This window comes from Embiotoca jacksoni, unplaced genomic scaffold (assembly GCF_022577435.1).
Source record: "Embiotoca jacksoni isolate LCO1_2020_lvr unplaced genomic scaffold, fEmbJac1.0.p SCAF_6, whole genome shotgun sequence".
Classification (NCBI taxonomy): Eukaryota; Metazoa; Chordata; class Actinopteri; family Embiotocidae; genus Embiotoca; species Embiotoca jacksoni.
Window position 1 is genome coordinate 18,355,412 of NW_027185414.1, and position 60,948 is coordinate 18,416,359.

Here is a 60,948-nt window from a genome sequence, read left to right on the forward strand (position 1 = left end):
AATATATAAATATAAAGGGAGTTAAAGAAAGAAGAGGATGCTTACAGAACAGTTTGATGTCCTTCTCAGAGACGTTCTCTGGTGGCTAGTGAGAAGGCAGGTAAACATCAGGAAGTGCAAATCCATTTTTTTTGTCACATGCATTTATAAAGAACAGAATATTTGGACATATCTGGAGTATTTTCGGGCAAGACTGTCGTAAAAGCCACAATGAAGATACAAAGATGGAAAAACTGATTTCCAAATTCAAATAACAATACCCAATACTAAAACAAATAAAAATACCTTCCCAAATCAGTTTACCTTGTTTGGATGCAGGTGTTCGATCTACAAATATATCCGAGAATACATGTTGTTCAGTCACTCTTTATGGCTGCTTTTGCAGAGCAGCGCATGTATTTTCTCTTGACTGCTATTTGTTGAATAGATTTCCCAACATGAACCATCTAAGCAGCTAATTGTTGTCAGCCTTTGATAGTTGTGGCAACAGAAATAAAGTCACCATTTTAAGAGTGCGAAGGCTAAACTACATTATCATGTTTAGTGAGTACACGGGTTGACGACATACCTTCCCAACTGACTGTAGTAGACATTCTACGTGCTTCGAAACAGCTACTGCATCCTGCATGGCCTTTTCCCTGTAACTGTGATAACATCAAGTCAATTCATGCACAAACGTCAAATTATACGCTGGTATAAAAAGAAAGATACAGAACCAGAATCCCTTTTGGATCTGCGACCTGCTGGTGTACATTTCTGTTGCTCTCATGCCCTCCACAGATGACGTCCACATATTTCTTCTCACTTACACATTTTGAAGGTTGATGAACTTCTGAGAATCTGCGATCATGTCCGGGATGGTTCCCCGCACAGGTAAGCTTCCATTGCCTTCATTATGAACAAACTCCTTGATGGCTCGCAGCATCACCCAGAAGGATGACGTCTAAACTCGGACGAACAAAATAAATATTCTTCAGCTTGGAAAAATAAATTGATCTATGGCTACTACTTATTTAAATCAGTGATATAGAAAACACTTTTTTTTTTTTTTTTTTAAAGAATGTTTTTAGGGCAAAGTTAAAACCTGTGATGTGATGTTGTCACACTGCTCACTGTTGAAGAGGTCTTCGACAGTATTAGGAACCTGCAGAAACAGATATTACAAGAGGAGTGTCGTCAGACATAAACTGTGAAAACAGACTCACTGAGGGTATAAAGGTTGACATATAGATTGTATGGAGCACGAGATGGCTCCTAAAGCCAAGAGCATTTGTGATGTGGCACCTTTGTTGGATTTAAGGCAGTATTGACATTCTTAACAGCTTCCTCAAAGTTTTCTTCTTCCTCTGGGACACCATTGTCATTCTTTATGATTCCTGAAAGAGATAAATATCAGATAAATTGCGGAGCCAAGTCACTGGATTTATATGCAACTACAATCCGGAGGTCCACAGATACCTTCTCGAATAACTTGTCTGAAGGCCTCTTTCTCCTTGTAATTTTTTGGCGGTTGACAGTTGTGCTACGACGACCAAAAATAATAGCAGAGTGAGATTTTGCTGTACGGCAAAACTAAATAACAGCACTCACAAATAAATAGAAGTGGTAAAGTGTTTGTCAGGCATCTAGGCACTGGCGAGGATAGAAAAATGTGCTGTACCTCACTGAGCCATTTCTCCAGGTATTTAGCAACAATGATAATCCATGGTGTGTGACTGTGATCCTGCAGATTAAACAGAAAATGGAAAAGATAAATATTTGCTGTGCAAAGCTGACATAGTTTGAACACACTGATGTGCACACACACGTGAAGTACACACCTTCTTGTCCATGCTGTCGAGGTCGTAGGACTTAATGTGGTTCTTAAATTCAGCAAAAGGCTGGTCTAACCTCAGGTCCTCTAAGGCATTGTCTGGGTGGGATTCAATCACTGAGGAAAGAGGCAGTGAAACATCAAAACATTTTATTAATCCATTAATTCAAGCATGTATGCAAATGTGCTGTGAGCTGTTACAGATGGAACTATGTAACCACCAATTAAAATAAAATGTGTGATAATATAATAATAAGAAACAAGGTTTGAACACAGGGAGTGGCTGCGGCGGCGAACCTGTATGCTCCTCGACCACTAGTCTCATGCAGCCGATGAGGCCGTAGGTTTTACAGATGAGGAATGGTACAGAGGCGCTCCACAGGACGGAGCCCAGCCTCAAACAGGTGCTGTTGAATTTCAGACAAAATTGGACGTGTTATTTGGGCAGAAAAAAACCAATAAATGTGTTAAAAGCAGCTCGACAGAGGGGTGTTATCAACTCCCATTTCAGTGGAGAATCTGGCAGCGGATGTAAATGAAAGTAAGACGTGTTAAAGACTGAATCCATGATAGACAACATTTGGATATTTCTTGAACTGATTCTGAAGAGTCTAGTCCAAAATGTTATAAATTCTTATATCATTTCTCATGAACTCTTTTGTCACAGTACAATTTGAGAGCAAATAATAACTATATCTCACACCTTTCTGGCAACTGCACACCAATGACGATGGTAAACCTGTGGAAGAACTCTGGATTGTTGCCCAGCAGCTTTTCTGGACTCTGCAGGGGTGACAACAAATACAAAAGAGGGATCTCCGTCACTTTCAGACTGATGACCCTGAACAATATATTTACATGTTTACACAGCACATGTTGTATTGACTTTATTCTTTCATAGATTTGCGCGTGTTGTGAAGCATTCTTAAAAACAACTCTTAAAACAATACTAACCTCCTCGACAAAGTTTCCAGAGACGTCACTGTTCAGCTCTTGTAGCAGCTCAGTGGCAGCCTGTGCTCTGTTCTGCAATATACACACTAAAATGAGGGATCATGCAAACCTGAAAACACAAAGCATTTGTCCTAATAAGAATATTGAAAATGACTTAATGAATAACCATGGGAACGAGATGCAGGGGGCGGGGGGGGGGGGGGATATACGTGTGTAGTAGTGAAAGAGAAATGCATGTAAATGCGAAAACACACGTCTAATCTAACTACTTCCAGAAATGCATACCTTTCCAATGCTGTTGTTGCTGAGGAAAAAGCTGCAAGACAAGACTGAGAAGTCAGCTGCGAACACACGAGTGAAACTAAAACATATTATTTCTAAGCTCAGGTCAACTTTCAAAAACACGGATGTCTTACTTGTTTCCAACATCTTCCCCAGTGACCGTGTGCCCATCAACGACGGTGAACGCTCCGATACCTGAACAAAGGCAGATCATTCACGGTCATTCAAGTCGGACAGATGTTTTCATCAGCACCTGCACCGAGCCGGATCCACTCACCAGGAAGCACGAGGTTCTTCAGGATCTCCGTTCCCGTCGCCGTGGCGTTGATGAGACAGACATGCGCGTTCTCCAGAGCCTCTTGGCCGTGGTCCCCCCACAGTCTGAAAGCACAACACAAGACACACGTGCTGCCATGTCGGGATGCACTTCATCCTCAGCTGCGTGCTCGTTCGGTGATGCCGTTTCACTACAGTAAGCTAACGCGAGCTAACGTTAGCGCTCCCGCCTCGTCAATGTTTCTACGATGACTGCTCTCATAAAACGCTCTCCCGACAGCGAGCGACAGGAATACAGCTTCCATGTGAAAACGTAAGGTGTTGTTGAAACGTACCTGAGCTGCCTGTCGTACTTCTGCTCCTTGGAGGCTTTGGTGGCTGCCATAGTATCTTTCCAGCGAGTGACGTCTATGGACGCATTTTTATTTCCTCGTCGCCAGATTCGACACAAATGCGCCCGCGCAGAAATCCGCACCCGCACTTTCGACACAAATTGATCACTTAGTCCACTCAGCGGGAGCGGACGTGGGATAATAAAGTGGCATTGTGATTAATATTGGTTTGGAATACAGTAAACGCCCAATTTTTATTACTGATCAATATGGGGATTATTTTTCACAATAATCTCTTAATCTAAAAATGGTCAGAAAATAATGAAATATTTCAAAAGCAGGTATTATTTTTTACTTTTTTTTGTTTTTTTTTATCAAGCAAAATAAGAAAAGGCAGCAAATCATTATGGTCTAAAAACAGGAACCAGCGACTATTTATTTTTGCTAGAAAAATGACTCAATTTTTTAAAAATATTTTCAGATTCAATTACAGATTGGGGAACAATGGCCTCGATTCTTACAGTGCGTTTCAAACAATGGGAATATCATAACACTTTAAATAAAACAATGATAATACGCGTACATTTGAAGATTGTATTTTTTTTGTCCTCGAAATGGGTACATTTTAAGTCATTTTCAATATTTTATTGCTGATTTTCTGAGCAGATTACGACATTCACAGTAGAACATTGATCATTATCGTCTAAAATGGCTATATTCATTTATATTTTAGCCTATTATATTTTCTGAATCTAATTTATATCCTGCTGCACCTAATCCAGATACAGGATTCAAAGCGGTTGCTGGTGTGATATGTTTATATTAGGCTCTGTGTGTGTGTGTGTGTGTGTGTGTGTGTGTGTGGGTGTGAAGGGGCGTGTCTAACGGGTTACATGCCCCGCCCCTTGAGCGCTGCACAAACTTCATCAATAGCCGCTCAGGCTGATGTGCGTCTCGTCCTTCACGTGCACACCGGAGTGCGACAAGGCGGCTTAGTGTGACTTTAATCTACAAACAGGGACAATGACAGGAAATCACTGGGGATACGGAAAGGAGGACGGTAAGATATCACTCCACTGTTTACTTCTCTCCCACGTGGAGACATCAACCCTCCAATATAAATATTTACATTTTTGTTTGTGGTTCTGCTGAGGGCTCTGCGTGTTTTGTTCAGAGGGGTAACGTAAACGGCCGTTAATACGAGATTAGCCTCATGCTTAAAGGGATGACTGCTGTCACCTTAACCTGATATTCCCTTCCATTTGTCCAGAGCTCCTGAGGGAGAAACATTGCATTTTATTTGTCCTGTGGACGGTGTCTTTTAAGATAAGTGTCCCTCTTTACTGAGCTGCATAGTTTTTTTTTATGTCAAGAGACAGTCACGGGTGAATTTCAGTGATTTCTTTCAGGTTCTTGGTGTAAATTTAGCCAATTGTTGCTTGGTGTGTGTGTGTGTGTGGGGGGGGGGGGGGTATAATGTCTAAGTGGTTTACATGGGATTTTCTTTTAATAGCCTTGGTTCACTCACATTTCATTTTCTCTACAGGTGAAACTGTCACAGATCTAAAAAGATTTTTCTTTATTATTTCTTTACGAAGTTATTCCTCTTCAAATAAAAGTTGAATGTATTGATGCAGTAGTGTTTGTATTGGGAATATGGATGTTTTGTTTTTGTTAACATTTGATTGTCCATATATTAAGGTCCTTCTGTGTGGCATAAAAACTACCCCGTTGCCCAGGGGACCCACCAGTCTCCGATCGACATCGAGCCTCATCAGGCTTCACATGACCACAATCTGGGTCCGATTGTCCTGAGCTATGATCACTGTACCTCCATTAACATTGCCAACAATGGACACTCTTTTGTTGTGGAGTTTGATGACTCGGATGACCGTTCAGGTGAGAAAAAGGTGTCTTGATTTGTGTTTACTTATAACTTCAGCTTCAGTAACTTCAGTTTCAAATCTTTTTGTCTTTCTAGAAAGCACAATTCCCATCTATAAACAAACAAACAAACAAACAAACAAACCAGCCAATCACTTTAAATATGTTGTGGCTTTAGATCTGCACAATCCAGATATTATTGACTCCCCTGTAGATATCATCGCAGGTCACAGTTCATAGATCATCTTGATCTCGACTGATATTTGCTGTCAGTCACATGCAGAGGAAATTCCTGCTAAAAGTTTACTTTCACTAAACATGTGTTTCAAAGGTGTGATTACATTGATTTTTAGAAGTGCAAACTACGTGAATACCTGGCCATAATCTAAGGTTGCAGATAAGCCTCTGATTATAGCTAGTGCAGGAAGTCGCAGCCAACACTTAACTGTATGAGTATCTGTCTGCTGGACACGAGATGTAATAACTGAAGGTGATCTCAATTGTTATTATGCCAACATTTGTCTTTACGACTGGGTGGATCCATATTAACCACCCTGTCATTACCATACATGATAAACCCAGAAATGTGGTCTATTTAGATCAGACAGTTTTTACTGTCTGCAAGCAAACAGCTTTCACTGAAACTAATGAACAAAGGAAAAGACCTGTGAGAAAACAAATGCAACATCTACAGCCTTTCTACATAGTTTGAGTCGAGGTGCACAAATCCTCTAAACCTGCTGCTGTCAGTTTGCCATGTGTGGCTGAGTCTGGCAGCACATGTGCATACATGCATACAGAGACACTGTTCCATGTCACTGTGGTTTTGGTAAGAAAAGGCAGATAAAAAAAAACAACGCTGCACATTCGTAAAGTAATTCAGACTGATAACAGTTTATTACTGTATATGACAATATCGTTTAGATCTGAATGTCAGAATAACATGACAGTAGTTCAGACCAGTCATACTTGTAATTAATTAATGTACTTCTCCCCTCGGACAGTCATTAAAAGACACATTACCAAAGTCAGAATTTACAACACTATTATCACCTTTAAACATCAGATTCAGCATATTTTCAATTTTTCATAGATCATCTCAAATGTCTAAATGGAGTGTTCTTCATACCTGTTTAACATTTTGTGATTTTTCTTTTAAAAGTGTGGTTCTCTAAGATGAATAAGACAAGTGTTTGCACCGTGCCAGTCTTGCATAGCTATTCTGACCTTAACTGTTTGTCAGAATGATGTCAGCAGCGTCACAATGAATAACAATCAGATTAGATCGCAGAAGAAGTCCATATCCAGCAGTGCAGACCGCAGACCCAGAAAACAGTCTGTACTATCCTAATAATGGAATGAATGCCATTATGGCACAGATTATAGTCACCATTAATCCTTGTTGGTCTGTGGACCTGAACAAAAAGTTCAATGAAACGACAATTATATCTTTATTCTTATTTTGCGTAGGACTGGTTAGTTGAATCTCAAACTAAAGCTTGCGCTACACGTCCATCAGATTTGATTATTGTTGGCAAGAAGGTGTGTGTTAGGCTGCTGGATGTTACCAGGTTGACTCATCCTGTGTGTGTGTGTGTGTGTGTGTGTGTGTGTGTGTGTGTGTGTGTGTGTGTGTGTGTGTGTGTGTGGACGCTGTCTGGATGATGCTGCACACAGGATGCTCTGTACTGTGGAAAGCAGTTTGTCTAACGCCCCCAGAGAGAGTAGGTGGGTGCATGAGTGTGGATGCCAAACCTTCTTCATTTATTTGATTTCTACATCTTTCATCTCCCACAGTGATCCAGGGAGGACCTCTCGACTGCCCCTACAGACTGAAACAGTTTCACTTCCACTGGGGTGGAAAGGGATGTGATGGATCTGAGCACACTGTTGCAGGAAACCACTATGCATCTGAGGTCAGAGCTTTGGATGTGAAAGTGTGTCAGAGTCTGTTAACTGAACGCAGAACAACAGACTTTTTTGATAAAGTTGTTATTAAACAAAATATGCTGAATATTACTGGTATCTTTTGTTTGTGACTATTGGCTGTAGAGTTAGTGTTTTATATTTACAGTGTGACCCTACAAAAATATCTCAAGACGATTGGCAACAGTGGCCTGTCATTGTACTATTCAAGTAATGATTTAATTGATTTAAATATAAGAGCCCAGTTGTATCCCCATTCTGTTTTCTGTTCCTCCTCCAGCTCCATTTAGTTCACTGGAATGCTGTCAAGTACGGGTCGTTCGGGGAGGCGGCAGCAGCTCCCGACGGTCTCGCTGTCCTCGGCATCTTTTTAGATGTAAGATGTTTAATCTAATTTTCTATCCCTGTGTCTTTTTTCTTCTTTCCAATTTGTGTGACAGTTCCAAGGTGTGTTAATCATTTGACATGTATTCTATCCACGTTACATATTAAATTAAACAACAGTGTGTTATGTAAGACAGGTGACGACCACAGATGGCTCCACGTGATAACAGACGCTCTCTATATGGTGAAATTCAAGGTGGGTACCATGAATGTTTCTGAATTTTACAATGTTTTATGTTAATGGCCTCCTATGAGCAATATTGCAGTACTATAAAAGCTGTTGTCTTTTTTTTTTTTTACAGGGAAGTCTCACACATTTCAAAGGTTTCAACCCCAAGTGCCTCCTACCCAGCAGCCTCCACTACTGGACCTACCCGGGATCCCTGACCACGCCTCCCCTGCACGAGAGCGTCATCTGGATCGTCCTGAAGGAGCCAATCACGGTGTCTGAAAAACAGGTGAGTGCTGCAACCATGACTGCAATACAGACAACAAAATGTAAAACAGTTTATACAGTGGGTACGGAAAGTATTCAGACCCCTTTAAATTTTTCACTCTGTTTCATTGCAGCCATTTGCTAAAATCAAAAAAGTTAATTTTATTTCTCATTAATGTACACTCAGCACCCCATCTTGACAGAAAAAAACAGAAATGTAGAAATTTGTGCAAATTTATTAAAAAAGAAAAACTGAAATATCACATGGTCATAAGTATTCAGACCCTTTGCTGTGACACTCATATTTAATTCACATGCTGTCCATTTCTTCTGATCCTCCTTGAGATGGTTCTACTCCTTCATTGGAGTCCAGCTGTGTTTAATTAAACTGATTGGACTTGATTAGGAAAGGCACACACCTATCTATATAAGACCTTACAGCTCGCAGTGCATGTCAGAGCAAATGAGAATCATGAGGTCGAAGGAACTGTCCAAGGAGCTCAGAGACAGAATTGTGGCAAGGCACAGATCTGGCCAAGGTTACAAAATAATTTCTGCAGCACTCAAGGTTCCTAAGAGCACAGTGGCCTCCATAATCCTTAAATGGAAGAAGTTTGGGACGACCAGAACTCTTCCTAGACCTGGCCGTCCAGCCAAACTGAGCAATCGTGGGAGAAGAGCCTTGGTGAGAGAGGTAAAGAAGAACCCAAAGATCACTGTGGCTGAGCTCCAGAGATGCAGTAGGGAGATGGGAGAAAGTTCCACAAAGTCAACTATCACTGCAGCCCTCCACCAGTCGGGGCTTTATGGCAGAGTGGCCCGACGGAAGCCTCTCCTCAGTGCAAGACATATGAAAGCCCGCATAGAGTTTGCCAAAAAACACATGAAGGACTCCCAGACTATGAGAAATAAGATTCTCTGGTCTGATGAGACCAAGATTGAACTTTTTGGCGTTAATTCTAAGCGGTATGTGTGGAGAAAACCAGGCACTGCTCATCACCTGCCCAATACAATCCCAACAGTGAAACATGGTGGTGGCAGCATCATGCTATGGGGGTGTTTTTCAGCTGCAGGGGCAGGACGACTGGTTGCAATTGAAGGAAAGATGAATGCGGCCAAGTACAGAGATATCCTGGAAGAAAACCTCTTCCAGAGTGCTCTGGACCTCAGACTGGGCTGAAGGTTCACCTTCCAACAAGACAATGACCCTAAGCACACAGCTAAAATAACAAAGGAGTGACTTCGGAACAACTCTGTGACCATTCTTGACTGGCCCAGCCAGAGCTCTGACCTAAACCCAATTGAGCATCTCTGGAGAGACCTGAAAATGGCTGTCCACCAACGTTCACCATCCAACCTGACGGAACTGGAGAGGATCTGCAAGGAAGAATGGCAGAGGATCCCCAAATCCAGGTGTGAAAAGCTTGTTGCATCATTCCCAAGAAGACTCATGGCTGTACTAGCTCAAAAGGGTGCTTCTACTCAATACTGAGCAAAGGGTCTTAATACTTATGACCATGTGATATTTCAGTTTTTCTTTTTTAATAAATTTGCACAAATTTCTACATTTCTGTTTTTTTCTGTCAAGATGGGCTGCTGAGTGTACATTAATGAGAAATAAAATGAACTTTTTTGATTTTAGCAAATGGCTGCAATGAAACAAAGAGTGAAAAATTTAAAGGGGTCTGAATACTTTCCGTACCCACTGTATGGTGTTTGAAACTGTAAACTTACATTTGTTGTTGTTGGTTGTTTACACAAAGTCCTCTGAAAGTTCCACAAAATACAAAATAACATCATTTAGAGTGACGTGATGGGGACGTTCATTCTGCATTAGAAATGAAAAGGCCAGGTTCTTGATCTTAATTTGAAAGATGGATAAGAGAAACACATTTACATTTTTGTTGTTTTAAATAAATGTCTGTTTAAATTTCATCCACGAAAGAAAGAGAGTAAGAAGTATGGTTACTGTCATTATCTGGCGGTTAGTTTTTCCCTCAGTGTTTATGTGAAACATTAACAGTAAACCAGATTCTACACCACTGATAATCGTATCTTATCTGTAGTGGTTATTTTTTTTATTGCATCCACAGTCTTCCATTACCCAGATCCAGCTATTTTGGCTGCAAGACAGAGTAAGGCAACCTGTCTGGCAAAAGCTCTTTATGTTTTCCTCAACTAGAAGATCGAACATCACTGCTTAAAAACAAATGATTGTTGTACCAGTAGTACTCATTCAGAAGGAATAAAATGTGATGCTGATGTCGTGAAATAATTTTTCAAATCTATTTTCACATATAAAGTAGCACTGATTTTAAAATAAAGCTGAATTTGTCCTTTTGTGATTCCTAAATTCACATTATGTTCAGTTGTAAAATATAAAAGAGACAGACTCAGATTCCTTTTTTGCTTAAATAACACGGTTAAACAGACAGAAATTGTATATTTATACACGAGTCAGTGGACCTTAAGGTGTTGATGTTGCAGCTGGTAGGTCAGTTGTGACATCCATGATTCCTGGCCTGCATAATGTTTGGTTATGCTCCACCGGGCTCTGAGGATATATTGCCTCCTTTGTTGTAAAACCAGAGTTCAGCAACAATTCATCGGTAAACTTTGAGGGTGGTGGTGGTGGTGGTGGCGGGGGGCTGGGGGGTACACTGAAATACACTGTTTGGCTTAAATATGATGAATATATGTAGAGGCCAGAACAACAGTGAGCATCATTCATGGAGGGTGCCATGTGAGGGTCCACTTGTTTTTATCCACCCCTCTTAGAATTGAATTTAATCAGAAAGTTTGAAACCCCGGGTTGTTGACAAGTTAAGCTGACTAACTGGATGTGTGCAGCACATGCCTTGCAGGTCCTCCTGTGAGCTGCCCTGTGGCGACTGCTGCCAGACCTCTGGATTATACTCCCACACTTTGTTGATCTTTTCGAGTCTAGTTGCCCACTTTTAACTCCGGGAGTGTACACCAGGAATCGGGAGGTTTATTGACGGGGGCACCTTGGGTGGAGTCGAGTGATCTCTGTGTAAACCCATGTCTGAGGTGTAAGCTAGGCAACTGGCCCCACAAACTTTGACTCCGGGCCTCAAGCCTTTGATCCCCTCCAGCTGATTATCCTGATGGATAGACGACTGCATGCCTACTGGGCTTTAATTTAAAAATGCTTGTATGGAGGCCCAGCAGGGAAAAGCCCTTATATAAGAGCGAATTATTTTGTTTTTCATTTTCTTACATAATGGTAGATATATAGGGCTAAAGGGGAAATACAATGCAGACAGGATGTGTGAGTAGTTTTAAGGTTTGGAAGTGGCTTCGATTAAAGAGCAAGTCTGGTAATATTCAAGATTTTCCTTGTAAAGAACATAACTATGAATTGATCCGATTAACGATCTTTCTCTTTGTCCAGTGTCCTACAGCTGTGTCGTTGTCCAGCACTATTAAAAACACATTAACACATCCTACATGCATCATCCTGCTGTCCTGCTGCAGATACCAAAGCTGCTCCTGAAAACAGCCCCAAACCAATGCACGAGTTACAACTGTTTGATTCATATTTACTAAAAACTACAGCGACCAACTGTTTTAGGTACTTGTTTTAAATAAAAGAAAACCGAGAGTGTAAACTTGTGATTTGTTTTTATGTCCCCAGTAGGAATAAGTGATGTCAGGGTTGGCGAGCTAGATGGACTAATTTATTGTTGACAATAACATACATGTATACATACAGCAGTCCTTTGACATGCTTGTAGTATTCAGTGTGGGGCAGGAGTTGCACACATCTCAAGTACTCTGTCTGTCTCTCCCACTGCAGCTGGGGAAGTTCAGAATGCTTCAGTTCACTGGAGAGGAAGAAGATCAGAAGATGCGCATGGAAAACAACTTCAGGCCTCCTCAGCCTCTTAATGGCAGGAAAGTGCGTTCTTCCAATTAGCGCAACCTCAAGAGATGTGATGTCATAGATAACCAAAGCTCTTTTTAGACAACAATGAATGCATTGATTTTAGTGTACTCGAGTGTCTTGAGGACTTAATGATTTACTTTGTAAAGAAGGGAAACATTGGAGAATTTTTCATCACTGCCACAACATTAAGATAAATGTTTCTGTCTGCTGGTCAGAAACTCCATCGACAGGAGGAAGAAGCAGTTTGTGAACAATTCAGGAAACATAAAAGGGATTTCTTTTGAGGCAATATATTAACACTAGCACTCAAGGATGAGTAGTCAAATATTAAAACTGCTATATGCTTTTAGGTTGTTGTTTTATTATTCTATCAGCTGAATATTCAAAGCCTGGATTTATACTTGTACCTCCACAGCTATTCAAGGTAAACTAGCGTTGCCAAGGCAACAAGAGGAAACAATAACTATCATTGTAGCAACCCCTTTGAATTTGTTATCATGCGTGACTGTTAAGTCACTAGCAGAGCCTGTTGCTGTCTGCAGAGTGGTACTACTCTGTCGTCTGCAGGTCCAAAGCCTTGGCCTCCTGACTGATCCCGATTGATCCCCTGTTGATCCAGCCTGTTGCTGGTGGATTCCCAGTCCTTGTGGCCATAGGTCCCCTTCAGTCAGATTAGTGCTACATTTATCTAAACTGCTCTGTTGTCCATGGGGGGTGGTGGGGTCCTTTAGCGCTCAAGACACAGATATTTCCACCCTCAAAAGGATTTATCTAACTCCAGCAGCCCAAACAAGGTCTCAGTGAATTACATTTTATTCCAATCAAATTAATTGAATATATTCTGCCTGAAATGTCACATTTGTTGATTTGTTTCTCCTGTGCAGGATGTAATGCTATAATGCACACTGTTATCAACAGCTCACCTCTGAACCTGTACTTTAAAAAAAAAAAAACAATATACACAGTCTTGTATGTAATGCCTGAAAGAGGCCTTGGTGCTGCACTTGGGTGAGATATGGCAGCTTTGTGTAATGCTTGTCTTTAATTTAGATGGACTGGGATTTTACTAATGCAGAGGTATGGCAGGGATAAACAAAACGCACACATGAAGAATGAAACCTCAGTCATGGTTGTTTTACAACATGCAATGATGTGAATGAACATTAAAGATATAATTTATGGGTGGTTTGAATATTTTTGTAATGCAGTCAAAATTTGTTTGTTGAATGAAATTAAATTTTAAAACCTTCACAAAACATGAGTTTTCTGTACCAGAGAATAAGGGATATTCAAGCTTTTGCTTCTGTTCCCTACTGAACACTTCTCATTCATAATCTTGTACTTTTGTGCCACAAACAATTTGTTTCAAAACCAGACAAATGGCAAACAGCAGGCTGCTCACAGAAAAGTACAAGCAGACGTTGCACAGCAGGCACTTTCTACGTTCACCTTCTCTATAAGTTGCTTTTAACTGAACTTTGTACCAGGTGTCCACGGTGTATTTTTGGAGGAGGAGTCATTCAAGCCAATGTTTAAACCCACTCTCACTGATCAGACATCTTAATATTGGGTTAAAGGTAATTAGTAGCCAGGTTGTAGCCTGGAGGGGTAAAGGACAGAAAGAAGGAACAAGGACCATGATCAGTAAATGATTTACTAACTGTGATCATTGAACAAGTTTTATTTGCTACTTCAGTTCAGCACAGTAGAGTGCTTATAGTTAAAAGATCCTCTGCAGGCACATTTGGCGCAATAAATAAAACTACACTGCTTTGAATAGTAATCTGTGTCCAATACGTTATTTACTATTCTGTAAGTGAAATCTACACCTGCTTACACATTGGAGAGGCAAAGATTAGTCATTTTAAAGGTTTAATTACAAGATACTGGATGTCTCAGTGTTTGCACAAAGCAACCTACAAGTTTCCGCATTACAGGTGTAAGCAGCATATTGAATCAGGATTGTCTATCTATCTGTCTATCTATCTATCTATCTATCTATCTATCTATCTATCTATCTATCTATCTATCTGTCTATCTGTGTCACTTATGTCACAAAACCGGTTATTAGATAAATGTTTTAAACACGCTCAGACAAACCTTCAAAATTTCAAAAGAAGAATTTTAAACCAGTCTTGTGTCCAACTCACAAGAAACATCATTACAGTAAAGCTTAAACAGATATTTATCTTTGATTATATGAATAAACTGGTATTATAATAAATATGCTGTAGAGAGAAGCTATTACACCTGTTTGGATCTTGTAAAGCCAGAAACCTTACATATGGGAGACACCCCCTCCCCCACTCCACTGTCTAGACACACAAACAGACAAACACTGAATACATGAGATTCAAATTAAATCAGAATTCTTTTTTGTTGTGTAATACTGTATTTAGATTTTTTTTAAAGAGCCCTGACTGAATATATTGACAAATTTCTTAAAAAACAAAGGCTATTTTTTTTTTCTGAGAGTGACTGATTTTGTGTCTTAACTGTGAGCTCTTCAGTATTTTTTAAAGTGCTACCTGATAAAGAGGCATTTCACAGACATGACCTTCCTTTGTCTCCAACATGTGGCTACAATATTTGTCCAGCAGATGGCAAGATGGAGGTGTTGTTTGCAGGTTATGTATTCTTGTTCTTGTATGAGTAATAATAAAATCTTTAACTAAAATGGTAATCTAAAACAGTTTTAAGATGCCTTAGGTTAAAAAGACAATAACTCTGAATAGTGTTTTTAAGAAATAGGCCCAAATTTCACAAGAAAACCAAAAAGTAATTTTTTTTTAACATTTACTCCCCAATCAGAATGACACACTGTATAATCAATTACAGTTTAAGCTCATATTTAAATTGGTAGAAAATTGTGTCTTCTCACTTGCAAGGTGAATTTATGCTTTCTGCTGTTTCTTATTTATCCAGGCTGATATTTTATGTAAATTGTTTGTCAGATATATTTTGATTTCATTTTAGATTTTACATGATACTGCTTTCATGTGACCATCAGTGTTCAGCTTGTGTTGATCTTCCTGTAGGTGGCAGCATCCACTTCCTTTTGTATCAAATGCAGTGAGAACGATTTTGTCTGTACCACACAAGAATTTTATCAAAAAGTAAAAATAAACCACATGCAACTGCACAATACACGGGAACAGATGAATAAGGACATAAAATGATACACCGATAATGCTGACTACACCAGAAACACAACTTGCGTCCAAGGAGACAGCCTCATTTTTCTGCATCTCTATCAATAACAATTGACCTTGTCTTTGTCTGTCCTCCTAGCCACTATGCAAGTATTGTTTCAAACAAGAGGCTGCATTACCTCCGGTCTGGTGTCATTTCTATCTGATGGCTGTGGAAAAATTCAGATTGCAGGTTAATGAATAAAGAATGAAAGTGGGTGTGTGAAGTATATTTAACATGTATTCTCAAATAAACCTTCCAAAATAGCATCAGTGAGCTTTATTGAGACTGAGAATACCTGAGCAGGCACATCATCCTCAGCCACAATCGATGAGCCATGTAATAAGATATCACAGTCAGGCCTTAGAATTAGAGTCAGTCACATGTATTTTTAGCATCAGGATATCTACTTGCTTGTTGTAGTGATTTTTCCCAGACACAGCAGCATCTGAGCAACATTGTGAAATACAAACCTGCAGGACAAACACGCAGCAGAAAAAGTTGCTGTTCAGACAAAAGAATGACCTCAGTTCTCAGGAGAAAAGCTGAATGATCTTCATGTTGGTGAATTAATAAGAAAACAGAGAAATGAAATTACTGCACACAGACTACGGGACATCTTTAGATCTGTCTAAACCATTATTGTTCTACCAGTGCCAAACATGTGCAGATCAAACATTTTACAGAAATAAAGTGAAACTATTCAAACTAATATAGACTCTACATATGTATAAGGCCTGACTCTTAAAAAAAATACGGTGTCTTCCTTTAAGGGGCACTCTACTAATTCTACATTTCAAAACCAATTTACCAGTCATGAGTCGTAATTCAGCCTGTGGGAGCAGCTGAAAATAAATCTCTGTGGCTCTTAAGGATTTTTTTAAGGATAAGAAAATTGATTACAATTGCCACTGATGTAAAAATTAATACACCCCAATCAGACTGTAAAGCCCAGCATTACAAATGTTACTTAGTAGCATGAAACTGTACTTGAAGTATGAAACATAAAAGTACTCATGCGGGAAAACAGCACCTGCCAGTGTTGGATCAGTACCTACATTGATTGATTATGTCTGAGGACTCCCATCAAGGTCATGTGTTTCCAAGTGGACCTCCTCAGATCCAGCTGAATGGAGGGGAGTCCCGAGCTTTTAACCTCTTTTGTGGTTGTTATTATTGGATTCTTATCGATGATACATTAATGTTTAAGTAGCATTATATGCTGTAGGAGCTAATACTGTTGAGTAAATTAACCAATAGCAATGCACTGTGTTTTACAAGCACAGGAATGAATCTGAAAGTAAGCATAGCTGTTAAATAAATATATTTTAATAGAGTAAAAAGAGCAACAATTCCTTGAGATCTGTTAAAGTAGCATTAATGTATAATGTAGCATAAAATGGAAATATCTAAGTACAAATACCTCAAAATTGCAAACGATAAGTGCAGCACTTGGATAAATGTATTCGGGTAAATTCCAGCAAACCCTCAGCCTCATGGATGTGCTACATTACTGCAGAGCCCCTTAAAGTGAAGTTTAATCATCTAAATTCATTCTTATATAATATTATAGGCCTCATGACCTCTGATTTGAAAAAAACTCATGTTTGACCGTCATAAAGCTACACAGGCTCAAACATATGTGGCGCTAAACCACATCAGAGAAAATCTGATCTTCTGATCTTGTGTTTTTTATGATGTGTCAGTCCACACAGTTCTGTTTCAGCAGTAAAGCTGAAAACGGGATGCTCCACTCCTGACTCATTTTAAGTTTCTCAGTATTGTCAAGGACAGCGACTGTATCTGGCAATCAGAGGACACAGCCATGGTGCAGTTGCCATGGATACAAACAGCACATGTAACACAACACAAACGTTTGGCCAGCTTATATCTCCCCTACTTGTCTACGCACCGGTGATCCATCGCCATCACCCTGTCAGAAAATAAAACCATAGTACAAAAATATCTAACGCTTCTCTCCCCTCCGGTGACACGTATTCATTAGCGACCTATTTTGTGTGGATAATCAGTGATCTCCAACTTATTCCATCCAAACCACACACACACACACACACACACACACACACACACACACACACACACACACACACACACACACACACACACACACACACACACACACACACACCCTGTCTGTCTGTCTTTCCTGGGTGATGATGTTTAACCTCCCCCCAGGTTCAGGGTCACAGCCATAACAACTAACCAAACAATATCCACCTTTTATGGCGTTTGTATATACACCAAAAACATTAAGGTGGGACAGTGGCCTTGGTTCACTGAGTGCATTATAAATCACAGCAGAAGAGAAGATGAGGTTCCCTCTCTAGGGCACACTGTCGGTGGTCTGTTATGATAATTAAAGAAAACAGATCTGCGCTGTCATAGGAGAGAGGTCAAGATCTGTAATTCAATATTTGGCTTTTAACTTGTACTCCATAAAGCCTTGGATCTGTTGTAACATTTTCCATAAAATATCTATTAGTTGACTCTGGCCTGGGTGTTTGATTTTGCTCTTCCCTCTCAGTTACTCAGTATACCTACAGTAAATGTTGATTGACACACTAATATGGAGTATGTGAGGTAGGACAGTTACACCCTGACCCCTGAAAGCTGATCTTAACAGTGTGAGGTTACCCAGCAGTAAGACATGACACAGTCTGAGTGGGTGACAGACACCTACATGGTCTTCAGGGAACTGGGCTGACTTTACTCAGTGACCAGTAAACCCCCGTGAGTCAATCCAACACCCAGTAAACACTGGGAGAGTGTCTATAGCAACACACGCAGTCAGAGCTGCATCAGTGCTCGGTCCACTCCTATTTATATAATGTCTGTTTAAGATCAATGAGAGAAACGTTTGGCTGGCTGTGGAGATATATTAAAAGCAACTCCAGTAGACTTAAGAATCAGAGATTTACATAGAGAAGACTGACGAGGGTAAATATATACCAGTGCTCACAAAGGCCCATTGTTAGAATAAACAGGCTGAAAAGTGAAGCCAATGTGGAAGTGAATCAAACTGCAATACAACAGAGGGCCACTCGGGGCTGGCTCCAAAAAATGTCTGACTACAAAACACTTTAATTTCTCTCCTGAAATACAAAGTCAAGAAATTTTATACACAAGTCAAAATGGAGTCCTTCCTTCTGTTCAGAGTTCTGGTGATCCCTATGAAAATAATCCCATAATCAATCGGATATTGGGCCTCAAAAAGGTATAAGAGGGGGCATGTCTGGTTAAATTGACATGCATTGGGTGCAGTCAGGTTGTTCGCAGTGTCCTTTACTTTCTAAGTCAGATCCACCCCGAGCTCCTCCCCAACTTCTCCAAATATGGTCAAAGATGGTGACGTCCGAAATGTCCCTGTGTGCGAGAATTAAAAACGACAGTTCACAATCTACGGGTAACGTAGGTTCAAATTAGCTAAACAGTTTAATCTTTTATTATATATAATTTTGTATTCATTGTTGTGACTTAATAACGGACCAAACCATTTTAGCTTTGTTGCATATTTTTATAGGCGCTCCATTAAGCTGACATATAAACTTTATGTAAACTCTCAGTTTCCAAAAAAGGTCCTCAAACTCAAATGACAATGGATAATTAGACGTCATGTTTTCATAAGTGTGACCGGACATTTTTGGGCCGAAACAGGAATCCGCAGTCATGCTAGCAGCTCTGTGAGGCTGCGCTCAGGCTGTGCAGTGCCATCAGCTCAATGCTAATGTAACATGAATGCTCGTTTTACAGATGTCTTGTCCAAAACCAAAGAAATGAGCAAACTGGCATTTTGACCGAATTATGTCTCTACATGAAAAATCAGAGGTTTGCCAAAGTCACTTTAAATAAATCTCACGAGGTGTCAACATCATGCACTGCAGGATAATATAGGAATGATCCTGTGGGGAACACATTGACCAGCTGGTGGTGCTAAAAAAAAAAAAAGAGGATCATTAAAGATTATTGATGGAACTTCATTTTCACCAAATTCTACGGCAATCCACCAAGTAGTTGTAGAAATATTTCAGCCGTGGACCCACTTGTCCTTTCCTAAAGCAAAGCTGCTAATACGGCTAAAAATAATGAGTCGACTTTGCCGACACTGTGCAGTATTACAAATAGTAGAAAATCATATCAAGAATTGCACATGAACTCGATTCGTCTATGTTTATGGGGAAATACAACAAGAAAGTAAAAATGAATAAACTTAAGTATGATATGCAGCACTTAGTTTGTCTCAGAACAAAGTGCAATTTTAATTCAGGTGAAGCGGAGTCAATCCAAGCGTTATTTAAATTGTGCTGCAGACAGACCCAAGAGCAATTTGATAACCTAACGATTCTGACTGGGATGGACTCATGTGATCATCTCTCTGTCTGCCTTTCTGGATCGTCTCCAAAAACATCACAGGCCTCGGGCCAGTTTGATCCCTGCCGCATCTGCTATCGGCTGTGACTCCCACAACCAACCACCACCAACACATTCAAGTCAGAAGGGTCAGTCATGCACCCAGAAGCGTCACAAGTTTCCAAGATCCCTATCCCCGAAGTCCAGCGGTTCAAAAATAGAGCCTGTTAGCCTTTTATAAATCAGAGTGGTTCTATAAAAAGCATTTGGCTGACCAGAAACCTCGGCTGAAGCCACATCACCCTATCTTTAGCTGTATTTATGTCCTGGTGTTGACAGTGCCACTTGCAAAGCTTTCCAGTCACCGTTCAATGGGTCACATGTGTGCCAAGCCCTCTGCCCAATGTTGGAAAGCACTGTGGAGTGAAAACGGTAATCAGTGAGCCCACAGTGCTGGTCAGCCTGCAACCCGAAGAGAAACAAGCCACCTAACAGCTGCTGAGTTAACGGCTCGATGATTCCTGCCCTCAGATTCTTTCCATCTACTTAGTGTTTATGGAGCTCTCTTCTGATGACAGATAAGCATGTCCACTATTGTGAAATGATGATTGGCATTATTACAACTGTCACATGACAAAAGCTATTGCCATATGAGAGCTGTAAAAACATAGAGAGGCCCATAAATGTATGTCACATTTCACTGTCTTCTACTATTTTACTCTCACCATCTAAACGCTCACCCCTGGCTTCCTCAGTGCCTCACACTTTGACTGCTCCAGCATGAAGCCCACGGGAACAACATCTTGTTCAGGACTTCCAAAAAGCAGCAAGCATTATTAGAAAGCTGAGCTTCGATCTCAAAACAAGACATGCAAAGCAGAATTCTGTAGATGAATCCAGGACCAATACAGACAAAGGTAAAACACAGATTATGTGAATGACATTGAGATAAACATGTTTCTTTTGTTTGAGTGGCTCGAGAATAAAGAATGACTGCAGATGTGGGAAATAACATTTTAAGAATTCCTGTTTAGTCACGTAAATTTATCAAAAAGTAAAAAGCTTGAAGAAGCTTTGCATACTCGGAGTCAAGGAATGATGATCTTAACAATTAACCTGCTGAATAAAGCTGCCCTTCAGAGGCACCTGTATATCTGAATGTGCATATGGACAAACAGTGTAGAGCACTGTAGGTCAAATGCTATGTACAGTAACTCAAAGTCAATGGGTGGAACTGTGATGCCGCACGTGATGCTGCTAACTGCCCAACCCTTTTGGGAGATGTGGATCAGTCGGCCTTGTGCACTTCACATTAAAAGGAAACAACGGGGAGAAGGTCAAAGTGCCTCCATGGTGGAAAAACTGAATGTGTCACTGCTCCTCGCCAGCTTTTCCTCATCTTTCTCTCTCCCTCCAGCTCTCCTCTCGGGTGTTTCGTTGAGAATAGTTCAGAGCAAGTTCGCCCACACAAGGACAGTAGGTCTCATCCCACTCAAGCTTCAGTTCATGACTGATGGCCGAGGCCACATTCGCAGTGAACAAAGTGGGTGTAGGTGGACCGTGTGTATGTGTGTCTGCATCTGTGTCTGTATCTGTGGGCTTGTTGCTGCAGCATAGTTACACTAAAGCCTTGAATCTTCCAAATGTTGGCCATTTGTTGCTCTTCTAGTGTCTCCATGAAATGATTATTTTAACCATACAGAGAATAGGTGGTCATCATTTCTATTTATAATCCCTTATTGAACCTTGCATTGATGTGTGTCAAGTCTAAGGACTGCAATCATGCAAATGTCGGTGCCAAGATGGAGATGTGTCAGAGTTTGTAGATTATGTGTGTGGGATGAGTGAGTCCGAGAGGAATAAATGATTGCAACATTTTCATCCAATTTATTTATTTTGCCTCTGTCACTTGTCCAGAGATGTAGGTCTGTGGATGGTCTTTACACATTTTCCTCTTTAGATTGAAAGATGATAAAAACCAGTGTAATTATTTTTACATGATGACCATTTCCTGCTTGAGGTAAAATGATAGATTATAGTGATTATAATGAAGTTACAAAGGAGCAACTAACTTGGATGTTTTGCCAACAATGTAGTATTCCTTGTGCAATTGTATAATACTGTATACAAGTATTCAGTTCATTTAAGCAGCAATCCTACACTTTGAAAACACTCCAAGTAAAAAAATTACATTGTATTTTCTTTTATACTCCTATCTTGCACTATTTATAAATCATATTTATTGTATGTTTTATATGCACATTTCTTCTTTTGTTTTTATCTATGTGAAACACAATTTATTGCCCCTCTGGACCGAATGCGCTATACAAATAAACATACTTGCTTTAGTATCATTAACACAGTATGATTGAAGCATCAAAAGCAAAAGTACACTGTATTATGTATTGAGTATAATATAGTCTGCATTAACTAAAATATCTCCTTTTTGCTAATTATTATTGCATATGTTATATCGTTATTATTGAGAGTTCAACATGCAAGCTGCACTGTAATGTTGTACCTGGTTGAGGTACAGTTCATATAAATCACTTCACATACTGATGGACATTTCATCTTTAACTGTACAATAGAAATACAAGTATGTGCATACCTCAGTACAGAGCTTTACTAAGTGTACTTTACACATTTATTGTCCTCATGAATGTTGCTGAAAATTCATAAAACATTCAGCAACAAGTAGAAGGCTGTAATATTTTGGACAGGTGGAAACAAACACAAAGGCCTTTTTTTGTAACCATAGAAACAGGTTGCTCGGTAATAAAAGAAAAGGCAATATGATTAAAAAAGAATTGAGGAAGACGATGGCTAGTGAGCTACTTCATCTCCTCTGTTTCCTTCCTGACTCCTTATCTGTCCTGTAATCTGTCCTCTAGGGTTACAGAATAGTTTTCCTTATGCTTCCATCTGCACCCTCTGGACATGATTTATCATGTCCACTTTAGTGCTTCTATTGCTCTCACATCCCCCCCCCTCCATGACTGCCACTTGGACTAAATTAAAACAATAATTGTATGTAATGTGTTTTCCTGCTGTTTGATTAATTGTGTTGAATTTGGAGTGAAATGATAATCCTCGTCATGTTTCATACTCCTGTTATTGTTACCACATTAAATAAAATGACAAACCAAATATGAATTGATCTCACTATAGAAAGTATTGTGTGTGTAACTAAAGCTTCATATCTCCAGTATTTTTTTTTGCCATTAATCCTCATTGTTGCCCAAATACACATCAGTGAGCCACATGGCTACACTGGAGGACATATTTTTTCATTACAGTGAACACAGTGATCTCAATAAAACCATCCTGCTGTTATAAACACTCACTTGTCCAGAGCTGAAAATACCATCTCTGTAGTTTTTAGAAAATGCTATAAAAGTGCTCCTTTGTAGCATTTGCTAAAAACTAGTGCCCTGTTGTTTTGGAAAATTACAGCGCCTATTTAAAAATGAAAATATTTGGGGTTTTGGGCTGAGAGCCGGGGGGTGGTGGGATAGGAAAGTCAGAGTATATGGGATGGATTAAGATATTGTTTACAGTCTTTTCATAGGATTTATTTATAGACTATTGTCAGCCTTATTTCATAAGCACATTCATATTAAAAATTCTAAATAATACAGTGTATGATTTCTGAAGAAGTATCATATTAGTGATTAGTGTTTCTAATTGGTGAATTAGAAACATCAATATTTAATTTGTTAGTGATGTTTCTGATGTTATGACAGTTGTCTGAGAAGGATTGTTGCTGGTGATTTGTGCTTATTAGATACATGTATTTCATTAACATACTGTCTGAAGATATAATAGTGAGGGGGCAGCAGGAATGCATGTTCCCCCACCGGTGCCAAATGGTGCCTGTAGAAATAGTTCTCTTTTTTTTTTTTTTTTTTTTCAAAGACATTTTAAATGAACAAATAGACGTATACATCAACTGAGATTTTGGAAGAAATAAAGTCTGACTGATTTACCTAAATATAAAATAAATATCTCATTTATAAACTGATGTTTGTCTGAACACCTTTAGCAATCTGTTCATTCAATGCATGAATAGAAAACCTGCGATTTACAATAACACTGCGAATGTGCCTCTATTAAAATCTATCCCTCTAACACTTACAGCGACGTGTGTGATGGAGTCTGGTTTACTTTCATGTGCGTGTTCCAGCTGCGTCTTGAATCAGATTGTTGATTTCCAACTTCCTGTCTTGATAGTCTGAAATGTAAGAGTGATTACAGTCTCTGAAATGCCATAAATAGCAGGAGTGACGCACAGACTCTGTCAAATGTCCATTTCATGTGACTAGCAGTTTAAACTGTTTTCCTGTTCGGAACATCAAATTACTGCATTGAATTGATTAAGAGAAAACAGAAGACAGAAGCTTTTCTTTTCTGTCTCGTGTGTGTTGCATACAAAACACTCATCCTCTTTGTTTGGAGCTTGTAATAATGTAAACAGCTTTTTATTGTAATACCAGTCGACCAGGCAACCTTGCAAGTTATTATTAGATGTTATGAGAATGGAAAATGAATTAAGAAGCTGCTTTTGTCCAAAGTATTCAAGTACAAGTCCCATATTAAAATGTAATAGGTAAAAGTAGGTATTGTCAGAAACGTAAAAAAAAAAGTCATAATGAAGGAAAATAGCCACTGTAAGTGTTAACTTTATATTTCTAGGTTTCTATTACTGATTGCCTTAATGTGTAATTAGCAATTTACTGTTGCAGCTGGTCGAGGTGGAGCTAGCGTTTAACCAATTCAATAAACAACTCTATAGTCCAAAAGTGGCCAGTGTGGCAGCAAGCGATAATTAAGGCTAAATTACTGCTACATATCACAAAACCTCAACATTTAACAACATCAGCCATGTTGCATGTCATAACCCTTCTCTCTCTCGTGTTTCCTGTCTCACTACTGTTGTGGTTCAAATGCAGGAAGGACTGAAATTAATAACACAGGCTTTAAAAACTAAAGGCAGGAGCTGGATATCTCCATACAAATCCAAAATACGAAATTAAATTTAAACAGGCAATCCAAAACTCAGTGATTGAGCTGGCAATGGATTCAAAAAGGAATTTAAGAGGCAAAATCCAGAACTAAGACACTAAAGCAACAGAATCATCAGGGACACAGAACAGGCAACTGAAACAAACTCACAAAACAAGAAAGAGAGCACGCAGACTTAATACACAAGGGAGAGGAGGACAACGAGGAACAGTGGAAACTTAATCAGGATGGGACTGGGGATCAGCAAAGGCAGGAAGTGAAGTAGATTGAGACACAGGGGGTTAGACTACAAAGCCAAACAGGAAACCCCAAACCCTCACAGAAATAAAGATGACAAAATGGAAATGAGGTCCAAACCATAACACCTACACCGTAAAATAAAAGCAGAAATGGCACATATGCTAAAATGCTAAGCTAACATAACATACGAGTCATAAAGTCAGGGAACTCACTCAGTAATGTCACATACACAACAACATGTGTCTAAAGTTAGGTAACAGTAGGCACAATAAGATTCCACACCTAATTATAAAGGTCCCTGGGGATGTTTCCCTTTTCAATGATATGCCAATCCCGCTGGGGAGTCAGGAAATCCATAAAGCTTTTTCTGGCACCGTCTGTCTCTTTACTGGCCCTCTCGGTGTGTCTGTCAGTCAGGGTGCGCACGAGCGTTTGCAGCGGTCTGGTCCCAAAAGATAAGTCCAGGACTGAGTTTCTTTCCCAGTACACCACTTGAGCTCCATAACAACTGCTTATTGTAATTAGTTTGAGTGAGTACAAGTGTATCAGAGAGGATTACTGGTACTCGTAAACGCAGATAGTGATATGGAGCCATCATATTTCCAGAATGGCCTGTGTTTGGCCACTACTGAACTTCACTGCCATGTACTGGATTTTAAGATGGTATTTAGCAGGCCAAATGGCCAATGTTATTGAAAGCAAAAAATAATTAATGGACGATTGAGCCTCTGTCCCAAGATTTGATGGGTTCTTTCTTGGCTCATGTTACACCCTTCTTCAGAGTTGAATGAAAATCTGGAAGGTAGTTTTTACGTAATCCTGGTGGCAAACAAACAAACAAACAAATTGCACTGAAAACAGCCTCCAGGCAGAGGTAATAATCCTGCAGCAGCAAGAGGGCTCAAATGAGAAAAGGTGGTGTTATTGCCAATGAATTCAACCCTTTATTTGTAATTGCAAGAGGTTGCTTGTCTTCTTGTAAACTTATATTGCCCCTCTTTAATCTACAACATTGCATCATATAAGATTCTCATATGTTTTGTGAGAAATATCGTAACTAAATAATAAGGGTTAAAAAGCACCATATTTTCTACTAAATTGCTGAGAAGAAAAAAGAATAAATCATGATGTGGAAGTACGGTGCTGTATTTATTTACATCCCACCATTGCTCGAGCAGAGCTGCAGCAAGCAGGATTAATAGTTTCTCATGCTGCCAGTGACAGTGCTATGTGAAATAAAACAGCCTTGCAACCTTTTACAATCACAGGTCAACTCCACTCAGCCCCGTTGTAAAGGTGAAGGAAGGCTTGAACATAAAATCTCCCTGTGAGGATGAGCACCATTCGTTAAAGTTCCACAGCAAGTGTCAACATTTGTGCCAAATCAACTGTTAAAGAGGGGTTACTGTAAAAGTGGACAGCTGTGAGTTGTGTCACTGTTATGCTGCACTGTTCCTGAGTGAATCAATTTATTGTGCAAATGGAAAATCCAAACAGCCTTCGACCTTTTTTTTTTTTAACTGCCAGTAATTGCAGGCAATTTGTATTAGTCAAACATAATTTACTGAAGAAGCAGGAAATGCTGAAACAACTGGCAGCAAGTTTATTCCCACACTTTGCAGTCATTTATTGCAGCATTTCTTGGGGTCATTTCAAATGTTTTTGACCTTTTAGAATTTAAGTTTCCATTAGAACAATATTAACAGGATGCCAATGCTCGTTTACTGGAAATATTTGAATGAAAGCCTGCATACTCTGAATGCAATCAACAATATTAGATAAGAGGATAAGAAGGTATTTGCCTTCAAATGAAATATAATCAAACACTGCAATCAAAATGTAAATAAGCACAATACATGAATATGATCTGTACACGTCAGTAATGTATGGAGACAAATCCCTCAAATATACAATTCACTGGCCTCTAACGAGGCTTCAAATCAAATACTAATTATTTTTCATGCCTAAACTCTTTAAAATGGACAAGAGATGGTGACACATTATTATTATTATTATCATTAAACTCAACAGCTGTTGCAGCGTTTTTCAAGGACCAAATAATGAAATATTATGCATCTGGGTGCAGTGTCTTCTGCGGAAGAGTTTTACTTTGGACTCATGTTTGTCTCCGCCTCATGAATGGGAGTCCAATATTCTCTCTCCTTTTCGATTTGTTTTTGTAAGAAATTCTGCTCTTTAGAAGCTAAATGCCCCAACAGAGAGTCGCCGAGTGTCTTTACATACGGATTAGTATCCTGGTTATGATTGGATCTTTGGAGTTTCATGGTTATGTGATGCACGTTAACATTTTATCCTAGTTTTGAGAAACCTTGGTATGGTACCTGTTGGGCTCCAATATAAATATACTGCTAGTAAACATGTAAACATGCACACGTTTTTGAATATTGTCAACTTGTAAAGAAGATAGTGGCTGAAATCAAGGCACGACTATATACTGATGATCAAAAACCTGAATACTATGTTAATATATGTATAGAGATCAATAACCTGGGTTCTCATGTTAATATAGACACCACCTCCTGCAGGAGAAAATGGTGCTGATGAGAATGAACCAAAGCAGTAAAGTTTCAGGCTAAAACAACAAACTGAAAAAACACTCCATAGACCTGAGGGGAGCTGCAGGGGGAATTTGTAGGTTCATCATGACACACTTCTTAATAAAACATATTCATTATAGATGTTTCAAAGGTTTAGGGAGATTCAGGTGGGAAAAAAAAGCTTTTGTGAGGCTGGGGGAAGAGTTGTGCGTCATATTTATAATAATAGAAGATTCAGAGATGACTTGCAGCAGTACTGATACACAGCAAGTCTTTAACAGCTACAGATGGGAAAACTGTCAAGTTTGGAGTCAAAGTGAAACTACGCAATCTTAAAACAAGCTTAAAATAGACAAAGCTGTGGGGAAACTCAGACCAGAGGGAGGAGGGATTAGGAAAAACACTCGTACGTGTGTCGGTGACTGAGCAATGGAAAACCGGCCGGCCACTTGGGGAAAACCGGTCAGTGCTCCGCTGTTCCCTGTCCCTGAGGGTCCATCCATATGTGGTGAATTATCTCTCATTTCCCAAGGTACTTCAAGTGATTGGAAATCTCACCCCCACTTCTCTCTGTGGCCTTGCACCCCAAATCAGCCAGATGAACCCTTCACCGTCCCCGGAAGATCTGCTGGAACACATCAAGGCTAAAGTTGGAGGCTCATTACCACCCAAATGTAACGCTTGACCCCATGTCACCAGCTAATCCCTTCCCCACCGCTCTCTCATCTCCCACTGGGTGCTTTTCAGTTTACTTTTCTTTTACTTGGCGCTTGCTTTGATTGGAACCGTTAGCCGGAGATATAAATAGCCTAATATGAATGGACATTGTGTGCGTAGGCTATCAGCAGCATTGTCTGTATATTTGGTGAGTCAGTGCACATTGAAAATGTCCAGATGAGCGAGCATCTTATCCTCACACACATGAATTTGTTATAAGGAATATGTAAATGTGTTTATTTTTAGATTAGCTAACTCGTTTCTCCTCCATTAGTGCTGTTTTTCGCCACATTTCATGCCTGCTGGAAACAGTAGAGGTGACAAGTGACAAGAGGTGACTGTTTTACTCCACAGCAGACTGCTAATGCTAACCTAAGAAAAAAAAAATAGAACTGCTAATTTTCACAGCTGAGTCCTGCTACTGTGTCAATGGGTACTTCAGAATTTTTTTTTTTATAAATCTGTGATTTATGGCCCCTTTTTTTTTTTTTTTTTTTTTTTTTTTTAAAGAAATGCTTGAATCCACAGTGGTGGAAGTTGCAAGAAAGTTCTCCTCTTTATAGGTGATAGTGTCAAAACATTACCGTCTCCATTTAGTTTGGATAAATATATTTGGCACAGTGGTGCAGTGGTTAGCATTGTCGCCTCACAGCAAAAAGGTCCCGGGTTTGATTCCGGGGTCTTTCTGTGTGGAGTCTGCGTGTTCTCCCTGTGCCTGCGTGGGTTCTCTTCTCTCTTCCTCCCAACATCCAAAGACATGCATGTCAGGTGAATTGATGATTCTACAAATGTCCCTCTGGTGTGAATGAGTGTGAATGCTCTTTGTTTCCGTCTGTCTCTGCGTGTTGTCCCTGTGATGGACTGGTGATCTGTCCAGGTGAACCCTGCCTTCACCCAAAGTGAGTTGGGATAGGCTGCAGCCCCCCCCCGTAACCCTGTTCAGGATAAAACAGGTATAGATAATGAATGGATGCCTGAATTGTATTTCGCCTCTTCAGATTGAAGGTCCTCTTTTTGTTCATGCTGGCTCAGTCACAGTCATGGCTCACTAGGAAAGCTGAATATAATGCTGCGAGTAGCACCGATCCTTTTTCTACGACGGCGTTTAGATATCTGGCCCATCTTTTTGTTTTCAGGGTGGATTTAGACATAAACAGCTGTTAGGATTAGACCCCTGTCAAATGTTCCACTGCTGCACACATGGCTGTCCTTTTTTCTTCACAGTTAGTAGTTATCCAAACTTAACTGCACTGCTGTCATGGCGGTCTAATGGACGAGTATGCAGCATCTATTCAGTTTGTGAACCTTTTCTGTTTTGCTGGACACTGCCAGGTGAGTGTCTTTCAGTGACCTTCAATTGTTGAGCTATTCATAGCCACACTTTGGTGTGAATATAGCTTTGCTTGCCTGTTAGGTCGTCTGGGTCAGCATTTGTGAAGCCTTCATCACAGAAACTGGAGCATGTTGCTAATGCAGTTACAAACACGGGGCAATTTCAGGCTGTCTCATTAAAGTGTTTTGGTTTGTGGAAGAAAGAAGCTGGCTACAAGGAACAAATGATGATGTTATGTAGTGTTTGCAACATGTTTTAATTCTATTGATGTGATAAATTACACAAAATCACATCTGAACATTTACACGCATTTTTCTTCTGATTTATGTTTTGTAAAGATTTGTCATAATTTAGACACAAGGAAACAGCATCATAGTTCAGTGTTTAACAAATGAGAAGCAGGTACATGTGGTGTAAATTACAACAGAGCAGGGTCAATGTAAATGTAAAAAAAAAATTAAAGGAACAAATGTGTGTGACTTCTTATTTTTTGGTAAAAACAAATATGACTTTTTCTTGTAAAATTGTGACTTAACGTGTCAGTTTTTTTTCCTGACGTGTTCCTGACTCTGTTGTAATAAAGAGGAACCATTGTGAAACAAATAACAGGTCTACAGCGATAACAAGTACAAATTTAAAACATAAGCCAACATTATGACCCAGGCACAGGCCTAAGCACTCAATATACATTAGATATCTAAACTAAAATATATCTTGTGTACATCTAAACTTCCAATAATTGAAATATACATTAATTTTTAGACCTTCATGGTCACATCATGAATTCAGTGCCCGTAAAGCGACATTGTTACCTTGGTCCAGTAAGCAGGTCAATACAGTTGCGTCCTAATTAGATTGAAGTCTTCAGGGGAACTCTCTCCTGGTTAGTTTTACTCGGTCGTTTGGGGTTCTGGTAGGACAGTCTCACAAACACAACAATGAGGATGGTTCCTAGAATGAAAAAAATATATATAAACAACAATAATGCTATATTATTACTGATTTGTCTGAAAATTATACTGACAATATCACAAAGCTTTGAAAATGCTGATGCAATCCTAGTGGTCCCGCAACTAAGATGATCAAACAGGCCTTTTGGAAACTTTATAACGGAGCTAGTTGTATGCTCAGGCAGCAGGGAATGGTGAGCATTTCCATTTGGGAACGCCCCTCTTCCGAGTTGAGAGCATTTACAAACAGTCAACATGCCCACCCCTGAGAGATCTGCTCTATTTCTGCTGTCAGAATACAGGGAAGTAACGAATAACCTGGTCATCATCCATATCAATCAAAACAGGGCCCAAACGGTGATCAGGAGGTCAACAGTTTTTGTACATTGCATTTCTAGAAGTTTTTGATGTAATATAATTTTTAACGCGTGACACAGCCTAGTTAAGGCTAACCAAGCTGCACACCAGTGCTGCGACGTCCAGTGACGTAAGCCCTACTTCTCTGAGCTGTCGAAAACCTCCCACTTTCCTGATGGGAAATTCTTAGTTCAACAGGTGTATTATCCCGCTCGGAGGTGGAACTTTCCCACGTCCCAGTTGCTCATGAACGCACTTTTGTAATGCATTCTCAAACAGGTGCTTGCAAGACTTCTTAATGGAATTCACACTGTTTTTGTCAGCCTCTCAGCTTACCTATGACTGCAAACGTGCCAAGCAGAATGCCCACCGCTGACTGAATAGTTGGCATGCCCTGCAACTGCTTGACTGCCATTTTGCAGTTCCCTCTGACGTTGCAAGGACACACCGTCACTAAAAAGAGAAGGTAAGTCACAGATCTGGGATTTTTAACACTTCTCACTGAATAGGAAATACAGCTCATTTGTGTTGCGTTTAGGATTGATGTTTGGTTTTTGATTCTTTAGACAACCAAGGTTTTTGAAAATATTCGAAGAAATATTGTATAGTTCAGAGCGAATTTCGAAAAGTAGTTTTGCTTGAAATACCCATCCTAATTCATATGAAAAGATTTGTAAAATATCATATGCTGCTTCATGTGAAATTTCTTTTTTTTTTTTTCTTTTTTTTTAAGACATACCTCATTAGTTCAAATTGATTTGACTGCAGACACAGAAAGGTAGGCAACAAGTGGGGAAACAAAGGGACAACACTGTATACCCACACTCATTTCCTAAGCCATATATTTTATCTTAACCTGTGCACAAGAAGGCATGTGTTGTTTTGTGTTTTGTGTATAAGGTGTCAGCATGATTGTATTGGGCAGAACACAATCTTAGGAGGGCAGTGTAATCACAAGCCTGGACAAATCATTTGTAAAGCCCCACTGCATCATTAATACACAAGGACAGAGGTAGGACAAGCTGGCACACTGGGGTTGATCTCTATCGATTGTTCCGACGCCCTCGTCCCCGTGCTCACTTTAGCTCATCAGCAGAAGCGTCAGCATTACCTGGCAAGTTTATAAAGGTGCTCCTGGGAGGAGAGCTGCTGTCCGAGATGGTGAAGGGCACAGTGTAGACCTCAGGGGCCAGGTACGGGATGTTTAACGACAGGTTGGTGTGAGTATCTAAAGGACAAAACATATGACACACAAAAAATACTGTCGTTACAGAATTAGCCTGAATGATGAGGTAAAGGTTTACATTGCCTTGGTTTGATTGTTTACATTTACTTAACCTGTGTGATCCCTCATTACCTTAAATGTGTGCTGTCTAGTGTATTTAGTGGATCATTTCCATTCACTTTATTTCAGATCAAAAAGTCAGCTGTAAAAAGATGTTAAATTACGCTAAATACTTTGTTATATCTGACAGCAGTCAGCAGCAACAGAAAATACAATTGTACAATAAAAAAGCCATCACACACACAGCTTTAAAACATCTTACAACAAAACAAAAGTCAAGCAAAACCAACACATAACAACCCACAGAATGAGCGAGACTGATGGATGTGTGTGTGGAGTGGTCTGGAGCCTCGGACTCTTTATCTTATCTCTGTGAATCAGTCTTAAAAACAGGCCTGGCTGCATGACGTAAAAACCCTGTCCTGTAAAGAGACGTTTTTTTTTATCAAGCTGTTTGAACCATTATCTGAGGGTCTTAAACTCTACGCTTGCACTTAACCATCATCCCCCCTTCATGTTCAATCTGTCGCTCAAGGATACACGAGCTGTGCAGCCCGTCTCTACATGCTGTTCACGTTTTGAATCCTCTGCCTGCACTGCTTCACCTCTGACGTGACATTTCGCAGGCTGGATGTGTGACCATTAACCTACCACCCAGTACTATTTAAATGACTATAATACACGAGATCTTTACATTACAATGCCATTAAATGTGTTGCAGGCAGGCTGGATGTGTTTCATTTCTTTCGTTACTGCTCTGAACAGTCATGAAGAGAGGAAAAAGAGCATGCTGCCTCAATAACTGAATGTATGCATTGAAAAGAAACGTCAGTCAAATCTGGGAAAGACTTCCACTGAATGGTGCTGAAGCACATTCGATCACACTCTCGCTCACATACTCACACACAGCTATCCTTGTTAGGACATTGTATTGACTCCTATTCATTGTGGACAGCTGAACCGCAACCCCAATGCTACCCTTAACCTAACTTCAATTCACATCTTACACATAACCTTTATACAAGTCTTCAGAAAGAACGTTTTTCCTTATTAGAGCCGAGCTTTGGTTCCCGTGAGGACTACTGGTGCCGAGAGGGTCGATATTTAAACTCCAAAAGGTCCCGAAGAGGTAACACACACACATGCACGCACACGCACGCACGCACTCACGCACGCACGCATGCATGCACGCACCAACACGCACACACACACACACACACACACACACACACACACACACACACACACACACACACACACACACACACACACACACGCATGCACACACACACACACACGTTTCTCTTTTCATCAGAGACTGTGGTTGTGTTATGTGTGTCATGCAACTCTACAGCAAAATTATATGAGTACAAGTACACATTTATTGGTACAACCATTACTGCCTGTGACCAGGTGCGAAGCATTCTGGGAGATTCCTCTTTTAGCCTCCATTAGCTGGCAGGAAACCAGTGGTGACGCCAAAGAAATTACACAGAAGATATAATTACAGCGGGGCTCAATCAATACCAACAGGAACACGGGAGTGAAAGAGGATGATAAAAAAAAACTGAGAGGGAAGTGGTTGAGCTGTTTGAATCACCTAATGACAGACAGACGTCATAGCAGTAAATACTTGGCATTAAAGGAACCCAACGCTGTCAGTTTGCAAGTGCAAAAAAAAAAGGATAATTACATTATGCCTCCCATCCAAGATAGGACTGCAGAAATTATGCAGGAAGAAAGCAGAACACGGCAATTTAAACATTTTCAATGCCAGATCGTTCTGTTTCTTTGACTATCTGTATTCATGATTAGCAATTTATTTATTTTAAGTCATACAAATCAGTGAAACTCAAAACATTTAGCACACTGTGGCAAACTAGATGTCCACAAACTCCAAAAATCCATTTCTCAGTAATGTCACTTTGCACAGTCTTGTGGCTGGATAGCAACAACCTGTCTTCTCCAATAAATTAACTTCCTTACTCTCTATATTAATCACAGCAACATACTTGGACCATCCAAGAAGACATAGCATGGTTTTTTGGGCTGTTTTAAGGTGACAATTATATCCGTTTAGCAGCACTCTGGCTGCCTTTGAGACCATGTTAGACCACAATCGGATCCCAGTTTTGGTTATAATTGCTGCTTCACCTGATTGAGAACCAAAAGTGATAACAGAAAGATATTTAGCATAATCCACTTTGATAATCCAGATTAATTTTTGATTTGGCAACATTTAATTTCAGCTGGTTAAACCTACCAACTCAATATAGCACAGTAGCTTTCCACAGCTTTTCTTAACAGTGTTACATTATTTGCCTCTCCTCTCTTTTCACCATGAATCACAAGGCTAATAATGTATGCTGTGGGTTGACTGGGTTCAGAGTCTGTGTTCACCTCACCATTGATAGGTGTTAGCTTCCAGTTTCGTCGAACTGTGGCGTCACTGCGGAGAGAGAAATTGAGTCGCCCTCCGTGCTGTGGTCCATCGCTGTCCCGTGAAGCCAGCACCAGAGCCTGTTCCTCCCAGCGAGGCGTACACAGGTACTTCCAGGAATAGTCTCCAACCAGCACTGGACTGTTGTCGTTCACATCAAGGATCTGGACAGTCACCAGGGTTGACGCAGACAAGGAAGAGTTTCCTAAGATGAAAACAAGAGATGTGAAATAGATGTGCCTCCTCATAACTGCAAGATACTCAAATTTCATAACTGCTATATTCTATATTAAGAATGACAAAGGCCGACCTTTAATTAAATAGTTGTGTGGTATTAATAATGAAATAAGAATGAATAAGAAAGTATCTTACGTCCATCCACTGCAATGACCTCCATGGTGTACGTGCTGTTCTCCTCTCTATCCAAGGCCTGCACAGTCTTTAGTTCACCAGAATACTTCCCTATTGAAAAGTATTTCTTGGTGTCCCCTTGAAGAGAATATCTGTACACAAATAAAGACACAGATATGTAACTCTGTAAAATGTAAAATGTGCTTCTTCATGCCTCTGTCTGGCTGAACTGGTTACCTTATTGGATGAGAATCCGGGTCGTAACCCCGGATGGTGGCGATAACCCGTCCTGGTTCCTCCCCCTCTCTGACGGTCACCTCGTAATGGCTTTGAGAAAGGATCGGACCCTCGTTCACATCGTCAACATAAATTGAGACTGTTGCTGTGGACGCAGGTCCGTATCGGCCTCGGACCAGAGCCACTGGATTCTGGGCACTGAGCACCAGGATGTACTCACTCTCACGCTCAAAGTCCAACACCTGTGAAAACATTAAAAAAAACAAAAAAAAACACACACATTCAATCACACACAGTTTTGATGAATCAGTAACTGATGAGTTATACATTTTTGCAATATAGAGAAATTAATGGGTCATTACACCACAACTACAGAAAAGTCCATGACCCCAAGATAAGCTTGCAGACATTTTAAGACACCAATGCAATGGATGTTAAAATAATATTTATAACATTCACCTGCTGTTTACAACAGTGTAAAGAACTGTTATGGCCACTGTAGCAAGGACAGTGTTTATGAAACATGGCTTTCTTAAAGCGGTTTTTAAGGCACTGAATGTATAAATCCAAGTCAGCTAGAAGCGACTGAGATACCAGTAAGGTTGGCAGAGAAATTATGCTTTTTGGATTTAGGTAAATTGGTTCTTAAATAGATAACTAATCTACCCAATGTTCAGAGAAATCATTATGTAAGAAATACGGCAGTTGAAATAAATGTATGAAATGTCGTTCAATTTCTGTGGATGCAATTATAAGCACACCAACAGAGTAAAAACATAGCATGCCACCGTTGTCAGCAGGAGAGGGACAGTACAGTCTAACATGACCAGTCCTCTTGTCTGGATTCATTGGCTGAGAATAGCTTTATTTCTAATATGAACTAGACCCTGTAGTTACAAGGAAACGAACCAATTGATTGGCTGTGTCAAGAATGAAACACTTTACATGATGCTGTATGTGTGCAACTGCAATGTGATAATGCAATAAATACTCACCCAAATAATGTTGAAATTGCATTGTATTAAATAGATCAATTTTGATTGAAAAAGAGCATAAAAAATATATAAGCAACAAAATCGATCAAAAAGCTTTAAATTCTTCCCCTCTGGAAAAAGAGTGTAGTATGTACTATATTTGGATCAAAATTTTTGAGGCAAAATTGGGAGTAGCAGATTTCAAGTGATAGGATTACCATAATCTGGACACAAAAAATAATAACAGTGACCTGCTGACTTTGTTTGAAGGATGAAAAACTTAGTTTCACAGTGGGGGTATGGAAAGTCGGTGATTGGGATGTTTGTCACACGTTTAAAGATTTTAAAAGAGATAAAAGTGTCCAGGTAAAGGAAAAGGAATGAATAATCAAATAAATTGGATTATTTTAATGTAATCTTCTGATTCCTGCTCTGAAGCTTGTATTTTCTGTCAGGCTTTACCCTTAAATGTTTTCTTTCTTCCGATAAAAGAAAACCATTATTAAACCGTCATTGCCTGACATTCATGCGTTTCAGGCTCAGTGTGTCTGTTGCCAAGGAGAAGAAACGCAAACCTTGGAGGAGAGATGAGTACTGCTGCGGATTGGAAGTGACGCATCAAACTACTCAGTGTGTATCAGTGCATCAGAACATGTGCATGGACTGTCAGGAGGCTGGAGTCCCTCATTTGAACCACTCTGACCTCACATGACGATATTACTTCTGTTTCTTTTCCCTTAGAGTGGGAATTATGTAGCAGTGAATCAGCTTCCCTGGAACAACAATACACAATATTTAGACACCTCCAACACGTTAGCAACTAATCGTATTTCTTCTATTTGTACTGCTCACAATTCAATGACCTCACACTCAGTATTTTATTTAAAACTTAAATAAACACAGCCATGTTATCACCCTTTCAGTTGACATTGCACATTGGTTAGTGTACAAGTGCTTATTTACACATCCATAAGGCGAAGAGCAACACTACTGTAGCATTCTTCTGGAGTCGTGTTTGTTTGCTCCTTCTGTCTTTAGCTGATAATTTCTCCACTGTGTTTACCAGATAGTTGCTAACTATCAGAGCCCAACCAGTAGTGGATTATTGGGTGATACCGATATTAGAAAATAAAAATATTATAGTGTTGATACATCGATTGAAATGTGATTATTAAACACAGTGGAGGCGAGATAGTTTACAGTTTATAGATAAACTTTATTGTCAGAAGTAAGAATAAAGAAGAAATATCTTATCTCATTAAAACAGTGATCTTCACTGGGAATTTGATAATGATAGATAACTATTAAACATCTTTTTCTGCTCCATTTTTTTTAACACATACGCTGATACCGATATCTGAGATTTTTCTGCGCTTCTCTACCTATATTCATTTGGTGCTGAGCAGGTAGTGAACAGTGGCTTTTTGACACCTCTTGCTGAAAGAGGACTAAATCAGAGCGTGAGCCAAAACAGCCATGCTGTGGGCCAAAAATCCAAAACAATGGGCTGAAAGACTCTACAGAGCTTGCAAGAGCTGAGGGGAGCTGCAGAAATGGGTGTTACATTTCTGTGGGTTTGACACTACCAGTAACACCTTTCAAATATATGTAGCCTTTTTAAACATCCATCCATCATCTATACCCACTTTATCCTGAACAGGGTCACGGGAGGCTATCCCAGCTCACTTTGGGCAAAGGCAGAGTAAACACCCTGGACAGGTCGCCAGTCCATCACAGGGCCAACACATAGAGACAGACGGAAACAAAGAGCATTCACACCTAAGGGACATTTGTAGAACCACCAATTAACCTGAGGTGCATGTTTTTGGATGGTGGGAGGAAGCCGGAGTACCCGGAGAGAACCCACGCAGGCACAGGGAGAACATGCAAACTCCACACAGAAAGACCCCGACCGGGATTTGAACCCAGAACCTTTTCGCTGTGAGGCGACAATGCTAACCACTGCACCGCCCCTTTTTAAACATGTGGTAATATATTTAAAATATTGATAATTGCAACTTAAATAACTGAATTACATGAGAAACATAATACTGTATACTTTTCATCTGAACACCATGAAAATGATTTTGGTCTCCTGATGTTAAATTATCCATATTTCCAGATAGATCTATATTTAGAGCAGGTAGAGGTTAAAGTATCTCTAGTTAAATTAACAAACTCAAGACACTAATTTAAGTGTTAAAAGCCCAGTTTCACATTAGCTTCAAAAGAAGTTTCCTCCACTCTGATGAGATTCCCCTCACATCCCCTTGTTCATGATACATTTACATCAATCTGCAGCTTTTAGTCTGGGTGGTAAACAGCCATTAGTGTCTGCTCACACAATCTAATTATTCACTTGGGCTGTGAGCAATGTGTAATTTCTAATAATGAAATGTGTCTGCCCTCCGGTCCTGACCTCACACTGTAACTCGCTGAATTAAAGGATTTGCTCAAGTGCATTTTAATCCACTGGAGCTTTCCTTGTGAAGAATTTAAGCTTTTATTTTTACTAAAGTAAGCTAAATAAACAACAGCATCCCGTCTGCTGATACAAAGTTAGCTACAGCTGTATCTCACAAGGTCACTACAGTACATGAGCTTGATACACAGCTACTTAAACACAAAAGAATTTAATCTGCATGACATCACCCCTAAAAAACAGAAGTCCTGTGTGTTGATCTGAAATAATACATCAAGATCCATTTATAGGGTTTGGACATCTGCTTTATCTCAGAGGAGCATATGCAACTCACGTAAATCACATTCATCAACTACCCCAGAGAGGTTGAAAATAATAGACTGTCTACTGCCTGGCCCACTTACAAAAACCAGACCATTAGAGCATACACACAGTCACAAAGACACACACACACACACACACACAGACACACAGACACACACACACACACACACACACACACACACACACACACACAGACACACACACACACACACACACACACACACACACACACACAGACACACACTCATTCCCGCATGCATCCCTTAAACGCTCTGCGGGATTATAGGAGGAAGGTGAAGGGTGATGCGCCCTGGGGACAGGGGAGATTATTGGGCTGAAACATTCCATTGTCATTAGGACTCTGTTTTTATTTGAGGCACGCAGGACTGAGGTCCTGACGTATTGAATATTCTTTTTTCAACCTTTCTTTTGGTGCCCAACATGTTCACACTGTGATATTAAAATCATGCCCTAATAAAATGACTTTAGTTTTATGTGACTGCTACTTTGGCACTGTCAGCAACTGAATGATCTCTTAGGACGGCGCACACTCCAAGGACAGAAATAAGCCATCATGCCAAAAATTGTCCTTCAATATTAACATTTATATTTCTGCCCCTAAGAGGAAACATTTGTTTGTACTTTTTCATACCAAAAACAAGATAAAGAAAACAATATCAGCATATTTTGATCCTGATTGGCATAATGTAATCTCAATCCTTTTTTCATCTGATCTTGGTATGTGTTTTAGGTAATCAAAAAGGTGGTGAAATGTGTGTGTTGTTCACCTTTGAAAGCACAAGAGAGACCTCATTGGTCTGCTTGTCTGTCACTAGTATAAAGACCTCCTCCTCGTTTCCAGATTCTAAACGGTAGTCCACCTGCCAGCTGTCTCCGCCTCGAACATCTGCATCCCCTGCCAGCACAGCTGTTACTGTGGTGCCCACTGGAGCGTCCTCTGGGATGTGAAAGGGTCCGTACTGATGAGGAGGAAACACAAAATGTATGATCACTGGGCAGAGAGCACGTATTTATTGAAAAGACTCTTATTTAAAAGTGGGCAAATGTGTAGAAGCAATTTGCATCTTTTAAAATATTTTACAAAGTGCTCTACAAACAGAAAGCTCAGATCAAGCCCCACTGAATGGACTACCTTCAGGGGAAAACCTTTGTAACGGGGCAATATAATGAGAGAAAAATGGAGCATTTCATTGTCAGGCAGTAAATTTATTTTAGAAAACCACTTTTCTATATCATAGCGACAAATTGATACTGATGTTTTGAAATTTTGTGCCTGATAATATAATTTTCTTATCTACAACAAATTATAGCAGACATCATCTAGCCAGAGACTTCAGACAGACTGGAGGCAGGGTAATTAGTTACAGTAATCTTGATATTATCAACTGACATAACGGTGGCATTAAATATTGAATAAGTAGAGGCCACTGTAAGTTTTGCCAGAGACCTGCTGATGTTGTAATTTTGTGGTCGTCAATAAAGTCAAGGATTACTGACTGTCCAGTTTTCTGCGGAGACGATATGTGACTGCATGTGAGTGTACGTTTGCCACCTCTTGCCCTCCTGGTGTTAACTGACCTTTATTCACAAACCTGTGTGTGTTTAGACAGTCATTTAATCTGCCACTCACAGAAGTCCTCCAGTGAAGCAGCCATGCCTGTGATCTGGCTGCCCCATCCACAGGGCTGCTGAACCCAGTCCTGTCACCACTCGCCTCCCAGCTCACCCCCTATTGCGCTGCCCTCACATTGCCATGGAAAAAGCTGCACTGCTCAGGCGTGTCCAGCTGAAGAGCATTTTCCACCTCTGTGTGTGTGTGTGTGTGTGTGTGTGTGTGTGTGTGTGTGTGTGTGTGTCTATGCTAGTGTGTACATTTGTTTTTAACAGCTCAAAAATGAGCATTCAGCAGTGTTTGAAAGACACATGGTTGCAGCCCATAAGTGTCCATTAGATGGGGCAAGGACGTAGAAAATGTGATGGCAGATGTTTTATAAAAAAATATATACTGTTTAATGTTCTATTAATTGTCTATTCAGCTATTCCTTCTCCTTTAATTGGTCTGGATATTCACGCCTGAGCTCTACAGCTAATTTCCAACGAAGCAGAGCCTTCTCTCGCTGCTCAAAATAAAACGTTCTCTCACAGCTCATGTCTATGCGGTCTTTAACTGTCACCATGGCTGAGCAGAGAGAAAAGCAAAAGACTGGTTCCCTATTATCACAGCATGATGGCTCTCCCACATAACTCCCAACCCTCATTGACTTTTCTTTTCTCCTTTCTATTATGCAGCACATGTGGGTGGAAGTGAGGGGATTTTCTGTTTCTGCCTATCTTTAGTCGATTTCTCTGTCACCCCCGCGGCTACACCAATATGTGGGAAACTACAGCCCAGCTTCATGCTGGGCCTGTGATTGGAGCATTAATGAAACTCTGTTCATCTGGATCACTACAAAATAAAGACAGATAATGGAGGTAACTCCCGAAAATGCTTGTATTATAGCAAATGAAAAGTAAAGAGTGCAATACCTCCACAAGAGAGATGAAAGTACAGAGATTTCAGGAAATAAGGAGTTTTACCTTTGTAAGATGCTGAAATAAAGATTGAGCCGACAATTTTTTTTGTGAGATTGTAATGGCTAACACGAGACTAATTCTTATATAACTTCTAACACATTAATGGTACTGGATAGCATTCTGCAGTCATGATGTAGATTTGGCTATAAATAAATGAGTGGAAACTCGTTTCCAAAGAAAGCTTTATCAGATTAAACTCTAAAAACACAGCCCACTTAGAGTACAAAGACCTGAAAAACTCCTCCAATAACATGGTGCCATCACTATAAGCCTGAGCTTAGAGGGCCTATCTAGTTCCTCGTCAGGAAAATTAGATCAGTGACCTGCAGAGTGCATTCGCAAACCAACAGCCACTTATTATAGGCTGTGATGTTTGGCCTGCCTTTTGTCCAAAGGTACTGTTTGTCATGCCCTGAGCAGATCGATGCATCAGAGGTGTGTCTTAATGTCTGTGCGTGTGTGTCCGTTTGAACATGTGTTCTCATACCTCATGTTGGGAGAAGACCGGTGGGTTGTTGTTCTCATCCTGCACCGTCACAACCACAGTGCAGGAACTGTTTAGACCTGCCAGGGACATCATCACAGCTTCTGTCAGTGACTCAGGGTCAGCCCTTCACACAAATAAAGTATGCTGGAGGAACAGTGAGTACCTCGTCTTGCCTTCATCACACGTGAGTCATGCAGACCACATCATCTGTCACCCCACAGGCTAGCATATATACATCCCCTGGACGCAAATGCATCGACGACAATACTGACGCATTAGCTCACAAAGCTAATGAACTTTTGTTTGTGACCTCCATTGCTGAAGCTTCAGTGTTTTACAAATGTTTACGCTGTGTTACTTTGGCACACTAACTGCTTTATAATGTTTATATCACTACTTCTCTCCATCTCTCCTTCCTTAATGTGCAACCTTCAACATAATCCTTAGAACAAGTTGTAGCTGAACTAACAACGATGTCTTTATTACGAAAGAACTTGCTAATCTTAAAGGATATAAAGTACAGATATACAGTAATATGCAACTTCATCTATTTATGATCTGTAGACCTATTTTTAAATGTTTATTAATATTAGAAACACACACATAGGAAAACTGTATGCTTTATCTCTAATATTCGATGCTTCCCTGAATAAAGTTCTATACATAAAGAAAGCAAGTTAAACAGCAGTTTCCTTTTCATGACAATCACAACCGAACTCTGTATTTTACATTAATACTTAGTCACCTTTGGCATCCTCAGCGGTGATGGTTAGTGTGTACTGTGGTGCTGTGCCCTCCATACTGTCTGCCTGGACGGAGATGACTCCTGAGTCACGGTCTACTCTGAAGAGGGCACGAGGACTCTCTGGGATTTGTCCGATTAAACGGTAGAAGATCCGCACATTGTCCGTCTTGGGATCGTCATTATCGGCTGCCTGCACTGTCAGGATATCTGTCCCTGGGGAAGAATACACCAATATAAAACAGTAAAAGAAGGCTCTCTGATGTCATGTTAAAAGACCTTCCACAGACCTTTTCTTGGAATTTGTTTTCTTAATGCTGAATTTCAATTTTTTTTTTTTTTTTTTTTTTTTTAATGTTTAAATCTGAATCTCGAACTAATTTTCAACACTTGTGGCAAGTTTTCCTAGTTTCTGTAACACAGCCAGCTAAAAAAAAGAGTTTCCAAGTTACAGTCTAAGTTAGTCACATAGTGTACTGAATGAGAATGGGGGGGAGGAAGGATATAACAATAGGTTTCTCATTTAATCCTCAAGCAGTGAATTCATTTAGATTAACAGATTGCCCTGTCTAATTCATTTCACAGAATCAAAACGTTCTAAAGCATCAACAAAAAAGCTTTTATGTTGGGACCTGATATGTCACAGCACACCATGTGCTTTTTATGAGCACAGCGAGGAGTGAGGGAGCTCTCCCTGCGTCCTGGCAGAAATCCCAACTGCTTTCACAAAAGGTAGGCTGGCACTCGCAATCCTTTTATCACTTTTAGTGTTAGTTATTATAATATTCCTATTATAGTGACTTTGACAAAGGATTATTCAGATTCATTGTGTTGTTTTACAATAATCCATAACTCCATCAGTAATTTACATTTTAAAAAGAAAAGGTATTGTTGCATGAAAATATTAACACCACTATTGACACCATAAAATGTTTGTTCTGCTTTGGATTTTAATTTGAAATATTACTTGTGTACTGCAATAAATACAGTATCTTCATAAAAACTGTTTAGTCATGGCAGCTTTAGATGGCTTTTTCTAACACATGTTGGAGTAGACAACGTAAGACTCACATCTACATACTTCAAAAACATTTCATAATAATTCTTTGAGAATAAAAATACATAAAATCTGTCAGTTACCTCGAGCAGAAAGTTCCTTGACCACAGTATGGTACTGTGCCTGTGGAAAGGTGGGCCTGTTATCATTGGCGTCGCCCACCATCACCCTCAGCTCCACAGGCTTGGCAATCTCTCTGCCATCTGGACGCTCAACCACGATGCTGATTTGGAACTGACAAAGCAAAAACAGAAGCACAATATTCACATTTAGATGATTAAAAAAACAGAGTGTAAAATATCTGGTTAACTGGAGGTGTGGTACCTTCACATTGTGACCTCAGATCAGGTGGAGCATCACATTTATGCCACTTACTTTCGATTCATATTATATTAAGGAAGGAAGGAAAGAAGGAAGGAAAGAAGGAAGGAAGGAAGGAAGGAATGGCATCTCTGCATTCATCGTTCTGCAGCTGCAGCACATTGGGACATGAAGTTATACGACACGCTCCATCAGCACCATCACAGACTAATTGATGGAACTGTATTTAGACAAAAGCACTTTCACAGACTATTACTCATTTTTGGAGTGATGCTAAGTACAGTATGCATCTACAACCTTTCAATCACAAGTATTAGTAAAATACCAAAAAGCTTAAGTTTGGTACACCTTCCCCTCTTTGTCTTCTGAATGTCCTCCTGTCAGTTTACCTTTCAAAATCTGCTAATACATCACAATGTCTTGAAAAGTTTGAAACACAAATATGCAACTAAAGTCATTTCATCTGTTCTCCTGTCGACTGCAGACTAAACTAAACTCGTGAGGCATAGGGCTAATAAAGCATTTTCAATCTACCATTAAATGGTCACTGCAGAAGACAGAAAGTGCAGTGTGCTACAAGCGTGTGTTTTAACGGATGTCGCTCCGCCTATCTGTGTTGTTCGTTGGCCACTTGAGCATTTGTGCCAGAATGTACTGTTCACTGAGCCATTCAAAGCTCTCAGGAGCTTAAGATGTGCACAAAACTCAAAAGTAAAATGTAAACCAGTGGACTTTCATTTGTAATACTGCCACCAATAATGATTCTTCCTTTGGCCTAAAATGAGCACATTTTGAAATGAGGCTTTTAGCTTTACAATTCTTGCCATAATATGGTGATCATCCTTAACTACAAAAAGGATATGGTCAAGGAACAGAGCTTTCAGGTTTTTTTTTACTAATTGCCTCTATTTGGTTTAAAAATAAACTGTGCTCAGCTTTGTTGCAATAACGAATGAATATACTATATATGAAAATACTTGTGAATGAAATCCACTGAATCACATGTGACTCTTGGTTTAAAAACAGAGCATGTTGTCACAACCACTAATTTATGAGCTTTCAAATTAGGGCACAATATGTAAACTGTACTTTATCACTTATTGTCACATGTGACACAAACTATAAGGAACTATAAGAAAAAAAGGAAGAATGCAGCGCCAACATCAGTGCTCATTAACTGCCATTTACTTTCAGGTGCAGGAGATGTTGAGCTTGCAGCTCCAGTACAGACCTGGTCTTGTGTCTCTCGGTCCAGAGGTGCGTTGAGATAAATGACTCCTTCCCTGCTGATGGTGAAGAGCATCTCTGGAAACTCTCCCTCCAGACTGTACTCGGCCTGACTTCCACTCCATTTGACCTATATTAACACACACACACACACACACACACACACACACACACACACACACACACACACACACACACAACCACATTTTTATAAACACTAAATATCTAAGTTTATTAAGCATCAATAAAAACTACTGCAAAGTGGTTTCATCTGGCTGCAGCAAGAACATTATTATGCAGTGTTCGAGAAACTTGAAAAGATTTTCAAAAAAATTAGCAAGAGCTAAGCTACCATTTGTTTACATGATAGGGAGCCAACCAAATGCACCGACAACGATGGGGAACAGGGAGCACAGCCAAAACTAACTATGCAGGCTGAAGGGGATTTTCCACTCAGCTTTACAACCCCTGGCAGAGGGCTGTGCAGAGGGCCATCAAACAGCACCACACAAGGACAGGAGCCCAGTCATTGCACAGCTGAGGCACACCCAGGGCATGTGTATATCTTCAACTCGCTGTCACACACTCCGCGCTTGTTTTGAATATAACTGCCCGAACCCAATGCTTTAGTGTATACACAAAGGCACTTCACACAGCCGGCTGCCTCTCAGTGTTTCTAGACCTCGGAGCTTTAAGGGAATATGAATAATGATCACTGACTGGTCTATACAAAGTTACACACAAAACATCTATGACATCATCTGTTTTGCCTTCGTCAGTGCTCGAGTTTGAAGAGCTCCGTCTCCCCTCATAGCTTGTGTTTGAGCTGCGTCAAGAGGAGTGGCTTGTGGCTGCATATGAACTTCCCTATAATGCAGTTGCTGAATCACACAAAGTTGTACAATGTCCTGCATAAAGCACAAAGTCAGGCAAAAAAACAAAAAAAAATATCAGAGTTGAGACAGTTTGTCAATTAATCAAGTTGTTGGATGACAGAAAATCAATCTGCAACTATGTTGATATTCAATTAACCTTTTAGTGAATTTTCAATCCAAAAAAATGGTGAGAATTGAATCTACTTTCTTTGTTGTTAATAGTAATAATCTAAATTTATTTTGATTTTGAAGTGTTAAATGGACAAAACAAAGAATTTAAATATCCTGCTTTGGACTCGGAGATATAATGGACAATGTACTAAAACTAACAGTTAATACATTCAGAAAACAATCTGCAGATTAATCAATAAAATAATATAATTAAATATTGAACAGTGACTAGTAATGACTAGTAATAATCATTACTGCGGCCATTTAAAATATACAGTAAATATGAAATGATACAGATATTGACATGGTAAATATTGGACATCTTGGTGGAAGTAGAGGCCTTTTTATTGCTTGTCAGAACATCTGTAAACAAGCCCTGAAACGAAAGCTCATGTTGACGCAGGAGATAACAAATGCAATCACAGTGTGTGTTTTGGATGGAAAGCAGGTATTAGAGTCACAGAAACGAGGGGAGAGTCATCTCATTTGGGGTTAAAAACATTAAACCCTCAATAACTCCTGGGTTGTTTTGTGAGGGGTTTGTGTTGTACACGCAGCACTCACACTATCACCTTATGAAGTTGAGATGGCACCCGGGTGACCTTGTAATGTTTTGTCTCCACCAAGACCTGAGGGAGAACGCTTTAGTTTTCTCACCGACTACTTGATAACCTTGACCCATTGGTGCTGAACGGGGAACAGAAGGTGTCCTATTTGTGTTTTTTGCTGAAGACACTGATGAGAAAGGAGAGCGTGAACCAAAGTAGTTGCTGACCATAAAACAGAGAGCTGTAGATTTGTCACCACAAGCGACTCCTCTCATATAACATGGTCACTTGGTGAACTGTTCATATAAAAATATTGATTACAGTAGATGTAATGTTTCTGCTATGCACAACATGAGATACTCTCTGATTAGCTGAAGCACCGCGTTGATAAAAGTATCCTCTGTAATATTGAAAACGGATCATGAGGCTGTGACGAAGGCTTACTGGGACTCAAACTCATTCCACAACAAATAATCAGCTTTCATCTGACCATGAAACTGACAATTCGAATGTTGTTAAGAGCTTTGACTCGTTCATTCGCGGGCACCGGGGCCTCTCTCCCTCTCCAAAGTTTCAATAGATTGCATTACCGAGTTCAAGTAGTTTTACTAGTTGCATTATATAATCAAAGTTCAGGCAATCAGAAACATACAATAGATAACAGACTGAAACTAAAACTGCAAGCAGTGATATGCGGGCCCTCGTACGCTGCACGTCGGGGATCCAGCGGGTCGGGGCCGCCGGCTCCCCGACGTGCAGCAAGCGACGGTCCGCATATTACAGCTTGCAGTTATAATTGTTTTTTCTCGATCTCGTTCCTTATTCTTCTTAAAGAAAAAAAAGGCCTTTTTTTGGCGGCTTTAACAGCTTCAAAAACTCATGAAAGTTGGTGCCTGACGCAAGTTTCATGATGTTTGGAGCATCGTTTGACCTTAAACATCAACTTCCTGTATCACGCTGAAACATCAAACTTAGCCGCATTGCCCTGCCTATACTGTATACGATATACTCTATACTCTATAATCTGAACTCTATAATCTGAACTCTATACTATATACTCTATACTCTATAATCTATACTATATACTCTATACTCTATAATCTGAACTCTATACTATATACTCTATAATCTATACTCTATACAATATAGAATATACTATATACTCTATACAATATACTCTATACAATATACTATATACTCTATACTCTATACAATATACTATATACTCTATACGATATAATCTGAATTCAATCCGATATAATCTGAACTCTATACTATATAATCTGAACTCTATACAATATAATCTGAACTCTATACGATATAATATGAACTCTATACAATATAATATGAACTTTATACGATATAATCTGAACTCTATACTCTATACTATATACTCTATATACACAGAGAGGGATGGTAGCAGAAATGCACATCAGCAATTCAGCATCCGCCACTAAACGGACAAGCTCAGCGTGTAAAAGACAACATTTGTCACGGTTGTTGAGTGGATGTGGACATGACGGCTCCATGTATCTGAGCCAGTAGGGGAGGTGAGATCCATAGAGTGGGTTCTTGAACACGACTATCTCTGCATGTGTCATACCAGCGGTTAGTCCCACCACCCACTGAGCAGAGCAGTACAATCACACAGCGTGGGCGAAATGAGGCTTCCCCCCAAGTAAACACCGTGTTAGCCTAATCCAGTTTGTGTGTTCAATTTGGAACAAGGACAAATGGGACACTGTAACTAAATGATTTTTAATAGATGGTTCAGTAATAGAACAACAGAGGATCATCTCTCACTGTCTTTACACATGTTCCATTAAGAAGTAAAACATATACACAGGGGGAATCTATTCATTGAAATATTTCCAGGCAGCCTCACTCTCACTCTCACTCTCTCTCACTCGCACACGCACACGCACACGCACATATACACATACAGATGCTATTTGAATTTTCCTTTAAAAGTCACCAAGATGTATATTACAGCATTTCTTATTGGGTATAAAACCTGCAAGACAAAGAGGCTGGCCTTTGAAAATATGAAAAACCAAAAAAAAAATCAAATGTGCCTACACTTGTGAATCCACACATTTTCTGTGGGTGGAGGGGGATGTTAGAACAGGAGATGAGCGGCTGAGGGCGAGTGTGGGGGAGGTGGGAGAAGACATGAGGAGGGGGAGGTATTGTGATGTACCTAGTGTTCACAGCAACTCTCAGAATCGGCACAACACATTTAATTCAGCATCAGCTCTACAGTCCTCTTTGTTTCCACAGTTCGCAGAGGTGAGAGAAAAAGATAATTTTTTTACCATACGGGGTTACATTTGAAACATTTCCTCACAAAAGATAACAGCCACTGCTTGCTCTTTTTTTCTGTGTTAAGGACACCTCAGAGGGCTTTTGAGGTATTTATAGACATGTGGCTGATATGGCTAAAATTATAACAACCAAATGGTTAGACAAGACCAAAGACAGACACGAACACAGCGAAATATTACGAGAACCTGAAACCTTGACACCGAATTTACATGACGGTGCTGTATTATTGGCAGACAGACAGAAGAAAAAGGTTTCTTTTAACTACAACTTATGATCAGATATCATCAGCTGACACAATGAACTACTAATGGGACTGACTCTATAGACTTCTAGGCTTTTTTAAGGGAGAGACATTATGCCAAATTGTATTAAAGCACAGGATTTGCAGTTTTAGGTTTGAAAAGGTGGTCATATCATCATAAAATCATAATGACTACTGTTGAAGTTCCACTGAAACAAGTACAACAATTCGGTTGTTTGTTCAATGTAGTTTTATTCTCGCTCCAATAGCTGAAATATATTCATTTGTTGACTTAAATAAAACTTTATAATCTATCTGTATGGCTGAACCTGTTTTTTATTTTCATACAATATAAACTGGCAGCAGTACATACATTGAGTCAAATATTTTCTGTGATTGACTTCTTCAACCATTTTAAGTGATCCAATATCTTTTTTTTTTTTTTACCATAACAAGCATTATTCACATGTACGGCTGCAGCTAACAATTATTTTTCACTATCCATTATTCTGCCACTTATTTTCCATACTCATCATAGTTGCTCACAGTTCAAGATGATGTCTTCATATTTCATTCTTTGCACAGTTAACAGTTCAAAACTCAAAGATATTCAGAATATAAAGATATAAAAGAGAGAATAAGAGAACTGGTTTAAATTACTTTTTATAAATAGATTTGCATAGTATTTTTTTTCTGATGGATTAACTAATGAAATCGCTACAGAAGACTTTAAGGATTAACAGATGAGATATTAAGTACAATTGTGCCATAAATGAATTCAGAAAAAATACTAATGACTGTCTATTGAGTTAGACCAGGATGTTTTCTCTAGATTATATGAAATATCAAAATATTTACACTGAGGTCTACAACATGCTGAAATAACACTCCATATATTAGATGTACTTTAGTGTGGATTTTGCTGTAAACTGTAATATTTGTTTAATACCCCTCAGAGCGGTGGTTGGTGGGTGTGAGAGGCAGTGAGTGAATGGTTATCAGAGTTAAAGTGACTCAGTCAGGAGGTAGCCTGAAAGGAACCATGACATTTGGGCAGCATCAATAATTTAGTATCTGGTCACTTAGGAGGTCCCGAGAGGCCTACAAACAGCAACTTGTAATGTGATATCGCTTTACTCAGTCCAGACTATTGTCAGTGTTTGTTTTATTGTAATATGATATCATAGCTGTAACTGCATTAAGAATTATGTCTGCACTTACACCAAACTGTTTACACGATTTATGTTCAAAATCAAATATTCAAGAGTGTTTGAATTGCCGACGGATAAAAACAATTTATGAGCTCCAGTGGTGGATTTGTGTTTAAGAGTGATCACAGGGTGTTGCTGCCTAACCTGTGAGATGGGTATGGGGTACGGGCCTGGGAGATTCTCCTGAAGTCGTACGGGGTCGGGTGACGCCCAGGTGTTTCCTGTCACCTCAACAGTAACAATCCCAGTGGTGAAGAAAGCGTTCGCCTTCCCAGCCATGTCCTTCACCATCACCGAGAGCTTGTAACGGCCGCACATCTCTGGGTCCAGAGTCGAGGCGCCTGGCGGTCACGGTGGGAAACAAAACAAGAATACTTTATTTTAGTCATATTTTTCAATTTCATTTCATAATTACCCTCTTACAAAGACATCTATAATAAACAGGATATTGTGCCATGTTTGATGTTATGATGCTGTATATGTGCAACGTCTAAGAAAGAAACAAGTACTGGAAAGGAAAATAACAGCTTTAGAGAAACACAAAAACACGAAATAATACATACAAACACAACATAATTATATGAAGGCTTATGGAAACCCAGAATACATGTGGCTGACTATATTTCCTCAGGGATAAATGAGAAATTACACACATCACATCCTTAATCCAACATGTCCATACTGTTGGAAGCCATCTGAGTGCTGTTTTCATCACTTCATTTGCAATAATCTTTTGCTTAAATGGAAGAGAATTGACATAAACAGCCCTCCAAAGCAGTAATCATAACCATCAGTTACAGCTAGCCTGAAGATAAGGTAGAAAAAGGATGCAATCTTCACTGCTCCTACTCGTGTGGAAATCAGCAGCAGTGTGGGCCGGAAGGGACCGGCAAGTGTGAAAGTCATCCAGCTCCTGTATAACCGTAACAAAGGGCGATACCGATGCTACGGAAATAGCATCAGCACGCAGGAATTTACTGTATGTGTGTGTACTGTATGTGAGTGTACTGTATGTGTGTACTGTATGTGAGTGTACTGTATGTGTACTGTATGTGAGTGTACTGTATGTGTGTGTACTGTATGTGAGTGTACTGTATGTGTACTGTATGTGAGTGTACTGTATGTGAGTGTACTATATGTGTGTGTCCTGCATGTGTGTGTACTGTATGTGTACTGTATGTGTGTGTACTGTATGTGAGTGTACTGTATGTGAGTGTACTGTATTTTCATAAAATGCAACCAAGAAATGAGAAAGCATTCTTGATTATATGAACCAAATAGGCCTCTGGAGTTGCAGGGAGTTCGGCCTGAAATTGGAGCATGTTATGTGTTCTTGTGTCAAAAGTGCTGCCCTCTAGCTGACCCTGTCTTCTGACCTCTGTTAAAAAAAAACATGTCAAAACAGCTCGTGATCTTGACTCTCTCCTTCCCTTCAGTCATGGACTGGGACTGACCTTCTTCAGTGAGGGAAACCTCTCCAGTGATGGAGTCGATGAAAAACATTTGGCTGGAGGGAATCCTGGGTGTCTGCTCCATCAGGCTGAAGCGCAGCTCAGCATGGACAGTGTTGCGGTCATCACGATCTCGCGCTTCCACTTGCATGAATGGGATCCCTGAGAGATACAAGCAATGGAAGAAAAGGTATCACAGAAGTCTCTGTCTTCCCCCACCCTTATCTCTTCAGCAAAACATAGTAACCTCTGAATATATACGGTTAAGGAGAGACGATGGATGTGCCACTTAGGAGGCAAGTTTAGAAAGTGAAAAGATGATACAGCTTAAAAACATAAAATCTAGTTTCAGTTAAATGACCCTTGTGGACCATTTAGAATAAAATGAAAATGAGATGAGATGCTTGTCAAGAGTGATGCATGTAGGTGTAGGTCCAATTTTAATTTTCCTAAATAAAAAACACATAAAAACATTATAAAAAAACATAATGAATTTGCTAGTGGTACAGTAGTTTACTATTATGCACTGTTTGAGCCAGCAGATATTTTGCTTGACAAAACTAAACCACACACAAAGTGAATTTAAAGGACTTTAAATCAAATATATTTGCACTAGATGTATCAGAAACGTTGAGAGTTTACAGAAAAGTCATTTTTAGTGTAATTAAAATTAAACTGATCCAGTATGACTGCTACATCATTGATTCAATTAATATTGATGTGAATTGCAGCTTCCAGGCACACATTAGGTGTGTTTGGGCAAAATGTCTTGTTTTCCATACATCACGACCGGCAATGTGAATTAGGACAGACTGAATTAGGTTGAGTAATACGATGACGTCGGCGCTCAAGGTTGTCGCACCTTTAAGAAGCCCGAGCTGCACGCTGCCTCTCATGCTCTCCTCGATGAAAACGGGCACATTGTCGTTCTTGTCGATGACAAACACTTCAACAGTGAAGCTTTGACGATGCACTGATGTTCTGAAGGACAGCTGCAGCAGCGTGCACACACACGCACACACACACACGCACACACACACACACACACACACACACATCCTGTAAGTATCTTTTAATAACACATACTGGAATCAGGCTTCAGTCTTTCCTTGGGAATGAACGTATTTCATTTTTATACGTATATTAAAAAAAAAAAGTACTTTAATTTACAATGTGAATTTGATGCATCTTGAATGAATGTATTTCTGACAATTATTCATTGGCTAAGACGTGTGGACAATTCATATCACAATATGCAATATGATATGATAATAAAATGTGACATAATAGGATTTCCTACCTGCAGCGAGTAAGACGGCTGTTTCTCTCGGTCCAGTGGTTTTAGAGCATAGAGAAACTTTGCATCAACTCCAAATATCCCCTCATCGTCTCCCGTTACCACCAGGTCGCTATAGTTACCTGGCAGGCTGGTAAGCTGTACAGAAGGGAACAGCAAGAGTCATGAAACAATAGTTGGTGTTCATCTTTAAAAGTAAGCCATTTATAAACAAGCAATAAAGACAGACATGGTAGTAGGAGGGCCGTTGCCACAACCATTAGTGATTTGATTGAAGTCCAACAGAGACTTCACATGAGAAACACTTCCGACAGTTAATTACTGCACATAAACCAGAATTAAAATGCTATAGACTTCAGATCATTTGGATGTCATTGATTAATCTGACAAATAAGATTACATCACTTTTAAACAGTAGGCTGACTACTATACCAAATCATTACAATTCTTACATTACCAATTATCATTATCAATTACAACATCTCTTCTGTCTTCTCCATGTTTGGTTATCTGGCCGATTCACGCTGGTTTTTAAATTAAACTGCATTACCCAGGGGGCACTGCGTGCTGCTTACCTGCTGACATCATCGCTGTCGACGATCGACTACCCTAAATAACGTTACATTAACCTGACAATAATGTCGGCCTGGAGCCAGAAGGATACAATAATGAACACAAACCAGAATGAATGCAGGCCTGAAGCAGCAAACTACCACTGTTAGAAGCGGACAGCCATTGATGAGACGTTAGCATCATAAAAAAGGAAAATCCACCTGCGGCTACAATTAAGAATAATTCCACAACAGTTTGGTGATATATCTGTCAACGTGTGAATATCTTACTCATTATGAATATCGGTGTTGTTTATCCTCTCAAAAATCACCAGTGTTTCCTAAATGTTTGCTGCCACAGACTGTTAAATCAGACGGTTCAACCTGCAGGTTCTCATGAACTGTGTACATAAAGGCTGCAATCCCTACTGGTCCCTGAACGCCGTGACTTCCTGTATGCGTTTCAAATTAAAAGCTCAATATCGTTTTATACATTTTTGAGCCCTATGCACCTGCCTATGGCTCTTGCGTTTAGTTTGTTGGGGTTCTTCTTTTATTTTGAAATTATTTGCCTCTCGCATCAATTTTAATTTACTTCCTGCATTTGTGTTTTTTTTTTTCCCTCCAGTTCACACTATAGTTCTGCTTCTACCCATTTTCATTTGTCATATTGTCATGTCTTCATTCTGCCACTCTATTGTTTTTTTTTTTAAGACTAACTGTATGACTTCCACCAGTTCCTGAATTTCTGCCTATTTTCCTGCACTGTGTTTTTCATTTACCCTTAACCGAAATGTGTATTAATCCTCTGCTAGAAAGTGTCCCCAGGAAATGTGCTATTTACAACTGTTTGAATAACATTTTCTATTGGTTGGATTTAGTCTTTTTAAGAGATTTTGTTGAGAATAATATAAAATTTAAAATAATTCCCACTTTATTTTTTTTTATTTGATTTTTTCCAGCAATCGCCATTCAACTTGTCTGATGACCAAATTATTGTTACGAAAATCGTTCAACTCTGTAACACTTAACAGGAAGGTTCAGCCTGGATAAGCAGACTCAGGGTTTAGATGTTTTGGATTTCCTGAATGAAGGTCCTTTTAAATTTAGAGGCAGTTGTATGTTGGGGCTATTTATTCACGGTAGCCTGCAAAGAGATTTAAAATGCATCTGCAGTGTACTTTGTAAGGTTTGCAAAATTAGTCATTCAAGGAATTAAAATGGGAGCTCTGACAAGTGTAGCCCTCTTTGAGCCTCATGAAGTGGTTTTACCTTGAACAAATCTGAAGCAATTAGTATGTCCATTTTATATCACAAAGCGGGGTTATTATCCTCCACTTTGGCCATTAACATGCTATTTCTGAGTGAGTTTTAATGAGATGCAGGGCGACACGGAAGACTGAAAATATGAGTGTTTCATACAAGATGTGATGAAATCACAATACGGCCAATTAAAGCGCCATATATTCATGCTGTTGGACAATCCAGAGGATGTCTGAGTGACAGGTATGAACAAAACACCCCGCCTGCCACTCAGCTGGCCTGAATGCAAAAGCTGGGTGTGACGCCTGAAAAGCATTGTGAACATGCCAATTATAGTGTAGTGATGACGGCAGCATGCTCATACATCCTCAACCTTGAATGAAGCAAGAAAGGGAAAGAAAAAAAGAGACAGATGTAATTTTGGTTTACTATCTATCTTCATTTTCTGCCAAAAGAGCGACGCTAGTCTTTTCACTTTATTCATTCATGAGTAAAACGTTACTATTACAACAGTAATGGTTCAATCTTGGAAATGTACAAGAAATGTAGTGATTTCTGAGGACTATTAAGTGGACTTCGCTCTTATAGGAAACATTTTGGACATTTAAGAATAAAAATGTCCTGTTTAATAATGTACAGTTTTGTAGATTTTCCACAGATATCTATTTGATTTATTTTACCTTTATTTTACCAGACAAGACATCCAGAACTAATTCTTATTTGCAATGGCGACCTGCATGGTCTAACCTCTGTGGTTTTATTTGTTAAAAAAAAAAAAAAAAAGGGTAAAGAATGGAGAATAACACAGCTAATATCTTACAAGAATGCTATGAGCACAAGATGAACATTCATGGCTTACCTTGGCTAGATACCATGGGAAAATACCATCGTAGTTTTCGGGCACACCAATTTTAACATTTGCCCCGGAGCATGGTGCAAACGTGCAAAGTATCAGCAGCTGTGAAACAAGGTATTAAGTGTGTTATAGAAGCATTGAGTGTTATTGTTCATGCATTAATTTGCACCTGTAAATGAACTAAGTATGACAGTTAAGAGTAATACAAAAACAAGAACTTACTATGAGAGCTGTAATGAGCATTGGTGCAGCTCCTCTGTCAGCCATGTGTCCCTGTAAATGTGGTATATTCGCAGCATTTCACACCAATTTCTGTCCTGTTACTGATTCACCATGGAATTCTTTCATATTTCACAGTTTTTCACAGCATTTAAATGCATAACCACTGACATGGCCATTTAAAGAAAGATCCGAGCCCCCGTTGGAGTCAGCACCACAGAAGGCCAACTAAGACGCATTTAATCTGGAAGTCAAACTTTTGTCTGTTGAAATCGAGTTGAATTCAAAGAATATGTCATTGCCTCTGTCAACTATTTTTTATATACACCTGTTTAGCAATATAACTCCATTAACTCTGATTCAAACCTCCAAAGTGTAATGACCAACTTTAGATTTATTGCTGCTCAACAAAAGTAGATGGTGACAATAACAAGGAAGAAAAATTCTTAAATTATCTTCGCATTTTAAACAAAAAAGCTTTATTTTACCTTCTCCGACTGATGTGTGTGCTCCTTCTGAGAGGTGAGAGGAGTTTAAAATTGGGTGGAAAATTGTGCACTTGTACTCTTTTGGTGGATTAATGGTTAACACCAGCAGATAAAAATGCTTAACTACCTTGTTTCCTTCCTGCAAAACCAATGGGCAGTGAGGTTCCATTCCACTGATACGATCGAATGAATATTCATGAGGATGTGAATCACTCGGACAACATTGACTTCTTGATTTTGTGTTTTATTGAAAAAGGAAATCAACGTAAACAAAGATTTTTTTTTAAATCATATCAAGGTTCACAAGATTCATATAACTTATTGCTTTACTCATACATTCACACCCTTTTTTTCAATGCGATGAAACAACATAGAATAACAGGTTTTCTCTAAGCTTCCACTAGTCCTCAGTAACTTGGCCTCGGCACGAACCTGCGTACCGTTTCAAGTAAATATGACTCCAGATGAACTAGTATTGTGATCCTTTACCTTGTCTAATAGAATAATGAGATGTATGTTTCATTCAGCATTGTTCATGTTATAGTATATACATCAATCCCCTCCGATAAAGGAGCACAATATAAACCGAACAGCAAGGAAATCTTTGCAAATCATTAAAAATAACAAGCTTTTGTGGATTTACTCATACATACTGATCATGTTATGACAGCAATATGTTTAAGGCAGACAATACAATAAAATAAAATAAAATAAAATAAAATAAAATAAAATAAATGTTTGCAAAGCTTCATGCAGGTTTTCACGATTATCATGATATGACTTGAACAACATGAGTCATTTTTATTAATTACATCCTCACTTTGCTTTTGTTGGTGTCTATAAAACAAAAATATATTTCTGTACAGCTCTATTAGTCCTTTAGGGTTAGTGTTAGAACACACACAGCATCTGGTCTTCAGAGGCCAAAGAAAAAAGATGTCCGTCTGTCCCATCAGTCCCTCAGAGAACTGTGAGGTCATGGCAGGACTTTGACTTCTGCCTGAAAGCCATCTTCTTGTTCTTGCGTGCGACCATGCGACCCAGAAACCGTTTAGCCTTCTTGCCAATGCTCTCTCTGCGCCTGCAGTTGGCCATGCGGCGTGCATTCTCCTCTTTGCTGTCTTTCCTCAAGCGGATCTGTCTGACGATGCCCTCGAATAGGTCCTGCACATTGTGGTGAAGGGATGCGGACGTCTCGATGAACTTGCAGTCGAATACCACTGCGCAGGCACTTCCCTCTGCAACGCAGAAAACGTGGGGAAAGGAAAATTAGATCTCTGAGGAGGGATACATTTTAGAAAACACACAGGCACGTAGATGTAAACTGAAAACGGAAAAGTATAAATTAGCCCTAAGTGTTGTTAGTTCTTTTGGCAGATTGCTTTACTTTGCAGTGTAGGCCAAGCCTGAACCTGAGCAGTCAGCTGAGAAATGTGGCCTGCCCCTACCAAAGCCAGAAGCTCAACCAGATCTGTCCAATTGTGTCATGAAAGGCCTCGAGAACTGCTTTTAAGCTTCAAATGATAAATATTAGAGCATTAAAGAATATTAAAGTAACCACAAGTCACTTTAAATCCACTTTCCCTGACTCTTGCACATTTTAAGCTCAATAATATGTTAATTATTCTGACTTACCATCTACAGACACCTCTCTGGACCGCACCAGGTCACTCTTGTTGCCCACGAGGATTATGGGAATGTTCTCTGACTGCCTGGCACGGCGCAGCTGAATACGGAGCTCTGACGCCTTCTCGAAGCTTGACTTGTCTGTCACTGAATACACAATGATGTAGGCGTCACCCATCCTCACGCACTGCTCCTTCAGCCACTGGCTGTTATCCTTCAGGAGGGAAACAGATTCCAAATTTAGCCTCATACATGAATCAATGTAAATGGACAAACACTGTATAAATAATATAGAACACTCACCTGTTCCCAGATGTCATACAACATAATGGACGCCTCTTCTTCATCCACCATGATAGATCTATCGTAAGTGTTTCCTGAGGAGGAAAAAAAAAGAGATATTATGTTACAAACTGGCAGAGAGGAGCAAAGCATCTGTTATCTGAGCAGTCTTGTTTGCTGTCAGTGTGCATTGCTGCTTTTCTTCACTCTGATTTGGGCACGTTTTTTTTTTTCCTTTTGTAGTCTACACATTGCAGTAGAAAGTTGATCATTGTCTGTGATCATGCCATCATTGGCCTTTTATATTTTCTCTTCACATTATGCTGTTGGATGTGTTTCTGTCAGCTGTACTGCTGAGGGCAAGGCTGGTGCCTGGCTGTAGATGGAAATAGCAATAATCAATGCATGTACACTCTTGCGTGCAAAAATAAGAACCCTGTGTTTTTCTAATCCATCTGCCGAACTATATCACTGTCCTCATTGAGAAATATAATTTTGAATTTCACCGATTTTAATGTTCCAAATGACCTTTAAGATAATAACAAAAAAGAAAAATACACACATTATTGTTACTTATTTTATGTGTGTTGTTTTGAAGGTTATGGATTGGTTGATTGAAAAAGAAAAAAGGGACCTCCAAAATTGTATGCTTAATCAGTCACAGCTGTTCTTCATTTATTGGATCTTGTATCTCAAAGATGATAATATAATTGTATTGTTCAGTATTAACCTTTGACAGGCTCAATTATTTCATAGCCTAATATATTCACAGACATTGAACATCCTCACTGTCTCGGTCAATGAGTGTACGTTGCTGTGGTTGATGACTCATCCTCGGCATCACCACTTACCTGCTTCATCGCAGTCGTGACCAGCATCCTCAACTCCTCCAAAGACGCGCGCCAGGCTGGACTTGCCGACGCCGTGCTCCCCGAGGAGAACCACCTTGTACACCTGGGACTCGGCTTCGCTGCCGGTGGAGATCACCGAGTCGGAGGAGTCCGAGGCGGAGCTGTCCTGGTGCTCGTCGTTCGGCGAGTACGACGTGCAGCGCAGGAGGTTGGACAGCTCATCAGTTTTTCCCGTCTGTGGCATCGTGGCGCGCAGGTCCCGGTCGTCAACGGGCATGCTTCTCCTGTGTAGGTTGGGTAGATTCATGGGGAACGGCATGCTTCCTCTCCTCTTGTCCATGTTCCGTAATTTATCACCCTTGTTCAAAGTCATTGTGCTTATACCGAGAATCTGTGGATACAGTAGACGTGCCATGCGTAAATATGTGTATTTCAAGAAAGGAAAGACGCCGGCGGGGACATAGTGGAGAACGCCGCGGCTTTTACACATTTTCTCTTGTATCAATATAAGTAGGCTAATGTTGTAAATAAAAAAAACATATGTTTGGTTAAGTAGCCTACAAAAAAATAAATATATAAAATATTTTCCCGAAATGTCGACCTGACCTGAGCACATGTTCAGCAAACGCAAAATCAAACCAAAGCGTGAAAACTCTTCGCAGTATTAAAAACACTTACTGGGTGCTGGAAATTAAATCCAACGAAGGCAATCCAGTAATCCTTGGCTTGTAAAGTTGTATTCAACGCTGTTTTGCTTGAGTCTGGTCAGAGGCGCTGCTCAGACTATTTATACAGGGACTGGAGTGACGTCGGCAGGGATTCGCCCCGGAGAAACACGTCTCCGTTTGTTATAGTGGTGTGTAACATCATGCAGAGGAGGGGGCGTATGACTGGAAGAGCTGAGGAATCTCCTTTCCCTTCCGCATCGCCAAATGGAGCTCACATTTGAGGGGGCGGCCAGAGATGAAGGGAAAGCCCACATAAAGATAGGGCATACATATTTAATATTGATTTGGGAGTTAAATTTAGACTTGATGATATCCTCCCGATGTAAGATGTTAAGGTGTATAAGGGAGCAACGCCCAGATGAATGCTATTATTGAAATATGATCGTCTGTCTCATCTTTAAGCGTCATGGCCGCTGCAGGGTGGATGTTAATGCTACACCCACTGGCTATATCACATCATTTTATGTGTTGCTCATATTGTAGCCTAAAGGCATTGACATTTGTTAGATCTAGAAATATAGCTACAAAACGAATAGAATAGGCCAATGGCAATGAATCGGTAGTCT

General features: G+C 39.8%; 4 protein-coding genes across 5 annotated transcripts in view; 1 reads left to right on the forward strand and 3 right to left on the reverse strand.

The window, feature by feature from the left end:
- nae1 (nedd8 activating enzyme E1 subunit 1) overlaps positions 1 to 3,734 on the reverse strand; it is a 5,851-nt gene extending 2,117 nt beyond the window's left edge. Inside the window, exons 1-16 of one of the 2 annotated variants that reach the window (XM_069174130.1) lie at positions 3,661 to 3,734; positions 3,327 to 3,430; positions 3,184 to 3,244; positions 3,053 to 3,083; positions 2,768 to 2,839; positions 2,517 to 2,596; positions 2,111 to 2,220; positions 1,821 to 1,930; positions 1,661 to 1,723; positions 1,459 to 1,522; positions 1,285 to 1,376; positions 1,085 to 1,144; positions 810 to 943; positions 569 to 644; positions 304 to 327; positions 46 to 85 (exon numbers count right to left, since the gene is read on the reverse strand). In XM_069174130.1, coding sequence (XP_069030231.1) covers positions 46 to 85; positions 304 to 327; positions 569 to 644; positions 810 to 943; positions 1,085 to 1,144; positions 1,285 to 1,376; positions 1,459 to 1,522; positions 1,661 to 1,723; positions 1,821 to 1,930; positions 2,111 to 2,220; positions 2,517 to 2,596; positions 2,768 to 2,839; positions 3,053 to 3,083; positions 3,184 to 3,244; positions 3,327 to 3,430; positions 3,661 to 3,710 — 1,171 coding nt within the window. In that variant the 5' untranslated portion in view covers positions 3,711 to 3,734. The remainder of the gene's footprint in view (positions 1 to 45; positions 86 to 303; positions 328 to 568; positions 645 to 809; positions 944 to 1,084; positions 1,145 to 1,284; positions 1,377 to 1,458; positions 1,523 to 1,660; positions 1,724 to 1,820; positions 1,931 to 2,110; positions 2,221 to 2,516; positions 2,597 to 2,767; positions 2,840 to 3,052; positions 3,084 to 3,183; positions 3,245 to 3,326; positions 3,431 to 3,660) is intronic. The other variant, XM_069174131.1, reaches the window with a different exon arrangement.
- An 869-nt stretch (positions 3,735 to 4,603) lies between these two features.
- Positions 4,604 to 13,400, forward strand: ca7 (carbonic anhydrase VII). Its single transcript, XM_069173744.1, has 7 exons — positions 4,604 to 4,717; positions 5,359 to 5,556; positions 7,339 to 7,457; positions 7,748 to 7,843; positions 7,985 to 8,047; positions 8,154 to 8,309; positions 12,108 to 13,400. The coding sequence occupies exons 1-7, from the start codon at positions 4,681 to 4,683 to the stop codon at positions 12,225 to 12,227; spliced, it is 789 nt and encodes a 262-aa protein (XP_069029845.1). The 5' UTR covers positions 4,604 to 4,680; the 3' UTR covers positions 12,228 to 13,400.
- Positions 13,401 to 29,968: 16,568 nt separating this feature from the next.
- Positions 29,969 to 56,474, reverse strand: cdh16 (cadherin 16, KSP-cadherin). Its single transcript, XM_069174115.1, has 17 exons — positions 56,411 to 56,474; positions 56,192 to 56,290; positions 53,522 to 53,656; positions 53,084 to 53,213; positions 52,225 to 52,383; positions 50,915 to 51,111; positions 45,404 to 45,529; positions 43,935 to 44,085; positions 42,798 to 43,010; positions 42,053 to 42,129; positions 39,759 to 39,950; positions 35,251 to 35,492; positions 35,035 to 35,165; positions 34,628 to 34,867; positions 32,049 to 32,165; positions 31,274 to 31,390; positions 29,969 to 30,581 (listed from the first exon to the last, which is right to left on the reverse strand). The coding sequence occupies exons 1-17, from the start codon at positions 56,453 to 56,455 to the stop codon at positions 30,481 to 30,483; spliced, it is 2,472 nt and encodes an 823-aa protein (XP_069030216.1). The 5' UTR covers positions 56,456 to 56,474; the 3' UTR covers positions 29,969 to 30,480.
- Positions 56,475 to 57,118: 644 nt separating this feature from the next.
- On the reverse strand, positions 57,119 to 60,418 carry rrad (Ras-related associated with diabetes). The gene is made up of 5 exons (XM_069174464.1): positions 60,333 to 60,418; positions 59,655 to 60,045; positions 58,825 to 58,898; positions 58,531 to 58,735; positions 57,119 to 58,133 (listed from the first exon to the last, which is right to left on the reverse strand). The coding sequence occupies exons 2-5, from the start codon at positions 60,025 to 60,027 to the stop codon at positions 57,856 to 57,858; spliced, it is 930 nt and encodes a 309-aa protein (XP_069030565.1). The 5' UTR covers positions 60,028 to 60,045; positions 60,333 to 60,418; the 3' UTR covers positions 57,119 to 57,855.
- Between the last annotated feature and the right edge of the window lie 530 nt (positions 60,419 to 60,948).

What these genes read in the sequence shown, in the direction of transcription:
- rrad (XM_069174464.1), bottom strand. Translation starts at nt 60,027, where the DNA reads ATGACTTTGAACAAGGGTGATAAATTACGGAACATGGACAAGAGGAGA. An exon ending in TCACGACTGCGATGAAGCAG is followed by an intron (nt 58,899 to 59,654) that starts GTAAGTGGTGAT and finishes TTTCCTCCTCAG; the next exon opens with GAAACACTTACGATAGATCT. An exon ending in CAGAGAGGTGTCTGTAGATG is followed by an intron (nt 58,134 to 58,530) that starts GTAAGTCAGAAT and finishes TCTGCGTTGCAG; the next exon opens with AGGGAAGTGCCTGCGCAGTG.
- cdh16 (XM_069174115.1), bottom strand. Translation starts at nt 56,455, where the DNA reads ATGGCTGACAGAGGAGCTGCACCAATGCTCATTACAGCTCTCATA. An exon ending in ACCCCATACCCATCTCACAG is followed by an intron (nt 45,530 to 50,914) that starts GTTAGGCAGCAA and finishes GTGTTAATATAG; the next exon opens with GTCAAATGGAGTGGAAGTCA. An exon ending in TGGCACGTTTGCAGTCATAG is followed by an intron (nt 30,582 to 31,273) that starts GTAAGCTGAGAG and finishes TTTTCATTCTAG; the next exon opens with GAACCATCCTCATTGTTGTG.
- ca7 (XM_069173744.1), top strand. Translation starts at nt 4,681, where the DNA reads ATGACAGGAAATCACTGGGGATACGGAAAGGAGGACG. An exon ending in TGACTCGGATGACCGTTCAG is followed by an intron (nt 5,557 to 7,338) that starts GTGAGAAAAAGG and finishes CATCTCCCACAG; the next exon opens with TGATCCAGGGAGGACCTCTC. An exon ending in TCCTCGGCATCTTTTTAGAT is followed by an intron (nt 7,844 to 7,984) that starts GTAAGATGTTTA and finishes GTGTTATGTAAG; the next exon opens with ACAGGTGACGACCACAGATG.